The sequence below is a fragment of the Paroedura picta genome, chromosome 3, assembly GCF_049243985.1.
Source record: "Paroedura picta isolate Pp20150507F chromosome 3, Ppicta_v3.0, whole genome shotgun sequence".
NCBI lineage: Eukaryota > Metazoa > Chordata > Lepidosauria > Squamata > Gekkonidae > Paroedura > Paroedura picta.
This window is the reverse complement of record NC_135371.1, coordinates 38,704,789-38,776,877: the sequence shown is the minus strand read 5'-3', so window position 1 is coordinate 38,776,877 and position 72,089 is coordinate 38,704,789. Positions and strand designations below refer to the sequence as shown.

Below are 72,089 nucleotides of genomic sequence, written 5' to 3'. Positions count from 1 at the left end.
ATTAAAAATAGTATTTCCGCTATCAGGAACCAATTGGCAACATTGGTCCTTGTGCGGAATGGGCCCCAATCTCGCTGCCATCCTTGCATAAAAGAAAAAGATCTTGGCATTTCATGGTAAACTTTCCGGACAAACACTTAGAAGCATATATTCTGGTTTCATAGGAAATTTAACATTATACATCGCTTCTAAAAAAGCATGAATTTTTATCCAAAATTTTTATCACTTTTACACATCTCCACCACATATGAAAGAAGGAGAATATGTACCTTTATTTCTATTTAAAACATTTATTAGCTGCCTTTCTTTCTTGGGGAACATAGAAAAATATGTAAAATAAAATACCTCAAAAACTTCACAACCAAGTTTTAAAAACCCAGTTCAGGATTATCTTCTGTTGGGGTGGAGTGAAAGCAGGCTGACAGCTATTGTTGTCAGAAACCTGCATGTAGTGACCACGCTCTTTGCAAAACAGGACCCCTTCCTCCTTGCTGCCACCACCTTGGTAGGCAAAAATTGGACTTCAGAGAGAAATCACTGGGATACAATTAACTCAAGGTTGACTCAGCCTTCCATCCTTCCGAGGTCGGTAAAATGAGTACCCAGCTTGCTGGGGGGTAAAAGATAATGACTGGGGAAGGCACTGGCAAGGCCACCCTGTACTGAGTCTGCCATGAAAACGCTAGAGAGTGTCACCCCAAGGGTCAGACATGACTCGGTGCTTGTACAGGGGATACCTTTACCTTTACCTTTTTAACAACCTCTTGCTGACTGAAGCAGTAGCTTTGGATCCCTCATGTTTGGATTGTCCTTCGAGTGTGAGAAACACGGGTTCTAGTTTAATTACAAACTCCTTGTGAAGCCTTCAGTCTCTTTCTTTCACCTAAATTGCCAATATGTAAGCTAGAATAATTACTGACCTCATGGAATTGTGGAATAGAAAACATTTCTAAAATATTTTCTACATGCCATCTGCTATATAGTAAATGAGAACTAACAACAGGAGAAAGTTCCTGTGAAAGGATTGCAGGGAAAGGGAGCAAACCTACAAGAGAAAATCCAGAGCAGTGACCATCTGCGGAGCGGATTAAATAAAGGAGTAAGGGCTGTTGGGGAGGAGTTAGGGCAGGCCGTGTCCAGGATAAAAACTTGGAGGGCCCAATCAGGAGCCGTGAAGCGGCTCCTGATTGGGCCCTCTAAGTGTCCATCTACGGCCAAGTCACCATTGGCCCTCCAAGTGTCCATCCATGGCCAAGCCGCCATTGGCCCTCCGAGTGTCCATCCACGGCCAAGCCGCCATTGGCGGCTTGGCCGGCCCTCACATGGCTGGCCAGGGACTCTGTAAGTCCTCCTGCACTGCCACTCCTCCATCTTCGAAAAGGAGCAGGGACACCGCATCAAAGACGCGGCGTCCCTGCTCCTTTCCCATCCCGGGGACCCTGTCCATTGGGGGGGAGCCGACATCGCTGGCTGCCTTCTCCCACCGCCCTGACAATGGCGGAGCTGCAGGATGCCTCCCAATCTGCCCCCCTCACACTTCGGGCCCATGCTGCCATCCACCGCCGCCGTTAGCTCGCTGCTGCTGATCGCCGCCTGCCCCCGCACCCAGGAGGGCCTCACAAACGTGCCCGTCCCAGCGCCACCGCTTGCCGCCGCGCCCAGCAATCACCTGCCTCATTGCTGGCCCGCGCGGCTGGGAGTGGCCTGCGCGGCCGGGAGTGGCCCAAGCGGCCGGTAGTAGCCCACACCGCCACTTGCAGCCACCAGCAATGCTCCCTTTGTCGATCCGGCGACACCCGCGATGCCTCGCACGCAGGGACATGCTGCCGCCAGTGGCTCCCAGCGCAGCCTCACGGAGCCGCAGACCTGCCCCTGCAACAGGCTGCCACGACCAGCCACCCCACCCGGATGCACCCACAACCTTGCTGTGCCGCTGAGCAGCTGCTGACACCGGAGCCGCCCGCCCCATGGAGCTAGGTAGGTCGCAACCGCCCGGACCACTACACCAGGCCTCAGGTCCGGCCCCGCGACGCCTTCCTAGCGCCGGCTGTATTTGCACTACAGCGGGCTTAGTTTCTAGTTTATACATATTTACAAAATTAATTGTTGCTTATAAGACTAACATAGCAGAGCTCCTGGAGTGGGACTTCCACATCTTTCTCTCCTTTCACATCCTCTAAAATTCTGAAATTTTCTTCCTGGGAGCCACAGACCCTCATGAACAGGGTGGGAGCAAAGGGGTGATCTGTAATGGAAGGGAAGGAGGAGCAGCAGAACCCATTCCCTCCCACTTCACCAACAATAGAAACAGTCTTCCATCATGAGAAACAGCTGATAAGATACAGGCTGTTATCACTGTGTTTTATAAGTATCCCTGAAGAAATTATCATATGCAGTGTCTCCCCCTTACAAGAATCTCAGAGTAGTCCAAGTAGAGAGAATGAGTAATCCTAGGCTGCTCATAGAGCTTTCTGGCTTCTTGAAGGTTTGGATCTAGATCTCTACTGTCTTGATTCAACACTCCACCTAGTCCAACAATATCTATTACATGCCTTCCTAAATAGAAATTGTTCTTGTTGTCATCCTGATAAAATCTAGCTATGTTTTGCTGTTTTGAAAGAAGCCAGAATTATGAGAGGGGGTGTTCTTTTGCAAAGGGATCCACCCAGTTACTTCTGCCCTGCAATAGTCATACTCTGTTGGTTCACTACACTGTCTCTGTTGATATCTCAATACTTCTAGGCACCAATTAATATCGAAGTATCAGCGATGAGTGCAAATTCTATAGCAACAGGACAACTTCCAGCAGTATTTGCTCCAGCGTGGTACTGATTTGACAATGAACGCGCATGAAGCTATTTTATACTGAGTCAGAACATTAGTCTAGTGAGGTCGGTATTTCCAGGGGTAGTCAAACTGCAGCCCTCCAGATTCCCATGAGCCCCTGCCAGCAGGGGCTCCTGGGAATTGTAGTCCATGGACATCTGGAGGGCTGCAGTTTGACTACCCCTGATCTATCCTAATAACTCGCATTGGGTCTCCACATCACAAACAGAGGTGTCTCATGTCCCCTACTGCTTGTTCCCTTTAACTGGAGGTGCCACAGGCCCTCCCTGTCCCACATTGTACACTTCATGCCATTCAGGCTTCTATAAGTCTAAACTTTCCCACCCCTGAAAACATGACCATTTTCTGTCATGAGGTCAGAGAGCTGCAGGACATTTTTAATGGGAAAGGAATGAGGTCTGGGTCTGTTTTGGACTGTGAAGCCTATTCAAAATAAGATTTAATCCAGACAACTTGTGAACACTATTTAAAGTTAAGAAAACATGTTGTCCTTCACCTCAGTCTCAGGCTACGTTCTGAGGTTAAAGCTGTGCCAGTCTGGGCCAGGTGAACACCTGGATGGGAATCCTCCATACACTGTCTCAGAAGAAAGGCAGGATAAGGCTATTAGATGGGAACAGTGGCGCTGAAGAGTTCCAGACTTTTCATTCTGTTCTTGTTGGCAGAGTAATTAATACAGAAGGTGGGGAGCTCCCCCTCCCTGGCTAAGTAGCTGCTGAACAGTTACTTATCCTGGATGCTTTAGGCTGATCCTGCAGGGGGTTGGACATAGATGGCCTGTATGGCCCCTTCCAACTCTATGATTCTATGAGCCTAATTAAAGAGTACATAAATGTTTATTCAGGAATTTCCATGCCTGATAGTGCAGCATGGAGACAGAGATAGATCACTAACTATGGATCAAGCTGAGAGACAGAGACCCATTATGCATGGGGCAGAACACCCGCTCTGGTGGCAGCAGTGCTTCAGGGGAAATCGCCAATAATGCTTGTCGTCGCCGCCATCGCGGGTCTGTCCTGGCCCAGGGATACGGAAGGCCTGTGTTATGCAAACATGGGAACTTCCGCAGCTTTCTGGATACGCCGGGTGGCAACAGGGGCTGAGGTGGGCCGGCGCTATGCATAATGGACAGTGTTCGGGCTTTCAGCCTGCCCGGCCCGGACCTACAGCATCCCTACAGGGACACCGCATGCCCCTGCGGGCTCTGTGGAGCCATGGAGCTGGCAGGGGCAGCCCCCTGCCCCGCCATAGCATATTATTTATTTATTTTATTATTTATTCATATTTATATACCGCCCTCCCCGAAGGCTCAGAGCGGTTTACATATAACTGAAACTATACATCCCTGGCCCCTCCCCACCTCTCCCCTTGCCACTGCCACTTACCGTGGTCAGCAGCGTCCCGGGCCTCCTGGCTCCGGCACAATGCGAGTGTGCATGCGGTATGCTGGGGCAGCTCTGCACGCCCCGCCCCTGTGCATACACGGGGAACAGCAGAGAATCCTGTCCCGCCACAACGGCATGGCAGCAGCGCAGAATAGCTGCTGCCAAGCATAATGGGCCAGAGAGAAACAGACTGTGGCACTTCCAAAAAGGAAATTGCCCAAAGAGTAGCAATCTGGAGACAGGCAAGGAATGACACTTAATGGGAAAGAAGGTCCTGACCTCTCTATCCTATCTAATTGTCTTCTTGCTGCCTTCTTCAGGGTCTTCTCTTCTTCTTTGTACACCCGACATTGCCTATTCCAACCATTTACGTCATTGTAATGACATTTATTTAGAAGTAAGCTGCTCTAACCTCAGTAGGGCTTCCTCCCTTCCCCCTTTCACCCTGGCACTATTGCTTCCTGAAGAGATCATTGTCATAGCTCCAAGCCAGCAAACGGTCTTGTCTGCAGTGACAATGCAGAGAAGATCCATTGAAATGCAGCTTGTCATCCCGACTCGGTATTTCATCAGCAACTAAGGTTCAGAAAATGTGCTTTGCTTAGCAGCTGTATTGTGCAAGGGCAAGGAAAGTGAAGACAAAGAACAAATTGGGAAATTGCCTCCGAGATAATCCAGAAAGATAAACTACATGCAGAAGAAGAGCCACTCCTCTACCTATCTTATTGGTTGAGCATGACTGTGTATGTTTCAGGAGCAAAATCCCATCAGAAATCAGGCCATCTCGTGAGATAATTCTGTTAACAGAGATCACAGTGTTGTGTATATTGAGTCAAGTGGCTATCATGAGATCAGAATGACTTTTGTGATACTTTAGACATTTAAATTTCCAAACAGAACCAGAGGACAGTCCTGCTTACAGGGCACATAAATTAATGTAATGTTGTAAGATTCCTTTAATCGTCAAGCCTCTCCTGGGGGCCCAGCATAAAGTGGCATGCCTGGGAAACCAGAGCCCATGACAAAGGGAATGATAATCTTTCTTCATGATTGTTGCAATGACCTCAGCTAGAAAACTCTCTCCTAGCACCCATCCTGGCTTGGGGCAGGAGATTCCCACTCCTGCCTGAAGTCAGGGGACAGGTGTGTGCCTGTGGGTGAAGAAACAGCAGCAGATATTCTGGGAGAGGCAGAAAAAGAAGCAGACAGACAGTCTGTGCATTAGCTGAAACATCCTTGGGGTGCATGCTCTCTCACTCTCATTCTCTCTGGACACCTGATATGAGACGGCAGGTTGCTGTTTGTGCTCTACTTTTATATTTACAAAGTTAATTCTTCAAAAAGTGCAAAAACTCCAGTGCTCTCTTCTCCTTTCCAGTGGGGACCAACCCAGCTAAATGCTGCCCTGGGGACTTTTCACAGGGAAGTGGGGAGCACTGAATAATATTATAACAAGAGTTAGTCAGCCCTATGACATGTAAGAGCCAGCTTGCTGTAGTGGTTAAGAGCAGTGGCTTCTAATTTGGTGAGTTCTGTTTGATTTCCTCCTCTTCCACATGTAGCCAGCGGGGTGACCTTGGGCTCCTCACAGCACGGATAGAGCTGTTCGGATCGAACAGACCTGTCAAGGCTCTCTCTGCTTCATCTACCTCAGAGGGTGTCTGTTGTTAGGAGAGGAAAAGGAAGGCAATTATAAGCCACTTTGAGACTCCTTCAGGCAATGAAAAATGGCATATAAAAACCAGCTCTTCTTCCTCTTCTTCCAATGCCAAAGTGTTTACAAGTAAATCCTAACAATGTTATTTACTTTACTTTACTTTACTTTACTTTACTTTACTTTACTTTACTTTACTTTACTTTACTTTACTTTACTTTACTTTACTTTACTTTACTTTACTTTACTTTATTTATATACCGCCCTCCCTGAAGGCTCAGGGCGGTTTACATAGGAACAAAAAACAAAACATAAAACAGTCTATAAACAAGTGAATACCTTACAATAATAATACTAATTGTTGTAACCATATAACAATATAACTGTATAAACAATATGTTCATAAAAAACAGACTGGGTTTTATGCTGACATCTTCTTTGTGATAACCGGCTAGTAGATTTTACACAAAGTGAATGAGGCTACATGTTTCAGAAATTAGAATAAAGAAAAGTTGTTTTTTATTCCCTACTTTTCACTACCCAAAGGGGTCTCAAAGCATCTTATGACCTACCCTTCCTCTCCCCACTGCAGATAGAGATGTGAGGTAGGTAAAGCTGAAAGAGCTCTGAGAGAACTGTAACTGGCCCAAGGTCACCAGCTGACTGCATGTGGAGGAGGAATGGAGAATCAAACCTGGTTCTCTAGATTATAGGCCACTGTTCTTCAAGCACTACACCAAATTGCTGAGAAAGCAAATGGGATGTTTGTCCCAAGAGCTGATTTGATGAAAGACATTCAACCAACTTGTTGATGTTCCCCTTGAATACCAACAACATCTCCAGGAGCTTTGGGTGACTATTTGTACCGATTCTTTCCCCCAGGCTTCCAGACAAGCAGGAATACAGAAGGTATAGCTATAGGTTGTCAAGTAAAAAAACTTGAAGAAATGAATCACACACATACCTAAACACCCTGTGTCCACCAGTTATGCTCCTCATAACATCTTGCTGTTCCATCCCTCACTGGAGTCAGTACAATTCTGACCAGTTCACTTGCCTTCTCAGTCAGAGCCCCAACCATGAATGGTCAAGAGTTGATCATCTCTTAGCCTTCAGGGAAGGATTCAAAGCAGTTTCATTCAAGCCAGCTTCTTGTTGGGATTACGGCAGCTGAAGTTTGGTGGTGGAGGATGTTTTCTTTGGATGGCCATATCCAATCTGAGCGGGCTTTTTACTGAAAATTGTTCTTATTTTTATTGTCTTGTATGATATGTAATTTATGAGAGCCACCTTTATTGCCTATTTTAATTAAAAAAACATTTACATTCATTGAGGTTATAAGTAAATGGCTATTTTTTAATAGAACGGGCATAAAAACATGAATGTGTCATTATGCTATTTAGGGAATCTCGGCATGACAGTACTTATCATTTCAGTAACATTTCAGTGAAAGAACAGTGCTGCCCTCAGAAGCTTTCCTGTGGCCAGCAAGATTCCAGAACACCATTGGCAGTAACTATTTCCGTCATTTTATGAGTTCCATGGCAGCTATTTTAACCGATGATCTTGGAACAGACCTGTTTTGTTTCAAGCTTAGATAAGCATCAATTTCATTACCGTACCACTAATAATATTTGTAGCTATCAGGGCCTAAATTACAGGAAAGTGCCATCCACGTCTGCTTTAGGGATGTGTGCTGGCAGTTTGTGAAGAGCAGAAAACAGGGGTTTTCCCAGGGTCACAGTAGGACCCATGTGGATTAATAGCCTCAAGTGCTGGGAAGCAGCACTGGGAATAGGGAAGAAGACAAAAGTGACCTTTTTGCTTTTCTGTCCCTGCTGTATTTATAGAAGTGGGCGAGGAGAGCAATTTCACCTGCTATATTTATGGAGGTGGGAGAGAAGCACAATTTTTCCTGACACGCATGGCTATTAGTTCTGCAATGCTGCAACCTATTCTGCAACCCTGGGAATAAATTTTTCCCAGGACCAGAAAGGACCGCTGTGGGGAAGGAACTCAGGAACCTCTGTGATCTTCTGCATTGGTGGGTCACTGAATCCAGCCCTGGGCTCCCACCATTCACTGTTGTTCAAGTGTCGCTTTTCATGATTGCTCTGCGAAGTAATACCACAGGGTTTGAACTGTGTGGCTTTTTCATTTGTTCCTTTCTCCAAGTTAGGACTCAGTGAAATATTTGTGCTGCATTGTAGCTGGTACTGTATTTGGTAAAAGGAGACTCTGTTCCATTTCAACCATCATACCACCAGCTTTTCTTGCCTTCTAATGCAACACACATGAAGAATTGTGCATACTGACTACAAAGTGTGTTTTTGTTCTATGTCACCAGATAAATAATTCACCATCTGAAAGCTTGGATGCTGTTCTTAGAGCTGGGGGATCATTGTTTCACTTGATTCAGGAAGTTGGCAGCCTTTCTTTGCCTTCTTCCCAGGAGAACTGGGTCACTTGAAACATTGAGTAATAGTCAGCCTCCTCTCCCAACAAGATATTAGCATAATGCAACTAACTGGTTATAGCTGAGAGGCAAAGAGGGGGGAGAACATGGACATACGAGGGAATAACAAGGGGCACTGTAATATACTTTACAGAGCCAGGAAAGTGAGGCAGTGCCCTTGAAGCAGATGGGTCCAATGCTAACTAAAAATGTACTGGGAAGCCTCCTGGAGGTATTCTGCATGGAGCCAAATAAAACAGTTTAAAAAACAACCAGTTTAGACGGCTTTATTATATTACAATCGTTCTGCATTGAATATAGTCTGTTGAAAAACTACGTTGCAATGCTCTCTGCATGAAACAATTCATAGCCCTGCCCCTTGTAGTTTTGCCAACTCCACTTTGTTATCTAATGCAGTGACTAATCTCATAACTAAAGAGTTTCTCTGCATGGCTAATAATCTGTCTCAGGCAGGCAGGAGAGAAATGAATTGGTGAAAAGCCTCTTTCAGAAACAACGCTTAAAAGACGCTTAAAGCACTGAAGAGTCTATTCACCATGCAGAGCAAAATCAGTTTTGGGGAGTAAATTAACTCTTCTGTGCAGAGATCAGAAAAACAACGGTGTATTTAGTGAGTTTTCATCAGCTTATCCATCATGCAGAAGAGGCAGTTACTGTAAAGAAGAACAACTACAAGTAAACTACAAAAAAACAAAGGTCATGATTTTCGGCAAGAGGACCAAACCAAAAATTTGGAAACTAGACAACTATAAAATTGAAGAAGTCCACAGATTCAAGTACCTGGGAATTGTATTACAATCTTCATGTGCTAGGACTGCGCACTGTCAATATGCTGCTGAGCAAGCCCAAAGATCGGCTAACAACATTCTCAAATTCTATCGAACCAAGGGGAAATACTTTGTACCAGCTGCCCTAGAGCTCTACAAAGCCAAGACACTTTCTCAGCTGCTTTATGGCTCCTTTTCAGGAACCCCAACATCTAGTGTTATGTTACTGGAAAGGGTGCAGTCAGTATTTCTAAGGAAGATCATCCAGCTCCCTAAGTGCGTATCAAATGCTAGAGTGAGATTGGAAACAGGTATGCAAAGTGTGGAAGATAAGATCTATGTGTCATCGATCCTATATTGGCTGAAGCTAACCTATGACCCAAAGCGATTGTCTGCTTTGATCTTAAGAGACAACTTTCAGCCAATCTGGCTAAAAACTGTGAAATGCAAATTATCACAGCTTGGCTTTATGGAACAACAGCTAGCCTTCATACAGCAAGATCAAGCTAAATCCATAATTAAACAAAGGGTCAAGGACATCAGTCGGCAAAGGGATCTAGCCAAAACACCAGAATTTCTGTGTCCAGATAGGATCCGATACACGCTTGTTCCAGCTCCATACCTGTCAGACCTAGAACTTATCACCCATAGAAGGGCCTTCGCCCAAGCAAGATGCTCAGCTCTACCCACTGCCGTGCTGGAGGGGCGTTACCAAAAGAAACCCCTTGCTCAGAGACTCTGTCCTTGTGCCAGCGGATGGATAGAGTCAGATGAACATGTGCTTCTGTTCTGCCCCATTTATGACACTATCAGACGCACCTTTATCCAGCCAATTTTGAACACTTACCTGAGATCTTCCACAAAGGAGAAAATCAAGGTACTGCTTCAAGACGAAGATAAGCAAATAACTCTCTGCACAGCTAAATTTTGCACCGCCGCCATGAAATTGCGTACTCGGTATATGGATAAAAAAATTCTCTCTGATCCAACCTTATAAACTGGTAACTTAAAGTATGTTTTAAATACTGACTATGATGTCAGATTTTTAACATTTTTATAGTATTGGCAGTTTTCCTGCTTTTTGTATTGTCTTAGTTTTAACTGCATGTATTTGGGTTTTGGTCTGAATGACCGTGAATAAAATATTGATTGATGCAGAAGAGGCCCTGAAAGCTCCTGTAGGTGCTGAGCTGGGTCTGGAGTGTGGAGGACAGTGGAACTGGACCTGAGCTGGAGCTGCTCTGGACTCTGGCACATTCAGGACAGCCACAAAACATGGAAGAAGGACCCCGGAAGGAAACTCATAAACATGACAATAATGACCAAACAACCTTAAAGGGGCTAATCCCTTCATAATTCATAAATTGTATTGGTCAGAGGCCAAAAGCCAGTTCCATCCGCTCTGCCTCTTCAATAAAAATAACAAAATTTCAGCACATTTGATTCTTGTGAAACTTTTTTATGAGTTCATAACTGTTTCAGTGGGATTTACACTGCATATCATTTGGGTTTAAGAGAACTTTCAAATCCCCATAATGACCCATTATGCACAAGCCAGAAAATCCCCGATAACACTCGCCGCCAGCATAGGCGTGTCTCAGCCCAGGCCTATGGAAGTCCCGCGTTAAGCAAACGCGGGAATTTCCTCAGCTTCCTGGTTATGACAGGTGGTGGCAGGGGCTATGGCGGGCCGGTGCTGTGCATAATTGACAGCGCCGGGCCTTTCGACCCGCCCAGCCCTGACCTGCGGTGTCCCTGTAGGGACACCACAATTCCCTGCAGGCTCTGAGGAGCCACGGAGCTGGCAGGAGTGACCCCCTGCTCCTCCAAAGCGTGTGGAAGTGGCCTGCCTCCCCCCATCCCCCCTGGCTGCTGCCGCTTACCTTGGCTGGCAGCGTCCGGGCCTCCTGGCCCCGGCTTAAAACGTGCGCACACGTGCTATGCCAAGGCAGCCCTGCATGCCCTGCCTCTGTGCATACACAGGGAATGGTGGGGCATCCTGCCCCGCCACAATGGCATGGCAGCAGCACAGAGTAGCTGCCACCATGCATAAAGGGTCAATGAGAGGCACAAAAGACAGGAGCATACTCATCCAATTGTTTAAATTTCTGTCTTGACCTTTCTCTGAATGCTGAGTGGTGAAAATATATTATTATTTAATGTTCCATGAGGGTACTAAAACTGCATGAGGCAACATGGTGAGCTTTGGATCTGTTTAACATCCCACGAAATGGTTCCCATGGGTCCCAAATTTGCTATTCTTTATAATTTGCATGCTGTTGTTACATGATAATAGCAAAAGTGTTTTATCCTTAACCATTATTGCATAGGTTTATATATTTCTTTTGCTGCATTTCTTTGAAGATAAATATATCAAGTAGTTAATAAAAGCCACTTCTATGTCAGAAAAAGTCATTTTCAAACAAGAGAAGGGGCTGTAGCACAGTGGTAGAGCATCTGCTTTGCATGCAAAAGGTCCCAGGTTCAATCCCCAGAATCTCCAGCTAGAATAGCAATCCCCAACCTCTGGGCTGCAGACCACATGTGGTCCGTCGACTAATTGGAGGTGGGCCGCGAAGGACACCTTCTCCACCCCCCCCCCGGCCCTTTACAACACACTTCGGGTGTCATTGTCTCCCATCACTCCCAGATGGGACTATCTTGTTGCAGAGAAACCAGCTGAGGGTTCCCATTGATTTGTCATTGTCATGAGTTAAAATGTTCCTTATGTTTATTGTTTATTGTTATACTGTGTTGTGTTTGGTTGCAATTGTTGGTTATTGGTGTACATGTTCTACAGACTGTTTTATGTATGGTTCTCTGTTATAATGTAAACCGCCCTGAGCCTCCGGGGAGGGCGGTATAAAAGTATGATAAAATAAATAATAAAATGTTCATTGTTGTGGCGTGTCTGTATCTTATTTTGAAAGGATGTTTAAACATTACCATAGCGATCAGAGAGTGTTAGGGCAGTGGTTGAGAGCAAAGGAGTAAACTACCCCCCCCCCCCACCAGGCCTCAGTAAAATTGTCAAGCGTTGAGTGGTCCCCGGTGATAAAAAGGTTGGGGACCACTAAACTAGAAGACTCAAGTACTAAGTGATGCAAAAGACCTACCTGAGACCCTGGAGAGTGACAGTCAGCCTGAAACAGACAATATTGACTTTGAGGGATCAATGGTCTGATTCGGTATAAGGCAAATTCATATGTTGAACAATGTGGCACTAGGGTTGCCAGGCTTGGTCTGGTAGTTAGGAGAGGGGTCGGGATATAGATTAGGAACTGTTGGTTATGGTGCAATGTCATTTCTGGGGAAACCTTGCAAGTCACATCAGTTCACTCTAAGAATTGCTGGTTTTACCATTGAATTTTCAGTGATTCCTAGAGAGGACTGACATCACGTCCAGGTTTTCCTAGAAGGGAAAACAAGTGAGGCTGGGGGATTCTCCAGTTTCCATGCTCCTTTTTTGCTACAGAAGAGTCATATGGTACTCACTGAGGTCCCTGCTCTTAGTTTCACATAGCCAGGACAATGGCATTCCAAACAACATCCATTTACTACAAAGGAGAGACAGGGATGGGAGCAAATGGTTTCAGGACAAGGGAGCTTATGTGGTCTACTATTCAACCTAAGAGAACTGAGGAGCGGGGACACCACCCCATGATACTTAGCAATAGATACAGATTGCCACAGGATATAATGATGACAACAAGCATTGAGAGCTTTAAATGGAGTTTGAGTCATTTTTGGATGAGACATCAATTGATGGCCGCCTGTAAGCCATGAAAGGTAAATGAAACCTCCATGTCCGGAGACAGTGTACTTCCAAATTCCCATTCCTGGTATTCCTGAGTATTTGGTCTCTGCTCCTGATTGTAATCTTTCCAGTTCATATAGCTGGCTGTTCTGGGAAACAGGATATGGAACTAGAAGGGTCATGTTTAATGATCAAGCAAGGCTCTTCCTTTTCATGTTTGTATAATATAGATTCTTTATTCCATCATGGTTTGCCGGAAGTCATCCTTATCCAACAATTGCAACTTGGAGATAGACTCAACCAGTCAATGAGAAATCTTATCAGATTAAAAGCATATGTAAATGTTGCTTGCAAAGTTTCGGGAAACAATAAATCTAGATTTTAAACATGACCTAATTTAGAACTATTGAATGACCAGAATTTTAGATGAACAGGACTGTTTGTATATGTATCTAGAGTTTAACTGAATTCAGAGGGTGTGAATTTCACAAAAATGTTCTTACCTGATGGAAAGTAGCTTCTACTTTCAGAATTTCTTTTTCAGTGGAAGGCATAAAAATGTTTGGGGTAGGAAAATCCAGGTATTTATGCAGGTCAATGCATCATGATGGAGTTTAAAATATCTTTTATTCACTGACTAGATTCAAAGCCCATTCCTAAGAACAGGCTTTGAAGGGCCCCCCCCCCCCCGTCCCGCCGCTCCCGCCACCTCCTCAGCGAGGTGGTGGGTGTGCTCGGTGGGCCCCGGGGATGCTGTTCCTGGCCCCCTCCCCGCCGATGTCGTGGCTTCCCCTAAGCCCTCTGAGCAGGCCCAGGGGAAGCCATCCCCACCCACCCCCACCGATGCTGTTGTTTCCCCTGGGCCCTCCAGGCAGGCCTGCTGCCTCTGTAAGGCAGGGGGCCTACTCGGCGGGCCCTGGGGAAGCCATCCCTGGCCCCCTTCTGTGGCGGCAAGCCCAGCGGCCGGACTGACTGCCTACTCACGGCGGTCGGTGTGGCTTCTGGCCAGAGCTCTGGCTTGTGCTGTTGAGGGCCCAATCGGAAGGCACTTCGCCTGACTGGCTAGAACTGCTGTCTGTCCTGGTGAGGAGCCAATCGGAAGGCACTTTGCACCTTCTGATTGGCCCCTCACCGGGACCGGTCCTGCCCACTCTCCGCCCACTAAGGACTTAGACTTTTATATAAACAGCGAAAGCTGTTTACAGATGCTCCCATGGTGTGTATGTTAAAGGTGGAGTCTCCACTTATTCTTCTCATGTTTTGGTGCGTGATTCAAATGAAAGTGCCTTATCCCTTCTCTCAAACTCAGCAGTTTGGGATTTACAGATTCAGAAATTAGGTATAATAAACTACCATGGGCCAGACTAGATGCTACAACAGCCATGGGTCCAATCTGTGGCTATTGACACATTTTAGAGGGAAAAAATCATCCATTTAAAAATGCAGCAAGGGCCTACACCTGCTTGAGCCCTGAGGCAGCAGGACCAGGCAATTGTGTCCCCCCCCCTCCCCGTGGGGTGCTTTTTCAAGTGCTGAAACAGTAATTTCAAGATCAACCCCTCACAATATTTTTAAACAGCCAATTTCTTCTCTAAAATAGTGCCCGTGGTCACCATAACATCCAGTTTGTCCCTCAGTGTGCCACTTATGCACACACTTATGAGTTTCTAGAATTCCAGAGCGCTCAGTCTGAGGACATGTTTTGAAGAGGCAAAACTGTGCACCGTAGATAGACCATTGCACTTAATTTCGTAATGAGCCTGAAATGCTAAGTCACTTGGCAAGCGCTTCTACTTTTTCTATCAAACATGCAAGTTAGCAGATATTTTATTTGTTTGCCTGCTGCCTGAAGGGCCTAGGAGGTAATATTGTGCAACAATTGCACTAAAACATCCAGTACATTTCTGATAGCTCCGGCTCTTGTTTGCCTGAACAATTGACTCTGAGCACAGACACTTATCGACAGAGGCCTAAACAAATTAACTTTATTATTTTTTGCTGACTGAACGTCAAGGTCTTCCAGGGCTGGAGTTGCCATGGCAACACGATGGTGCACCCATTAAATGATCAACACCAATGCCAAAGCTATCAGAGTTGAAATGGCCAAAGGTTAAACGTTAACTTCAATATGTTGTTTGCTTCTTTTTTTTTAAACTTCATTTAGTTATCAATTGTTTGGTAGAACGGCTTTGAAAAATGTGGTGGAAAACTTGACCGTTGGAATTTTTATACTAATGACTAACCACTAACCTATTTTACTAAGGTAGCTTCTCTGTGACAGTCACCAGATACCTCATGGCAAGATACAAAAATAACCCTAGCAAGCTGTTATGCAACAGCATGATATATGAGAGTTATGAGATCAATGCTCCATACTGCTAGGGATTAGCGAACGAAACCTATATAGAGAAAGATAATCTCTTGCTTATCTTGTATAGAGGCCTTGCATCTCCTGAGAACCTGTGGATCCTGTTCGAGACAGAGCATTATGAAAAGCAGTGCCAGAGCTATATATAAAAATAAATAGCGATACCACAAGCAACATAATGTTATTTGCTATACAGTGGAATTTATCATAACTGGGCTTGTTTGCTTACTGAAGCATCAGAGCGTTTGCTCTTACTCATTGCTATCTTGGGGTAGTTACCAGCTGTAGGGACAGGGGATTCCGGTTGTTTTTACTGACTACTCCTCTTTGTTTACCCTCTCTTATCATTCAAAAGTCATTGTGGTGTCATTTGCATAGCATTCTGAAGACAATGGATACATGCAGCGTGGACAAGTTCTATCCCTAACTAGGCACATTCACTAGAAAATATAGAGAGGAATGGACAAATGCACACACATAGCCATTGTATGTGCAAGCTGGGACTGTGTCAAAAATAGGGCTCCCAAATGCAAAGAAAAATCTATAGAGTGCCGGTAGCTTAGCAATGGAGCTGTCCACCAGAGTCCCAAATCCCTTAAACGTGCACATGAACATTTGAAATGGTGCGCTGGATCACAGGAAAATTCTCCCTGCCTCTCTCTTTTCTTCCTCTTCCTCTTCCTCTTCCCTTCCTGCAGTTACCTTAGAAATGTCATGTCCATGAGACAGGTGTATTCTGGGAACTATAGTTTCCAGAGGGTCTACTATTTAATTCTGTTCAATTAGGAACAATTTTTGAACCCTTTGCAATACAGGTAAACCTCAGCTGTGCCGTGAGCACAACTTCCCTGTATAGTCCAGAAAGGAAAAGAATATAACTGCAGTCCAGTATCCACATGTACATTTTCCTTCCTCCTCCAGCTTTCTGTTTCTGTTCAAGATCCATAAAATAACAGTAGTTCATTTTTTTAAAAGTATCCAGAAGGGATTAGAATCAAGGAACAGGCCACTGTTTACCAGGATTTCCATTTCTGGGACAATTTTTGTTTAAGAAAAAGAACAGAACCTCCTAGAACTCTGTGCTTCTCCATTCCAAGCTGGCAATAAATATAGAAAGATTTTTTTAAAAGAAAGAAAGAAAGGAGTACATTCACAAATCAAAGTAGCTATTACTGGTAACATGCCATTATTTATCTCCCATGATGATTTGAATGACTGCATTTATAGTTCTGTGAATCCAAAATGTTTCACAGGTAAAACACAGATCTAGCACTGTTCATTGGAAAGTATTTGCGCTGTATGCCTCCGTCGCCTTTCTAAAAGGAATGCCTCAGACATGCAGTCCAGAAGCAAAAACAAGAACATGATCTCATGGTCTTCAGTTTTATAAAACAGTTAACTGCAGAACGATAGCCAAGGACTGCCATCATCCGCAACATCCAGAAAACAGAAAGGGAAAAAAAGGGTGTACCAACCCTAAGGTTCTTTCCAACCAATTCTGGTTAAACATAATGGATGCAGAAAGCAAACATTTGAAATAGGGGATCCAGATATTTCAAATCATTACAGCTAGTTATTTTCTCATCTCCTCGCGATAATTGTTCTTGCATTAGTGGGATATGGATAATAATACTTGAGACATCTCTAGCAAAAAGTTCTGTGGTGTCAGATATTATTTTCACTCACATTTCCTGCCCTTCTTTTAGGATAGCGTACATGGTCACACTCTCCAGATTTTATCCTCACAATAATTTGGTGAATTGGGCTGCGAGATGGTGACTGGCCCGAAGTCACCCAGTGACCTATCTAGTGTGGGTTTGAATAATGTGCACCCTCATTCTTGTCAAAAACTAACCAATAGGTTAAAGGATGCAATTGTAATCACAGAGAAAATTAAGTTGCCTAGTTATGCTCCTGGGAGATTGATGCAGTAGACCAAAACCCCAACACCATCCTAGGATGCATGAGAACATTCTCCTCACCATAGATGGATGCTTCACCTGTCATGCCTCCATTTAATTGTATGCCCACCTCTGTACATAATGGCACAGGGTCATCTGCATTTATTTACACACAAGTGTGAGGAGAAGAGTTGGTTTTTATACCCTGCTGTTCTTTACCTGAAGGAGACTCAAAGCAGCTTACAATTGCCTTCTCTTCCTCTCCCCACAGCAGACCCCCTGTGAAGTAGGTGAGGCTGAAAGAGCCCTGAGAGAACTGTTCTGTGAGGACAGCACTATCGGGGATGTTATCATCCCAAGTTCAGTCAGCTGGCTGCATGTGAAGGAGTGGGGAATCAAACCCAGCTCCCCAGATTAGAAGCCACAGCTCTTAAACACTACTCCAAGCTGACTCTCCCCTTTGGCAGCTGATTTTGTAGCTTTGTTTGTACACTATACACTTTTCATGCTCAATGTCCTAAATGTTAGACTATGCAAGATCTGTGGTTGGTGTCATCATGCTCACACAGTACCAAGACCAACTGGGGTGTGTGGGGGTGTATCGGTTCTCCAGTTTGACACTGGGTTGTGTACACATGTCTGTACACTGTACATTTTTCATCCTTTATAAATGAAATCTAAATTTAAGGCTGATGGTACTGATGCAGCCATGAAGTTAAAAGCAAATACATTTCATAGGAAATGATTCAGTCCATTTTCAGGAACCAGAAAAATAGGATGAAAAATAACCTCGGCTATGATTCTCATAGTGGAGTGTTAAAAATGGGATTTGCACATTGAAACTACTGGGACGAAAAATTCAAAAGTATCCCTACATCCCACCCACCCCCACCCCTTGCAAAAATGCTGTTTGTAAAGCAGGTTGGAATGTCCAGTGTTTATATAGCAGTCAGTTTGAAAGCTTCCATTGAACCATGCGGAAGTCATTTACCTGTTCCCTTTGAAAGCTGAAACCATGAAAGGAAGCAGAGGAAGCAGCAGCAGAGTCCACAGTCTTAGCACCTGCTGCCTCCTCCCCCTGCCTTTTGAAGGCAACCCTCAATTCTGTTTACTGCGGAAACTTTGCACTGCGGCCACTGTACCCAATGCCCTGCCAGGGTTTATTTCTTTGTTCTCTTTATACCACCACAAGGAACAGCTCCTTGGCCTAAGATAGTAGCATGGGGGTTATTTTATTTTAAGGCAGATTGAGAGATATCTGAACCTGCTGCCTCATTAGGTTGATTTATTTGCCTATTTTTAGATTGCTTAGAGAGAGGGCATGTGAACCGGTAGGATCAAGAGCCAGGCCACAGTGTAATTCAGAAGGCACAGCCAAAGAGAGGGTGAGATGCTTCCTTATGTGCCACAGACACAGTGTTTTATCAGCGCACCATATGCATATTTATTGGTAAAACACTGCACAAAACGAATCCTGATGATTTCATTAATAAAGCCAGATTGAGATAACTCTTTAGTGATTTTTTTTCCAATGAATATGTGTTTTTTCCAATGAATATGCAGATTCTGAAATGATAAACATGACAATGAGAAAAACATGTAAGTAATTTGGCACTTCAAAATCTCAGGACAAATTCAGATAAAAAAGAATTGTGGAAGCCCTAACCTCAAGAGGCTATTCCATTACTTATTGTTATTTCCTTTTAAATATCTATATGCTGCTTTTCCTGATGGATCGACATAGCAGACAGTCATGGTGGTCAAAAATGCTGAAATGGTTGTTCCGGCCCCCAACTTTTCATGAAAGTCTCAGGTCTTCTAAGAGAACAGACATATCCATGGTTTATGTGCTGGTTGCCAATGTCATGCATGCTTTGAAAAGGGCTGGTCTGTACCATGATTCATTTATCAAATAACAAATCATAACAAAACAAATTAGAGTGTTATTGATTCATTCATTAAAAAATGAAAAAGACAGTCTCATGAAAACAGAATTGTTGTTTCTTCAAATGTAAAAATATAAGCTTTGGCAGGCCTATAAAAAGCCTTAAAATCAAAATAGGAATCCTGGGGTAGCTTAAGCCTGAGAAACACTGTTCTATAAGAGTCCTCTTATGCACTGGAAATGCTAATCAATGCACGGCTGTGCAGCATTTCTGAGAGCTGCCTGTGTTTTCAATAGCCCTGTTCTTCTCCAGAGATGGCTGACCATTCTTTTTTTGGCCCTGGAGCTCCTATATTTTTGAAGGCGAAAGAGAGAATTTAAATGGGCAGTGTTGTTTGTTGCCATTACTATTACTCTATTGCAGTGAGCCAATTTGCCGAAGAATTCCCGCCAATGAAGCCCAACAGCCAACAAAACAAAGCATTACATACATCTCTCATCTGGAAGTTATTTTTATTTATGTTATTGTAAGTTGTCAGGGTGATGTCTGGGCTTGGGCCCCAAGGTGGAAAAAATCTGGAGGTTGCTACACAGTAGATATCTTTCCAGTTGGGAGGACCAGAGGCTGTTATGCTGCTCTTCAAGTCGAGTTGCCTCACTGCACCACATATGTTTGGAAAGACAGAGAGAGGGGTGTTGTTGGTGCCCGATGTTTTAAGGTGCCAAAGGCGCCAGCAATCATTTTTCATGAGGAGAAAATAGATGATGGCTTTTGTAACAAAAATAAAATAAAATAAAACTTTCCCATTTTCAAATGGACACATAATATTTTTGTTCTCTTGATACTGGAAAAGGATAGAATACCGGGATGGTACAAGGGAGATTTTCGAAGAGGTAGAGGAACTAGAGATCAAATTGCCAACATACGCTGGATCATGGAAAAAGCTAGGGAGTTCCAGAAGAACATCTACTTCTGCTTCATTGACTATGCTAAAGCCTTTGATTGTATGGAGCACAACAAATTGTGGAAAGTTCTTAAAGAGATGGGAATACCAGAGCATCTTATTTGTCTCTTGAGAAATTTATATGCAGGTCAAGAAGCAACAGTGAGAACTGAACATGGAATCACTGACTGGTTCAAAATTGAGAAAGGAGTTTGGCAAGGCTGTATACTGTCGCCTTGCCTATTTAACTTGTATGCGGAGCACATCATGAGAAAGGCGGGATTAGAGGAGTCACAAATTGGGATCAAGATTGCAGGGAGAAATATCAACAACCTCAGATATGCAGATGATACCACTCTAATGGCAGAAAGTGAAGAGGAACTAAAGAGCCTGTTGATGCGGGTGAAGGAGGAGAGTGCAAAAGTTGGCTTGAAACTCAACATCAAGAAAACAAAGATCATGGCATCCGGCCCTCTCAATTCCTGGCAAATAGATGGGGAAGAAATGGAGATAGTGACGGATTTTATTTTCCTCGGCTCCAAGATCACTGCAGATGGGGACTGCAGCAAAGAAATTAAAAGACGCTTGCTCCTAGGGAGGAAAGCTATGGCAAATCTAGACAGCATCCTAAAAAGCAGAGACATCACCCTACCAACAAAAGTGCGTTTAGTCAAGGCTATGGTATTCCCAGTTGCAATGTATGGCTGCGAAAGTTGGACCATAAGGAAGGCCGAGCGTCAAAGAATTGAGGCTTTTGAACTCTGGTGCTGGAGAAGACTCTTGCGAGTCCCTTGGACTGCAAGGCGAACAAACCGGTCAGTCCTAGAGGAGATCAGCCCTGACTGCTCTTTAGAAGGCCAGATCCTGAAGATGAAACTCAAATACTTTGGCCACCTCATGAGAAGGAAGGATTCCCTGGAGAAGAGCCTAATGCTGGGAGTGATCGAGGGCAAAAGAAGAAGGGGACGACAGAGAATGAGGTGGATGGATGGAGTCACTGAAGCAGTAGGTGCAAACTTAAAAGGACTCCAGGGAATGGTAGAGGACAGGAAGGCCTGGAGGATCATTGTCCATGGGGTCGCGATGGGTCGGACACGACTTCGCACATAACAACAACAACAACAACAACAAGGGAGATGTGAGTTGAAAACCCATCAAGGTCATGGCTTCATGTTGTTGAGGTTTAGGCCTATATTCTATATACTAGGCTGCAAGAAAGCAAAAAAAAGAAACTTTGTACTGTGGGAGCTAACACAGCATACATGAGTAACCAACTGGAGCAGAGTTATTCCCCTGCCTTTAGATGGCTTTCCACAGTGTGTGAGTGTGTGTGTGAGGGGAGAGAACAAAATGGACATATCAGCCCTTCCCTCAAATTCCCCCCCTCCGTGTTTCTAGATAGTCATGAGCAAATTGATATTTTTCCCCTAGACCCCCTCTTTTGTCCCCCACCCCCCGCTGAGTTTTGGCATCTTCCAGCATTATGTAGAAACCCCTGCCTTGTCTGCATTTTCCTAGCTTTCAAAATTTCAATTTCATAATGACAGCCAAGCACTTGACTATTAGAAAGAGTAATCAGGCAAGCTCATGGACATTAGAATTTATTACAGATATTTTATGGTGTGTGATACATATCATTGTAAACCACCTGAAGCAATTTTTCTGCACTTCTGCAAGTTTATGTGAACTGAACCTTTGCTCCTGTGGGAGGGTTGATTCATTTTGCAGACAAAAGGCGCAATCCTAAACAGGTTTACTCAGGAGTAAGTTCCATGTTATTCAAAAGGCTTTATTCCTAGAAAAGTGTCTTTAGGATTGCAGCGATAAATTATAAAGTGCCTATAAGGTATCACCTGTCTGACCCTTGGGGTGACGCCCTCTAGCGTTTTCTTGGCAGACTCAATACGGGGTGGTTTGCCAGTGCCTTCCCCAGTCATTACCGTTTACCCCCCAGCAAGCTGGGTACTCATTTTACCGACCTCGGAAGGATGGAAGGCTGAGTCAACCTTGATCCTTCTACTAATACAAGTAGTAGTAGTAGTAGTAGTAGTAGTAGTAGTAGTAGTAGTAGTGAAAGTTTTATTTTATTAGCTATGGACCATCGCAATCATACCTAGTACATAATCTGTACATAAATATAACATTTATAAGCTAGTAATTACAGATAGCTAAAATTGGCTGGGGATTACAAAATTAATATTAGGATAGAGTATCCTTTTTGGGAAAGAAAAATAAAATGTTAAAAATATTATTTTACATACATTTGACCTAGGGCCTTTTTGCACGGGGATCTTTGTTGCAAATTGGTCACTGATTGAAAAATCGCCATTTAAAATAGTGGAATTCGTCGTTATGCATACCTGCCTTTGTAGTGGAATCCAGTTGCGTTTTTTAGCGTTTCCCACAGGCTTCCGGTCTCGGCAGAAATCGCTAGAAAGGAAGCGCTATTGCCAAGCTCGTCCCGCCCCTGGCCGTCAAGCAGCCAATGGGCAGCCGTTAGCATGCTCCCAAACAGCCCCTTTCCCTTTAAGGAAGGTTTAAAAAAAAAAAAAACAGACCCATTGTAACGAATCTGGGTAGATTCGTTGCAACGGAGAGACCCATCCAGCTGCCTGGGGTGTTTGAGCTGTCGTTTGATCGTTTGATCGTTAACACGCTGCCTCCGAGTGAAACCCCCCCCCTCTCACGGGCCCGATTTTCGGCTGAATGGAATGTGTGAAATGTGTGTGCTTAGTGACTGAAGGGGAGGGACTGAAGCCGGGAAGCCTCTGTTTGAGCTGTCATTTGATCGTGGCCACGCTGCCTCCGAGTGGAAACCCCCCCTCCCCCCCCCCTCACGGGCGCGATTTTCAGCCGAAACAGTGTGAAAAATAAAGGGAAAATACATCAGCAAACGGGCTTCTGCGGGCTTCTTGTGCTTAGTGACTGTAAACAGCTCTGAGGAGGGACTGCAGCCTGGGAAGCCTCACTGGCTAAACGGAGGCTCGCCGGTGCGTTGATCTCCACTCGCTCGGGGAAAAAAAAATGGCGATCGCTTCGCCGGAAGTTTGGAGGACAGGCTCAGGAGGAGGGACTCTGAAGAAACCGCAACAATGTTAACGCACAGGTCTTTATCGCTATTGTTGCAGATTGGTTGCAGGAGTGTATCGCTTTCCGGAGGGTGAATCCACTTTTTGGGATTCCCCTGAAAGCGCTACAACGAAGCGCTTTTTGCGGGTCGGTTTCAGGAGTGTTGCAGATTGTCTACGACGTCGTGGGTTATTCCAAATTAGTAGCGTTTTCAATTAGCAACCATTGTGCTATTTTGAAGCCGTGCAAAATGGCCCCTAATTTTTCTGGCAGCAGGAGTAAAGGACACAATTCTATCAGAAACATTGTCTCACAACAGAAACATTACATTCTCAGATTTCATAATGTCCCAGGCAAGGGGCAATAATTTATTTCTCAGATCATCAAAGAGGAGGTAGTCCAAGATATAATGCGTAAGGTCCTTGCTTGCCTCACTACCCCAGATACAAAGACATTAAGCTACAGGGCGGTGAAGGAACCAGCTGTTGCAGTCTGTGGTTGGCATAGCTTGAAGCCTCAGATAGGTGAAGGCCATTCTTAGTGCAAAAGTGGTTGTATTAACTAAGTAAGGGGAATTACAATGGCCTCTTTTTAAAAGTTTAAAGAAAGGTGCTACTTTTGAGTGAGCGATTGCGCCACTATCAATCACTGCATATCCAGTCTCATTCCCATTCGTCTAGTTCATTTATTTCAGCGGGTTAGATTGCAGTAACTGCATCAGATTGCACTGTATATCAGTGGTCCCCAACCTTTTTATCACCGGGGACCACTCAACGTCTTTTACTGAGGCCCGGTAGGGGGGGTAGTTTACTCCTCTCCTCTCAACCACTGCCCTAACGCTCTCTGCTCGCTATGGTAATGTTTAAACATCCCTTCAAAATAAGATACAGACACGCCACAACAATGAACATAAGGAACATTTTATTTTCATGGAAATTTTAACTCATGACAATGACAAATCAATGGGAACCCTGAGCTTGTTTCTCTGCAACGAGATAGTCCCATCTGGGAGTGATGGGAGACAATGACACCCAAAGTGTGTTGTAAAGGGCTGGGGGGGATGAAGTAAAGGGCCAGGGGGGGAGGAGAAGGGGCCTTTGGGGCCCACCTCGAATTAGTCGAAGGACCACATGTGGTCCGCCGCCCACAGGTTGGGGATCGCTACTGTATATTATGTTAAAATATAATCAGGATGTTGGAAATGTTAGGGTTTTTTAAAATTTAGAAAAGTGTGTAACTACAAAACTACAATGGATTTCACCCTAAGGGTCAGACATGACCCAGTGCTTGCACAGGGGATACCTTTACCTTTTAAGGTCCATGGGGATCTCTAGCCTAGTTCTCACAGATATGGCAAACCTGCATCTGGACAGTATCACTTTCAGATTCAAAACAGAATAAGGTAAAGGTATCCCCTGTGCAAGCACCGGGTCATGTCTGACCCTTGGGGTGACGCCCTCTAGCGTTTTCATGGCAGACTCAATAGGGGTGGTTTGCCAGTGCCTTCCTCAGTCATTACCATTAACCCCCCAGCAAGCTTGGTACTCATTTTACCGACCTCGGAAGGATGGAAGGCTGAGTCAACCTTGAGCTGGCTGCTGGGATTGAACTCTTAGGGGCTTTTTGCACGCCTTCAAAATAGCACAATGGTTGCCAATTGAAAACGCTACTGATTTGCTGTTTTGCACAACGTCGTCGACAATCTGCCACACACCTGAAACCAATCTGCAAAAAGCGCTTCCTTGTAGCGCTTTCAGGGAAATCCCCAAAAGTGGATTCACCCTCCGGAAAGCGATACACTCCTGCAACCAATCTGCAACACTAGCGAAAAAGACCTGTGCGTTAACATTGTTGCGGTTTCTACAAAGTCCCTCCCCCTGGCTCTCTTCTCTGATCTTCCGGTGAAGCGATCGCCATTTTTTTTTCTCCGAGTGAGCGGGGATAAACGCACCAGCGAGCCTCTTTCTGTTTAGAGGCTTCCCTGGCTTCAGTCCTTCCCCTTTAGTCACTAAGCACAAACCACAGAAAAGCCCGTTTGCTGATGTATTTTCCCATTAATTTTTACACATTCATTCAGCCGAAAATCGGGCCCGTGAGAGGGGGGGGGATTTTTTTTTTCACTCGGAGGAAGCGTGTTAACGATCAAACGATCAAACGACAGCTCAAACACCCCAGGCAGCTGGATGGGTCTCTCCGTTGCAACGAATCTACACAGATTCGTTACAATGGGTCTGTTTTTTTTTAAAAAAAAACCTTTCTTAAAGGGAAAGGGGCTGTTTGGGAGCATGCTAACGGCTGCCCATTGGCTGCTTGACGACCAGGGGCGGGACGAGCTTGGCAATAGCGCTTCCTTTCTAGCGATTTCTGCCGAGACCGGAAGCCTGTGGGAAACGCTACAAAACGCAACTGGATTCCACTACAAAGGCAGGTATGCATAACGACGAATTCCACTATTTTAAATGGCAATTTTTCATTCAGTGACCAATTTGCTACAAAGATCCCGGTGCGTAAAGCCCCATAGCCTCATGGGCAGACAGCTTCAGACAGCACATTTCTGCTGCCTTACCACTCTGCGCCACAAGAGGCTCCTCAAAACAGAATACTCACATCCAAAAAGAAAGAGAGAGAGCCAGTGTGGTATCCTGGTTTGAGTGTAGGTCTACAATCTGGGAGACTCAAGGTTCAAATCCCCATTCTGGGTGATCTTGGGACAATCACATACTCTCAGCCTAACCTCCCTGACAAGGTTGTTGTCAGGATAAAATCGATGTTTAGAGAATGGTGTAAGCTGCTTTGGGTCCCCATTGAGGAGAAAAGCCAGAATAAATTTTAAACATTAAATTAAAAATAAACCCTGGAAAACTAGATGTCGGAGAGAAGAGTACCAGCTTAGTCTTTCCCATGACTTGCTGGTTTTCGATGCAAGATCTCAGCACAGGTGGTTGCTACGATTTTATGCCCCCAACCCAAAGTTCAATACAGCCCTGAGGGAAACTGAAAGAATTTGAGAAAAACTGACTTCAACCAGCGGCTTTGCAAAGTATGCATTTCCATCTTATTATGATCATCAACTCAATGATTTCTTTTCAGACGCTATCGAACAGCACTAGAAAGAAAACTGCTGATTAATTTTGTCATTTGAATTTCTACCAGCTGCACAACCATACAGGAACCCAGAAGTCTCTGCTTGTATTTGTATGTCTTAAGGGTGTGTGTGTGGGGGGGGGGGGTGCAGTGGAGTGTGGTATAGTAGCGCTTAGCATGTTGCATTAGAATTGGGTAAGTCTTGCTTGGGGCTGCCAACTGCCTAGAGAAAAACATCTTGTCCCTTTAACAGAGGCTTAAAATGATCTTATGTACCTCTGTGCCATTAAAAGCTTCAGGGACTCATTTCCATTCATTTCCTGTATTAAAGGAACAGGGCAATTTCCGTGTTTGTGTGTTTGTGTGTTTTGGAGGACAATATTTTATCAGATCTGTCCAGTATGTTTGTTGAAACCATCTGGCAACCTTAGGTATAGCATTATGCTCATGCATGGACTCCATCAGCACTCTTGTGGTCCCTGAGATCCAATAAAAGGGGTCATGCAGGCCAGCATTCTGCTGATCTAGAAGGCTTTCCCGTAAGACAAGAAAGAATGGGCTTGGAAGCGGCATCAATTTTCAACTTGTAGATAGCCTTTGGATTGTTGCTTTGCAGCTCATATCACTAAGAGCCATAAGCAGAGTTGTTTACTGGGCATTTTTCCAAAGCAAGAGAGAGAGAGAGAGAGAGAGTGTTGTTGCAGAACTGAAACAGCTGTTAAACTGGACTTCAGAACTGAAACAGCTGTTAAACTGGACTTCAAATGTGACAAATTCACCAATTTTGAATTCAAATCTAGTTTTTAATTCTGTGGGATGGTTCCAACCATTTGGGGCCAATTTCAAGAAGAAGAAAAAGTGTCCTTCTACAAAGCAGATTCAAGTAGGTAGCACAGAACAAATTTAGAGTCCAGGGGTACCTTTAAAGCCAATACAGTTTTATTCTGGTATGAGCCTTCAGGTGCACGCCCACTTCCTCAGATACAATGTACAAAACAGTCAAGGGGAACTGACATGAGACTGCAGGTCCTTTCCTGCAAAAATGAAAACAACAACAAAGAAGGCATTTCAGTTGAGCATGTGGTTCCTGGTTACATTGCTTACATGGTTAGCAGTTTTGTACCAACAGCATATTGCAAAAACCAGCTCCATGACTTTTGGGACTGAAGCTTGCAGTCACTTCAGTTTTCCATTGCTTTAAATTTGCTGTATTGACTATAGGGTCACAAGACTTCAGGTGGTATTCTAACTGAATTATCTCCAGGAATGATAACTGATCTCCAGGTTACCAAGATCATGGGCATTTCCGCACCTGTTAAATGTAGTGAAAAGCTTACTTTATGTAATCGTTATATTCTACCCACTCCATATGGCATCACCAACATCTAGCATCAGGGCAGTCCTACAGCCAAATCCTGTAATCTGTTGTGCAAGGCAAAAAGTAGAATCCCTGCAAAGGCCGCTGTACCAGTGCAGTGTTGTAAATTCTAGTTTGGTTTGTATCACAAAACGTCCCAGGTATTGCATTGCTGTAGCAATTCGGGATGGTGAAACAGTATTGGTACAGCTGCAGCACGCACCACTGCAGGCAGAAAAGGCATCTGGTTTAAACAATCCATACAGAGTGTGGGTAGATACTAGGGTTGCCAGCCCTCTGCTTCAAAATGCTGGGAGACTGGGGAAAAGTGCTTAGGAAGGATGGCATTTCATGGAGATGTGACCTCACTTCCAGCTGATGCTTTAGGAAACTCCACAATCTCAGTAATCTAGAGCTACATAGAGGAGGTGATGTCACTCTTTGGAGGCGGGTCAGTGATATCATTTACAAATGACACTCTAGGAATTCCCATTTTTTCTTCCACTTCCCAAATTATTGATGGCAGGGGACTAAGGCCAGGGGTAGGACGTTTCCCACGGCCTTCAAGCAAATGGTAAGTCTAGCTGACACACAGGGACATAAACCTAGAGAACACTCGATGACACCCAACTGATGTCCACACTGTACACTGAGTGCAGATTGTTTCCATGTGCATTGTGTAGCCAGGAGATCCTATGATTGTCCGGCAGCCTATGATTGTCTAGCTCTTTAGAGTTATTCTGGGTGCACCATGAGGGCAAAATACCTGGACCCGAATGTAATGGAGGTACAGCCTGCCAAACATCTGTCATGGGAATGTGAGTGTCATGCTTTCCAAGGAGATAAGATGGAGCTCTTTGAACTCTCCCCAGCTGCAATTGAGTAGATTGAAAATTTAGACGTTTGTATTTAGGGGAATTGCCCAATTTGTCTGCATACTTATATTTTATGATTCTATGCTTCCTGCCATATGGCAAATAACACTGTGCAGAGGGAAGGGAAGGGAGAAGGGCCAAGAAATGGAAAGTGCCCTCGAACAAAGAGCACAACACGGGGTGACTATTTATAACCCAAAAATCCAATTCTTATTTTTACTTACCTCAGTCCCAGAGGGGACCCCAAGAGCCTTGCATCGTGCTCCATTCTACCATTTTATCTTCAGAACGACCTTGTGAGGTAGGCTAGGCTGACATTGTCTGACTAGCTCACAAAAGGTTTCCTTGGCAGGATGAGGATTCAACTTGGGTCTCCCAGAGACTCATGTTTTAACCACTGCAGTGTGCTATGACATGCTTCTTTCAGCACGGGCAACTTGTTTGCTCTCGTGGGAATTTTCTGAAATAAAAACTGCAAGGGAACTTCCAGTCTGTACATGCGATCCTCTTGTATGCTCACAAATGGCTCCCTTCAGTCACAGCCAGGAATGAGTAGCAAAAATACTACATTAGTAAATTGATTTAAGTTGCGGGCTTTTAACAGTGCAGTCCTAAACAGAGTTATGCCCTTCTAAGCCCATTGACCTCAATTGATTTAGACAGCTGCAAGACTCCTTGGGAGGGCACTATAAGTAATCTGGTCTCATGTTATAAATATGCCCCAAATCTGTTTGGGAAAATGATGAATACACGCTTCACTGAGATAAGCCTATAATTACAGACAAAACAACTAACTTCAACAGACTGAATATTATTCCTGTTAACAAAGCAGAATCACATGTTATAATAATAGACATTAATATCCTTTCACAAGGAACATTGCAAAAACTATTACAGAAGAAGGAGTGAAAGAGCTGAATGTAACAGTGGAAATTCCAAGTACATGAAGGTGTAAAAGACCAGAAATAACCCTCCAACAGTTTTTTTCTTCTTACTCTGCTCATTTTAAACAGAAGATAGGAATAGCTCAGACCACTTGAACTACAACTGAAGAACTACTATTCCAAATATGCTCCCTTACTAAAATTATGGGGTTTTTTCTAGCTATATGTAATGACCTTGAGTAACATCTCTCTGCCCGTTGCTTCAAGCACCAGGACTGGTGGAACACCTTTTGTCCAGAAATCCAAAATATGAACATCGATTTTCTGCCCCTGGTGTCATGAAAGAAGCCTCTCTGGAAGAGGTTGTTAGGAGCACACACATCCCATCACAATTTTAACAAATAGTCTGGCTCCTAATCACTGAAAGAGAAATCCAATTATCTATCACACTCTTATCTAATTCTTACTTCAAGGCGTGGAGGGAGACTATTACATAGTTCTCTCTTCCTTCATTTCCTCAAGACAACCCTTAGAGAGACTAAGTAGCCCAAGGCCACCCAGTGAACTTTCTGTACTTGAGATAGAATTTGAACTCTGGTCAGTACTGTAACAACTACATGTCGCTGGGTCACAACTGCCAGACGAAATTTCTCTAAAGGAAATTACAATTTTGAGGGGTATGCTTCCATGGTATAACATCCCAGCTGGGCTCCCTTTCCAACCCAAACACATTCCTTCTCAGGCACCACCCTCAAATTTCCAGAAATTTCCCGAACCAGCGTTGACAATTTAAGGCCAGTATAATATTGGTCATAGTTCTTGCTAGGTTCTGAGGCAGCAGTTTTCAGACTGTGTTCTAGGAGAACCTGAAGTCTGTGGAAGCTTATTAGTGAAAAGAGTAGTACTGGTAGATGAAGTTTCTCTGATAAGCCACTGGTCAACTTTTCCTATTCCCCCTCCCCTGCAAAATGTATTTGCAAGAAAGGCCTAGGGTATATTTCCAGTCCCATGTCAAGTAAGACAGGCCTACCTTGTGCTACACAGGAACCAACTGTGCATCCTAAAACATGCCCCCAATATCCTCTTCAAAGCTGGCTCCTAATCACTACTCTGGCAGATCCACAGGTGTTCCCCTGTGGAGAGACCCTCTGAGAAGGCAAATGTTGAAGAACGATTGAGGAACAACTCAGACCAGTCTTTCCAGTGACTTCTGACAGCTATCCATGAATGAGTTTTAAGCTGAAGTGTAGTCCTCTGCCCACTTACTATCGAGTAGTCTCTTCTGGCTTACTTCAGAAACATAAAACCTCAAGGCTCTGGCACGATGCAAATCCCTGTGGACTCTGCTGTCGAGGACGATTTCAGTATGAGAAGCAACATGTGACTCTGATTATGAGAGGCTCAATATCAAATTCACTTTTGTGTAGAAGTTTGTTTCTTTCCCTTTGCTTATCAAGTAGGCAGTGATTATCTCCAGCAATAACATTCCGTTCCTTCTGCTGTTGCTGCTGGAAACCTCTTATCTTACTCTCTCTCTTTAAAAAAAAACTGCACCCAGCAAAAGCATCCATACCTGCAGAGCACCAGGACCCATATAGCAGCACAAATCAACTTGACTTACCCGTTAAATGCAATATAAATATGAAATCATTCCTGTTTTTCAAGTGAGAGCTCTACAGCCCGCCAGCAAGAAATAAAAGTTTTTGTGTCTAATACTGTAAAATTCACAGGACATAAGGAAAGCTGTGATCAAGAGATGGGAATAAAGGAAGGACAGAGACACCATTATTAAGCAACATTACTAACCAATAGGCTACACATGTTACATAGTGTGGGTGATTCAAAGGTCAATAATAGTGTACATGATGTGTCTGCTAGGAGGCAGAGGATCCAGGGTAAGTCCCCACTGCTGTGGTCAGAGGAGGGCAGGAAAGCCTGAACTTGAGATATTATGTTGCTATTTGTTTATAAAGAAAGTAGCTGGAAAGGGGGACAGAACAGAGATCTATAAAATCATGCATGAAGTACAGAGAAATAAACTCTTCTCAGGACTCAAATACATGTAACAGGTGATTGGTGTGCAACTGGATTCACAGTCAAACATACATCAAAGGAACTAGCCTAATGTTGCTCATTCAACAAAGCAAAATCAGAGTCCAGTGGCCCCTTTAAGACCAACAAAGATTTATTCAAGGTGTGAGCTTTCAAGCGCAAGGAGTGCAAGGTGTCACTGGATTTTGTTTTGCTTCAGACCAACACGGCTACCCACTCGAATCTATTGCTCATTCACTTAGTGTTGTGATGGTAGAAGGAGCTTTCAGTTGCCTTCCTACCTCATTTTCGCCAGCAGGAGCTCCAGTGGTGGTGGGAGGGGGGCTTTCACTCATTTGCTCTGGGTTCACTTGTCCATACTCTATGGTTTATGCAAAATGTGCATGCCTCTACTGAACTATTGCTCTTCGTTGCCTATGCATGTTCCCTATGATAAAGGCAAAAATTATGTCAATACAAGATTCTTCAATGGAGACTGGTTTTCAACTGCCACATGGTTCTCAGACATACATTGCCTCTGAACATGGAGGTTCTATTTAGGTGTAATGGTTAACTGGGCGTACCAAAATAATGATAAATGAGGAACTGCAGAGACTCACAATTTGATGTAGCACGTGGCTTCCGTTTTATTGTGAACTAGAAATTAAGCCCATTTTATGTCTGAATAAAATGGGCACTAGGAGCCTGTCTTCTCTCGGCGGCGGGAGCAGCCTCACGGTGGTGAGGCTCTTCCCAGGGCCCAGAGAAGTCAGAGAGAACAGCATTCTGACAAGAGGCCGGCTGCGGGCCCCTCCCCCACCCTCCCGAAAGGCCAAAACGGCCTCCTCTCGCCCCGGAGCGGCGAAGCGGCGAAGCGGCGAAGTGGCGAAGCGGCTAAGTGGCGAAGCGGCAAAGCGGCAAAGCGGCAAAGCCGCTCCCGGGGCGACAGGAGGCCGGCTGCCGCCACCCCACCCTCCCGAAAGGCCAAAACGGCCTCCTCTCGCCCGGGCCTCTCGCCCGCTCCTCTTGGGGTGGGCCAAGGAGGCCGGCTCCCCCCACCCTCCCGAAAGGCCAAAACGGCCTCCTCTCGCCCCCCCACCCTCCCGAAAGCCGGCTGCGGTGGGTGGGCAAGGCCTCTGCCGGCCCTGGGCGCTACTTCGTGGTTCGCACTTACCTGAGGTGCGTGCTGCCATCGGCGTGTGTGAGGAGTCCGTGGCGGGCCAAGTGGCCCTCTCCGAGTTTTTATCCCAGACAGGTCCCTCCCTAACTCCTCCCACAGAGCCCTTACTCTTTTATTTATTCTGCGGCGCGGCGCGGGGCGGGGTTTAAGATGGCCTAGAACAAGCACCAATTAAAATATAATATGAGCCTTGGAGAATTATAGTGCAAGAAGCCAAAATACAATGTATATCTAGCACATCTAGCAAGTTAGGATGTCATTCTCCACCAGCAATGATCTCCAGCATAAATAAAAATGTTATTGGTTCCCTACAGTTATATAACACAAGTTTACCCCCAGTCAGCAGTGATGCAGTGATCCAATAAACTTATGGGAAACAAAACAAGATTAAAAAAAATAGGAAACCTCCCTTATTTGATCAAACTGCCTACATTAATGAATGACAGTTCAGACACTTGATGCAGTGAATGAATTACTGTTCTATTTTTAAAAAGTGTGTTTTTGGGGGGAATTTCCCATTATTGCAAAGAAAGAAGCCTGGAAATGATTAGCAGAAAGGAAAGCAGGGATGACTGAAATCATAAGGGTGTCATCAGGTGATCAATGTTTGATCAATCCTATTACCCATCATCAACAGTGAACATCTTACTCTTTATGCAATGGTTCTGAAAACCTCCACAGAAACTACAGTGCACCAGTCATAGACTGGACAGGCTAGGAGAAGATAGATATGTTTTTATTCCTTGAGGGGGGAGGGGAGGGGGGAGAATCAGATGCACCGTCAACAGTTGGGAGGAACTAAAGAACTAAATACAGTAATCTTACATCAAAGCCAAAGAAAGAAAGCTCCTTTTATTTCCCCAGCTTCCCAGAAAAAATAGATAAGTGAGGGAACCTGCAAAGATCTGAGGGGGCATTTTCCCTTCATCACTATTTCTGCTTTTCTTTCCCTGCAAGCCCTCAAAGCCTCTCCCCCTTTCCTGCAACTTGCTTTCTTTCCTACCCACCAGCCAACCTTCTTTTATTTCACTTTTGTCTTTAGTTTTACCTCCTTCCCTTCTGTAATATTCAGGAAGTTGTTTCATGTTTTCTACTAGAATCTGGAGTAGTTATGTGTGTGTGTGCACTTGTCCACTTGTGCATGTGTTCATGCATGCAGGTATGCAGGTGTGTGCGCGCCCATTATTCCTATACAACTCTAGGACTTCTCTGGACTAAATGGATCCAGTAAGACATTCTGTTCCAGGCCATGGAAATAGACTCTGATACCAGGAGGCACTCTCTCCTTCTAAACTATGCTGGAAAGCAAGTGTATGACATTTTCACTTACTCTCCCATACACTGGTGGGGATGATAATGACATCAGAGCAAAAGAGGCAGTAACAACATGTTTTGCTCTCCAAAGAAAAGCATTGCTTTTTTAAGTGTATATATTTTAACAGGCCAAACAGAAGCAGAGAGTATACACGGATGAGTTTCATGGAGACCTGAGACAACTAGCTGCATCCTGTGAATTCATCAATGTAAACAGAGAGGTGAAAGCTCAGAAACTTCAGGGAGGCCTCCATTCTCACCTCAGAAGGCAGCTATTGAGAGACTCACTCTGACACTCCCTAAGATTTTGGATGTCGTTCATACCTGTGGGATAGCAGAGACACAAGCTTAGTGTCGAGAACGACTAGTTTGGGCAGCGCGGGGGGTCCGGAGAAGGAGCGTGCAGACAGGAGCGGAAACCTAAGAAAGGAAGATCCAGAGGAAGAGATCCCGACAGACCCTCTTTGGATACGAAACTTACATAAAGGGATGTGGGGAATCAGTTCGCCAGGGGTGGGGGAAACGGTAGCACGGGGGCAGTCAGTACCAGCGGGGAGAGCAAGGGAGAAACCCAGGGCGGGGCGGTGGCGGAGAGACGCGGAGTCCCGGAAGGGCGAGGTCCGCCTGAGAAGCCTGGAGGGTGGAGACAGGGGCTAGAGAGGCTACTTAAGGAAGCGTCAATGAGGAGACGGGGTTGGAGGAGTAGTGAAGGAACTACCCTGAACCCAGGAGCGGGAGAGAGAATACCGACTCCATTCTGAGACGCTGTTTCCTACAGATAAAGCCTTCTAGTCCCGGGTCTCCCTCACCGAACAACGTGGCGAACCCGAAGCATGGCAAAGACCCGGCGGACCCTGACACTTAGATTATGGCAGCTCAGACTGCTTTTAGCACAGAAGGAGCAGCAATGGCTGTTCATCCCATGATGAAGGCAGCCAAACAGAAATCAGTCATCTCATGCTATTGTCATGGAAAACATTACCCAAATGAACACCCCTGTCCAGCCAAGGGAAGTGTTTTCCACAAAGTGGCAAATTGTATAATTTTGTAAAAGTCTGTAGGTCACAACAGCTGCTTAGAAAAACTACTACACTGGCCCAATACAGAAATCCAAAGCACAGAAGACCAGTAACGCAGTTTGTTCTGTCCCAAGCGATAAACCTGGAGCAGGCGTACTTCCATGGAATGAACACAAGGCAAAAACTGAAACCAGTGTTCAATCATGATGCAAAATATTCCTGCATAAGCAAGAATTAGTGATCTTCATAGAAGAAGCAGACCTTCAATCAACGTTATGGCTAAACAAGCATATGTCATGCTGATTAATAAACCCAGCTTAAAACATGACCAATAAGTCATGCTTATGGGTCATGCCTGATAAGAGCCTCTTGTGGCGCAGAGTGGTAAAGCAGCTGTCTGAAAGCTTTGCCCATGAGGCTGGGAGTTCAATCCCAGCAGCCGGCTCAAGGTTGACTCAGCCTTCCATCCTTCCGAGGTCGGTAAAATGAGTACCCAGCTTGCTGGGGAGTAAACGGTAATGACTCGGGACGGCACTGGCAAACCACCCTGTACTGAGTCTGCCATGAAAACGCTAGAGGGCGTCACCCCAAGGGTCAGACATGACTTGGTGCTTGCACAGGGGATACCTTTACCTTTATGGGTCACGTCATCTGTTATCAACCTGTGAACGATTCCCAATGCAACTACTATTTTTTGAGATTGCAGCACCACAGCTACTTTATGTGTTGCAGCAGATGGCACTGATAACCTGCTCAGCTGTATGACAACTATTGTGCTGAAACTTATTCATATGGTCTACAACATTTGTCCAACCTGTGATGAATGATATCACTGTGAAGCCTATGGTATTACCACACAGATACATTCAATTCCGTGTACTAACTGGTAGAAGAGAAACTGGAACACTTAGAAAAGTGTGATATTATTGAGAAGGTAGAAGGTTGTACCCCATGGGTCGAACCAACTGTGCTTGCTCCCAAACCCAAACAACAAAGAGAGCCAACATGTAATGGTTGACGTAATATAATGGTTAAGAGTGGCGGTCTCTAATCTGGCGAACCAGGTTTGATTCCCCACACCTCCACGTGAATGACCTTGGGCCAATCATGGTTCTCTCAGAACTCTCGCAGCCCCAACTATCTCACAAAATGTCTGTTGTGGGGATAGGAAGGGAAGGCAATTGTAAGCTGCTTTAAGACTTCTTTGTGCAGTGAAAAGCGAGGTATAAAAACCAACTCTTCTTATTCTTCTAGGAAAATTTAGACTCTGTGAGGATATGCGCCAACCCAACCAAGCTATAAAGGAAGAATGCCATATCATAGTGGATGACATCATCACAGCAGAAATATTCTACAAACATGATCTGAATGTTGGATATCACCAAGTACAATATCATCCAGAATCCAGACTGGGACCACTCATGTTGGCCTTCAGGGCAATGAACAGCTGAGTTTTGGCATCTCTTGCTGCTGAAATATTTCAGAACATGAGCTGGGTCTGGACTAGTGGGCATACACAACTTCCATAATAACTTTTTTGTGTTTGGGACAACTCAAAACAGAACATGGCAACAGACTGGAAGCTATTCTAGAATCATAGAGTTGGAAGGGATCTCCAGGGTCATCTAGTCCAACCTCCTGCAGAATGCAGGGAATTCACAACTAACTTCCTACCCACTGTGATCCCAATTCCATGCCCAAATGATGCTCCCTCCCCCTAAAAAAACAGAATCCCTTGCCAGTCTGGCCTGGAGGAAATTCGCTTCCTGACCCCAAAGTGACTATCAGCATTTCTCTAGACATGCAAGAAAGGGTCACAAGAGCCAAATGTGGACACAATCCCTTCTGCCAACCCACTCACAATCTGCCAAAATTCACAGAATCAGCATTTGGCTAGAACAGTGCTGTTTCACATTACATTCTGAGAAATGTGAATATAGTAAGGACCAATTGGGCAGCCATACAGGAAGCTACAGGTACAAATACTTCACCTGAACATAAAAGTTTGCTGAGCCTTGCTACATCCTGTAGACATTTCATTCCAGTCTAGCAACCATTTTTCATCTTTTACTCACCAACAAGAATAAAGCATGGGAGTGGATGGCTGACCATCAAGCTGCATTATCTCTCCTCAAGACACCAAAAATTAGTTTGGTGTAATGGTTAAGAGCAGCAGCCTCTAAGCTGGAGTACTGGGTTTGATTCCCCACTCCTCCTCCACTTATAACCAGCTGGGTGACCTTGGGCCTGTCACAGTTCTCTCAGAATTCTCTTAGCTCCACTTGCCTCACAGGGCTTTCTGTGATTAGTAGAAAGATCTGACTTTTCTGTCCATGGCCCCAGTCTCTGGAATTTAAGTATCCACATATGCAACCATTTATAGAACTAGCTATCAAGGCCGGTATAGGGATTTATTTATTTATTTGTTTGTTTGTTTGTTTGTTTGTTTATCTATTTATCTATTTATCTATTTATCTATTTATCTATTTATCTATTTATCTATTTATCTATTTATCTATTTATCTATTTATCTATTTATCTATTTATTTATTTATTTATTTGCCGCCCTCCCTGAAGGCTCAGGGTGGTTTACAGGGAACAGCTAAACCATGGACCAACTTAAAGAAGCAGTCAGAGACAGGGGCGCATGGCGGAGACTTTCCTATAGAATCACCAAGGGTCGGACACAACTAAACAGATAACATCATCATCATCATCATATCATTGATGATAAAACCATATGATCATCTGTAATGTCTGGTTATATTATGAACATAATTTGACTGCACATGTGTACATGAAGCTACCTCATATTGAGTCAGACCATCGAACAGTCTTGGGCAGCATTGCCTACTTTCCCAGCAGAAAGCCTGATCCTTTTTTTCTGGAGATGCTGGGGACTGAACACAGAATCTTCTGCTTGCAAAGCAGATGCTCAGTCAGAGCATGAGCCACAACTCCTTCTCAATCTGGACAAGCAGGAATGTGGTCAAATTCTCCTGAGGTTGCCATGGGCTTTGTATCCACTCCAGTACATTTTACCTACCTGAGAATAAAAGCAATATTCATAGCATTTCTCAGAGTTTTGTAAGTAAAAGACAGAGAGGTCCCTCTCCTAAAGAACATATAATTTAAAGTGAGGAGAAGAACAGAGGGAAAGAACAAGATAAATGAGCCTGGGATATGAGCACATATTTTGTTACAGCAGAACTGAGGGATACAAGACTGGAAAATTTAGGGAATGCTTCCCATAGACCGTTTATGCACTGGGCACTTCATTGCCCCAGGTCTCGTGCAGGAGCACAAATCGGGGGCAGATGAGATGCACTGGGCCAAATGCTCCCCCCGTGTGGGTGCAGGAAGTGGTGGCGCAACCTGCCACAACTAAAACTCCAGCCTGCAGCACAGCATGAAATCTCCAGTGCGTAAACGGTCATAGTCAAGGAATGAGAATTAGTTATCTTTGCCTGTTTACTGTGGTTATGGCTGGGTCTTTCTTTGTTCTTGTCAATTCAGCCTCACCTACCTAACAGAGTGTCTGTCGTAGGGAGAGGAAATGGAAGGCAATTGTAAGTCGCTTTGAGACTCCTTCTGGTAGGGAAAAGTGGCATATAAGAACCAACTCTTCTTCTTCCTTTCCCTTCTTTTGGTCCTTATCTCTTGCCACAATTTTACTCCAAATTATTCCAGTTTCTTCCAGTAGATCATGTTGACTAAAGCAAATTGTGTAGCATGGACAAGGCTATGCAAATACCCTTAATTTGCAGGATTTATATTCAGCCCAGAATTTTGGGTGGAGGGGTTATTTTGGTCCAGAGCACATACAGATCCAACTGTGTGTGCTTTCAGCTTGTAAACGACAGCGAATGAGGCTTGAATTTGGCCCCTATCCCAGCTGCTGGATCCTTTCTCTTTCCAGCCAGCACAACCCAGTCTTCAGACTGAACTGGTGGACTTGTGTTTGTCATTCCTTGGCATAACAATATTTGCAAAGCACTTTGCCCCCTTTGCTGAATTAGCTGCCACTAGGGACCATCACTCTGTTTTCCGCTCAGTAAGGCCCGGGACATGCTGTCCATGGAAAAATAACACTCGTCAAACACTCGCAGGAGAGAAAATTAGGCGACTACCTGGCTGCCATTTATAGAATTCTGAAAAAAGGCCAACTTGAAAGCAGCCAAGCCTGGGTGTTTATGTCCCTCTAACATTTATGAAGGGATGGGTTATTACATGTCTGGCGGCGCTTTGGTACAAGAACTTGCTATTGTAATTACTGTTCAGGACCTCATCCAAGTGGCCACTCAAGACAATGGAAGCAGCAGATGCTGACTAAGAAGGTGTCTTGCCCTATGAAAATCAGTCGAACCTCTGCAAGGAAACGTCTTCCAAAGAAGGTGGACATTGTGGATTTCTATGGGTCTGTACTATGGTAGTAAATTAAAGTTGGAACTTCCTTGAAGACATCCGTTCAGTTCAGCTTTGTATGAATGGTTAACTCGACCTCATCGTCTAATTCGCTCACTTTAGTTGTCTGTAATTAGTTCAGGTAGTATACCATTCTCACAAGATTGTGAAATATCAAGCTTCAGAAAGTGGAACATTTGGTATAATGGTTGATTGGCCACAGATAACGGGTCACCAAGAATAAAGGGTGAGGGAGAAACTGTATTCTTCATTAGAAAATTATGAGGCTTGAATGCTACCAATAAGGGTCATTTCCCCCATTTTTATTAACTTTTATTTGTCTCTTTTGTCCATCCATGTTTTGTTTTGCTTCTTTAATAAATTTTTTATCCTGCCTTTCCTCCAAGCAGCTCATAGTGACATATGAGTCTTCCTTCCTGTAACTTCCAACTTTGTACAGTAGGTTGAACATACATGAACACATGAAGTAACCTTCTCCTGAGTCAGACCCGTGGCCTATTATGGTCAATGTTATCTTCTTTGATTGGCACAGGGTCCCCAGAGTCTCAGGTAGAGATCTTTCACAGGGTTAGAGAGAGTAGGAGGCCTCAAGCTTCCTATCCAGTGAGGATTAAAACATGGGCTGTTGGGATCACAGTCAAGCACTTACATCATTATAACCACCATTCTCACTATTTCCTAACCACCTTTACAACAATGGCACCAATAATGACTAGAGTTGCTAGCCTCCACATGGTGGCTGAGATCTCCTGGGATTTCATGTAATCTACTGGGATTTCAGCTGATCAGTTCACCTGGCGAAATGGTAGTTTTGGAAAGTGGACTCTGTGATATTCTACCCCATTGAACTCCCCCCGCACATCCTCAGGCTCCACCCCCAAAATCTCCAGGTATTTTCCAACCCAGAGCTGGCAACCTTGAATGATGAGAAAAATTCACAAACTGCACAAAAATGTGTTTTAAGGGCAAAGGTTTAACAGACATCTCGAAATGTGGTGGAAGTGATTTCAAACAGGCACCCTTTCACTATGTTCAAGAGATAATTTTTCATGGCCGTACCTGTATTTCCAAACCAATTTAACCATATTTGCAATGCTTGGCTATCTCCACACAACTGCCTCCAATTTTAGAAGGGGGCAGTATTCTGGAATCCTCTACATTTGTAGGACTGCCATTTTATGCTTCTTTCTGTCTTCTTGTGGACCTTATTAGTCTAGGGCCTGGGGAAATAGAAGACAAAGGGACACTGTTAGGGAGCAAGACAAAGTTGCTAGGTCCTTCCTAGCAGCCAGCGGGTGATACACTTCCCAGGAGCAGAGAGAAATGCCTGGCACTTGAGCAATATGCCTATGTGACCCAAAAGTGTGATAGGTACATCAGGGGGTTACACTTTGTTTGTTTTTTTGTGGCAAAACTCTATGGTAGAATTAGCTTCTACCATCTTGTTTTCCCACAAAACTAGAGTGTCACACATACCCCAACATGCTTGCATCACTTCTGGGTCATGTTGACATGTTGCTTTAATTTCTTCCTGGGAGGGAATAATTTCCCTCCCCTGGCGGCCAGCTGACCAGTGGCAGAGACATGCGGCCAATCAGCAGGAGTTCCCTGTCCCCAATAAGGGGAGGGGTCTGGTATTCCTAGGGCAAAGCTTAACCTGTGGAAGAAGATGCTTCCTCCCGTGAACAAAACTGGGAAAAAAACATGTTCCCAGGCTTCTACCGTAATGTAAAAAGCTTCCAAAAGCCACAAGACACATTATTGATGTTGATCCTGAAAAATGAAATATCATTTCTCCCCCAACATATGTGCTTGGGGACTGCAGTCTTAGTCTAAGGCCACATCAGGAACTACTAGTTTGCTTATGTAAAACAAGTGTATCTCTGTCAAATGTTGGAATGTACTGCATTATACAACGTCAAGGATTCAGCTTACATAACTCAGCAAAGGATCAGAGTAATCATTAACCTTGCTCCCTTTCTAGTTCACTTTGTTCTCCAGTCACCTGTTTGCTTGGATTAAACATATAGCATAATGTGTTAAAGAAGGAGAAATAGTTCCCCAGCTAGACACATTCAACTGAAGGGATAAGAGGAGCAAGGGCAGGCATTCCTGAGGAAGCTGAGTTTTGGAATATTGGATTTCCTTCAAATGGTTGCAAGGCACTTTAAATCATTTTCAAGACAATAATAATAATGCACAGTTGTTCTCACATTACATAGTACATAGGCTGGATCAGGGATCAGACCCCACCTTAGGTTAGCTGTAACACAATCACATGTGTGTTGTGAGATTTCCTCAGCTCCTGACAGTGTGTTGCCAAATTAAGATCAGGTTGAAAGAGCATATGAAGAAGGGATTTCAGTCTCTCCCATGCCATTTGAAGCAGTCTGGGAAGGAATGCTGTTGTGGATCCATGCTCCCTAGGATCCATGTTGGCTTCCCCCAAGAGACCCAATAGTGCCTCCAGGACTATTTCAGATTGGGAAATTGTGCCAAAGGATGGCAGAAGCCCCTTCTCCACGTGCACCGTAGTTTTGAAGTTACTGGGGTCCCAAGTGCACGGGAATTGAGAACAATCTGAAACTCATGATATAATAATTGTGTCTTATGCAGCGTAATGACTCAGACACTAACTTTGTAATCTACAATATGTGAGAAAAGTTGTTTTCGACATAAGGACAGACTTTGGGACTGCTAATTCAGCTCAGCAGCAGCAATGGGGGTTCTACAAGGAAGATTTCCCCCATTTCCTCTGCCACGGTAGTCATTCCTTTCTCCTCCCAACTCACCAGATTTAAAGGAAAAGGTATACATCTACAGAAAATGGAGCAAGACTTTTTAAAAAGTGAAATCTGGGAATCCAGCTTTGAGGGACAGTTTGCTATAGAAGTATAATGTCTTAACATTAGGCCCTGTTTTGGCCCTATGTGATGGCTGTTTGTTTGTTTGTTTGTTTGTTTGTTTGTTTGTTTGTTTGTTTGTTTGTTTGTTTGTTTTGGCATTTGGCATGCTGCTGCTACCGTAGTCTCACAGTGGTTTACAGTGACTTGATAAAATATAATACTCATTCCCCCAGGCTGGGTCCAGGGCCAAAAAAGCCCTGGCCCTGGTTGAGGCCAGATGAATGTCTCGGGAGCCCAGGACAGCTAGTAAGTTCATACCTGCATAGGGGGGGCATAGTTGGATATGCGGTCTCGCAGATAGGTAGGGCCCAAGCCGCATATAGCCTTAAAGGTTAAAACCAATACCTTAAACGTGATCCAGAAACAGACTGGTAACCAATGAAGATGACGCAATATCAGCTGGATGAGGGTCCTCCAAGATGTTCCAGTGAGGACCCTAACGGCCACATTTTGTACTAGCTGTAATTTCCAGATCAAAGTCAAGGGTAGGCCCACGTAGAGCAAGTTACAGTAGTCTAATCTGGAAGTGACCATTGCATGGATCACTGTAGCCAGGTGTTTGAGCAGGTTACCCCCCCCCCCCCCGAGATGGCGGTATGAAGCTGTGTGTGCTGCAGTTTTTAGATGAGTTTTGCTTTCAGTTATAGGGTTATATATTTTATTTTATATAGTTTTATAATTTTTTGTAAACCGCCACGAACCAGCAGGTCCTGGGGTTGCGGACCGCTGTTATAAGGGACTGTTCATATAGTATTGAGAATGGGAAGAGCAGAAAAACAAGTGATCTATACTGCTTGCTGAGAGTGGATGGATACACCCAAAGGAGCCCCAAAGCATCTTTCCTTTCTCAACAGCCTATGAGATAGACAGGGTTGAAAGAGTTCTAAGAGAACTACTCTGCGTGAACACCACTAAAAGAACTGTGACAAGCCCACGGTCACCCAGCTGGGTTGCATGTGGAACTCTAGCCTCCAATAAATGAGATCTGGTTATCCCACTTAAAAGGTGACAGAGACATAAGAACAAATCTCTGATTTTGCAAGGCTGGAGAGGACTCCATGATTATCCAGTTCAACACCCTGCAGTGGAACTCCCTGCAGGTGCTATTCCAGTCTCCAACCAAAGTGCTTGCCTATATTTTGCGTTACAATGCTTGTGGGCACGGATATTTATAAATCCAAATAATCTGTCTGGATTGCAGATTTTCCAAGCTCAGTGATTTCCACACGGTGAGTTGTGACATACCAGAGGACTGCAGGCACCCTACAGGAAGGTTGCCAAATGGCTCACAGTAGCTTGCAACATGAAAAGCCAATGGAAAATGTAGACAGATTTCTAGTGAAAGGTTCATAAATCTCTGCTGCAACCAAAGTTTGGGCAAACAATGGCTTTTTTTGCTTAGTTTACTGCAAGGGAAATCAGAAAGACCCCATTGGGCTACTGACTTCAATGTACATGCATTGCCAATTTAATAGTTTGTCTAAGGTGCCTATGAGAATGATCCTATGGAAGTCTCTTTGAACCCAAGTCCCATTTTCTTTAATGAGACTTCATCCCTGCAAAGTGTATTTAGATCCACTCCACCCCAAAGCCACTGAAATCAGTGGAATTAGACTGGAGGAACTCTGCACAGCATTCAGATGCAAAACATCAAACATGAACCATGACAGTTTCTTGCCATCCACCATCTACCCTCCACCCACCCCTGGGCACAAATCCCTCCAGAACCCGTCCACAAAAGGGCAAAAGCCAAGAAAGCACGTGTTGTTTGTAAAATGTCAATTTTATTTTTATTGTCAAAGTAAATATATTTTATGAAGAACAAAAAGGAAAAAAATATACAGAATTGTAACTTATGTACATTGGCTTTATATTCTTTTTGTTTCCAATTTACACCATTTCTGTCATGTTATTAAAAGATATTTTATATAGATATGCAATATGTACAATTTTATTTACATACATTCATAGGATGTGAGATAAAAACCAGTCGGTAGAAGAAAGACTCATTTCTGTTTGTTCCTATAGGACACAAAGAGATGCATTCCTAGAGGAAGAGAGTGGAGCTATTGCTATGATGTGGTGGCACCATCTCCACGTTGACCTGCTAAAATGCTAGAATTGCAGTGTTTTATTTCCCATTTGGCTGACAATGACTACAACAATGACGACAACAACAACAAAAAGAAACACCAGACAGGGCACAATCCGGCAGAGTTGAGCAGCAACCCATGAATGTTAGCCATGGCTAATCGTGCTTCGTTGTGTCCAATGAGCCTGAGTCATGACTACCATCTGCTCAGCTGTGCCCATAGACAGCCTCTGTGATTGGAGAGGAGATGCAACATCCTCATGTGTTTTTTTAAAGAAAAAAATCTTCTCTAATTACTGAATTCTATTATGCTAGAAAGCTTCCTACATCCAGCAGCATACAAAAAGGAAAAGGAAAAATTAAAAAGTATTTCCTAACACAATACTTTTTTCTGACAGCATCGGATTACATGTATATATGTATACGTATGCATATGTATGTATATATTCCCTTTTTTTTTAGCCCTTAAGACAGATACCACATAAGCTGGCAAGATGACCCAGTTGCATTGCTCTCAGAATAGTGGCCCATGAAGATACTCCACGTACGGGTATCACGTGCTGCCTATGGCTCTGAAAGTGCTTTCTCCCAAAAACAAACAAACCCAGAAACATTCACTAAGTCTTAAGTCACCCCACCCCTCCCCACTGGGGATAAGGATTTTATTTCATATTGTAAACACGGGGGAAACAGGCTGAGTGTTTCGATAATTCTTCAGTCCAGGAAGGTACAAAGCAATCCCGGTTGCTGCTGTGGTCTTTAGAAGCCTTTTTGTGATGATGCTCAGGTTTTCAGCAGGAAGCAGGATCTGTGCTTTCCCCAGGCTGTCCTCACAGGGGAAATGTGGCATCAAACTGAGCAAGAGTTCAAATACTACTCTATTCAGTCCTTTCATGACATGATCACTAGATTGTATATCTTTGCCCTAGGTAAGGACCCATTGCAAACATGTGTGGTCATCACCACTTTCCACTTGACAATACCCCTCTCTACACTGATGCCCATGCTTCTTCCCCCAAAACTCTGTTAAATCACTCTTAATCTTCTTAAATTCTATAAAAGCAGCCCTTGCAGTGGCTGGATCGTGGCTCTCTGACACAAGCTCCCATGTTCTTCTGCCTCCTGGGAAACTTCTTAGCAGAGAACAATGGAAAAAACTCTGGAAGGCTGATTGAGTAACCTGGAGATGCAGCCCTTGGGATCCCTCCCGACATATTCTGCCCTCTTCAAGGAAACAACTGACCATTGGCTGAACTATGATGAACCAAACTGTGAATTCTTGTACATTCAATATGACCACTGTTTGAGGATTTCTTTTATTTAAAATGTACTTGTCAACAATCATATTGTGCTCTCGGAATTTGGTTGACTGAGCAAGGGGCATGCATCCTTAGCCCTGGCATTCTTGCCCTTTCCCCTTGGATTGCTGACATTGCACAAGTGCTGGCCATTGATTGGAAACAGGGGGTAGAAGAAATGCACAGGTTGTGCTGGCCTGGGGGACAGAATTTGCCAAGTGGTAGAGAAGGGGGCAGCATCTGAGGAGCCTGGGAGAAGGTGGTAGGCTATGCTGGTAGGCTATGGTCAACATTTGACAAAAACCTGGCACTTACTGGCTTTCCAAACCACAGTACTCGTTCTGGACAGAACATCATTTTATTGCACAAACGAGCAAATGACCAGATGCTTGGTAATCTTGCAATCCCTCCCTCAGACCTGCACCATCTACTCAGCCTCTATTCCTTGTCCGCATTAATTCCTGGCAAAGAACCCCCCCCCCCAGCAGCATAAAAAAGATATCCCACAAAAACAAATGAGTTGTTTTCATTTCAAAAGGAATTTGCTGTTTCCAAACTGGACAAGTAGGCCAGCTTAATAAAAACTCACAATGAATAGCCCTGTACATCAGCAAAGCCCTCAGGAATGCCAGTACTATAATTAACTAGCAGCAAGTAGCCCATAAATTATCATGGTGCAGGAGAAAACAGCTAAAAATAAAACACTGTAATTTTCAAAAGCAGCAGCAGCAGCAGCAGCAGCAAAGAAAAGGGAAGCAATAAGGCAAAAACGGTGTCGATGCAAAACGGGAGGCGAGGAGGCGGGGCTCTGTGAAGTCATGATGTGGCCTGTGACGCGGAGACCAATAAATTACCACGAGAAAGGTACAGAACAAAGTGCTGTCAGCGCCTCTTCCTGGACGGACAAGTGAGAAGGTGCAGGACGGGGGCCTCAGTTGACGGATCGCATGGAGCGACTGCTCCTCGGGAACCGGTGGACTTTGACATGCTTGGACAAGTGGTCACTTCGGGCAAATTTCTTCTCACACACAGGGCACTGATAAGGCTTCACTCCAGAGTGGGACCGCCTGTGTCGAGAAAGTTCATCTGATCGGGAGAACCTGAAGGCGAAGGCAAGGGCGGGGGGGGGGGGGGGGAGAGAAATACCAGCCATCAGTTTGCCGCTTTTGGTTCTGGGTAAGTCATCAGTCCACACAAACAACAACGCTTAGCATCTGCACAGTGATCTTAGAAATCATGGCAGCCTTTTAAGGGAAGTGCATATTATTCCCAGTATTTTTATTCCCTTTTGTGTATTATGGAAAGGAATCTAAGGCTAAAAACAACCACTGTTAACTTCAGCAGTCAAGTTCTTCCCTCTGGTGCTGTCCAAAACAGCCAATGTGCTACGCCTGTGCATAAGAGAATAGGCGTTCCTGCCAAGACGAAATCCTATTCTGCTAAGTTAGTCACTCCTGTTTGTTGGTGTGAAAGAATCTTGGTTTATAGAATAAGGGTTCTCCTGAATTAAGGGAACACACCCTATTTTAATGGCTGTCCATTATTCCTGGCTACTGCAGCTTCATGTCACGCCAGGTTTTGTCATTTTCATTTGGCAGATATAAGACACACATCACATATTCACTTTCTCCGAAGGAGTACTCATCAAAATTAGCACTGACTCAGTCCAGCTTTAAACGCCTACATATCCGTAATGGTATTATCTTTTCTGAGCAGTAAGTTCCAGATCCAGGTTGGGAAATACCTGAAGATTGGGGTGGGTGGGTTGGGGTATAAAGTCATAATTCCACCTTCCGAAGTGGCAATGTTCTCCAGGTGAATTGATCTCGGTCACCTGGAAATCAGTTGTAATCCCAGGATATCTCCAGCCAACACCTGGAGGTTGGCAACCCTTATAACAATCACACTTGGGCTCTTTCTCTTTGTGTGTAATCTCATTGTTGCAAATCATGCAAACAGAGATCACGCACACGTCGCTTATGCATGCACTGACCCTGATGAACACAAGATGAGAGTCCAAGGTTTGGGCCAGTAAGCATGATCTAGTCTGCCCTTTCCCACATTCATTTACTATGCTTGCAGTTGTCTGTCAACATCTAAACCTTGCAATGCTATTAGCACTTTTGCAGCCTACACCGGCTTGTCTCTTTGTGGACAAGATATACAAACAACACAGCAAATATTTTTAATCAAATCACTGCATAGAATCATTTAGGCTAACCCAAAATTGCCAGTGGCCTGGCTCAGCTGAGAGTGGATGGATCTGAACAGCTAGCATTTGGTTGCCACTTTGATCTCCTACTTCTTTTCCAACAATCACCAAACATCCACCTTTAATGCTCTCTGTAGGGGCTACTGTCACATGGGATGCTTTCAAATCCAGTGGTTTGCCATGGAAATGTTCTCCATGCCACTCAAGACCTTCAGCAACACTTCAGGAACATGGAGAAAATTCTCCAGTGCTTTTGGTAAGCTACTGAACATTGGAAGGAGTTACACTAGAAGAAAGTTTTCTATCCACCAATGCCAATTTAAAAGTAGGAGAATGGCCAAGTTCTGCTTTTTATAGCAGTGTACTGAAGAATATCTCATGACCAGATTGATCAAATTGGTGTTAATATAACAACACAGAGAGATGCCTCTCCAGAAGGAATCTGTATGAGTTTTATCATTCACTGCATAATCAGGGTAATTTACACTGCAATCCTAAACCGACCCGTACCTTTTTAAGTCAATGGGCTTAAAACGCTATAATGTTCCTTAGGGCTGCAATGTTAGGTAACTCTTGCCCAAAGCCAGGAAAGGAAAAATTTTAAAAATCTAAATGTTAAGGCAGAGAAACAGTCAGTGCTAGTATCTAGCATGGCTGAGAAGGAGTTACTGATACACAACTAAAAATAGTGTCCTTTGAATAGTGGTGTCACAAAGTGGGTGACAGCCAGAACAGTAGCGATATTGGCAGAGAAAAGTGTTCCTAAGAAATGCTATCAGTTGTTTGTTTACAGTAAATAAGTGAAGTCATGGATATTTGCTGACTGAAAATTAAAAGAAGGGGGAAAATTGCATGAGACAGAGAGAGAGAGAGAACAGACTTTAATTTAAGTGAATACATTTTTTCACGGAGGAGAAAGAGACGTATTTATTCTTATTTAAGACTTTGTGTTCAAGATTACCTTGTGCCATAAACTGGCAGTGAGCACTGAATCACTTCCAGTCTTGGACTGATACTTGGATGCATTTCTCTGTTTTAATCACGCTCTTCATTACAGAATGAAGCGCCCACTAAAGGCACTAAGGCAAATTTAGACATTCACCCCAACTAAACACAGATCTTTTCTTAGCAGTGTAGATTCACCAATATTTATTTAAGTGCAAAGTTAGGAGCGTTAAATCCATGGGAATTTGACTTTATCACAATTGCAAAGCAAAAACTAGGACAAAAAGATATGCATGCACATCTCAAAGGTGTGATGTTTGCCTCATGGAAAGCGATATGAGTCCATATGACTAAAATATACTTTGCATCATAATGAAGCCTTCAGTTGATCGGGTAACAATGTCACTATGTTCTTGCCCAGAAAGATCGACTTACTATGCCCACAGAAATAAACTCAGCGTTCTCTCTATGTGTTTTCCAATAAATAAAAAGACCCAAATCCTAAAAGTTAGTATATACAAATGTACTAGAAGTTTTCTGATGTTCTGTTCGCCCATTTTAGTTAGCATTTATGTCATACAGTTTTGCAGTGCATGGAATGATGCAATGCTTTATCTGTACAGAGTTAAGCTAATAGATTGTGATTGGGCAAGCAAGCAGCAGCCATGTTGACCCACAGTAAATCACTTATGTAGCAAATTGCCTGATTTCTGCCGAATGCCAACCATAAACCAAGTCTCAAAAAGGAGAAAAAGGGGGGGGGGATAGTTTTTTTATTTAGTTGCCGTTCAGCTGCTCTAAGCGAAAGGCCTCTTCAGTGAGATTTAAGCACCGTAACTGTGCGCAGTTTTCAAATGGATTAAAGCTCATTTCTACTTCTCAAGGCACTGGGGAAACTCTAGATCCGGGATTCCCAACCAGGGGTCTATGGACCCCTAGGGCTCCTTGGAAGCTCAGAAGGGGGTCTGTGGGAACTCTGGAGTGGCATGGTATGGGGGGGGGGTCGGGGGTCTGGGTTGTCTTCTCAGCTCCTACTCTTCTTTCCAGCCAACATCAGGCAGAGTAGAAATAAAGGCAGGGGGAGGAGAAAAAGCAGGGCTAAGGTTACAGGTACTTATGTCACTTCTGGGGGTGTGGCAGAGGGCGTGGCCAGCTGACATCACATCCGGGGCTCCTCGAAGTCTGAAAAATTATTTCAGGAGCTCCTCCATGGTCAAAAGGTTTTAAATGGCTGCTCTAGATCCAGCAATGTGACCATCATGTTTTCTTGATATCATTGCCAGTTAGGGTAGCACGTTAAAGTGCCCTTCGCACCACTTTGGTCTCACTGCAGTCATATATTCAGTTACAGAAATCGTTTATTATACTATATAAAAAAAACATGTACAAAACTTGTGTCTTGCCTGAGTTATTGTAGGTGACCACCTCTTTTGCCGTGATGTATAGGAAGGCACTGGAAAGTCTTTCACATTAATGCACTCCTGTTTTCAATGGAAAAGGGCCTATCAGCAGATGTTAGTCATAAGTAGGTCCCACATCCTTTGTGACCCTGAGATGTTGTTGATCAAATTGCTCCCTGAACTATAGTGTCTTGACTCCTACATTTCTACTGAGCCACCTTTTTCCCATTCACTTTGTTCTATATGTTTAGTGCTGACTCCAGTAGCTTGCTTCTGTATTATCTTTTGCCATAGGCCCCTAGTTGTTCAAGAGCTGTCATTTAAGGGTCACTCAATACTGTCAGGCTCCTGACAAAGGACATGAGTGGCTGCTGAATGATATCGGTACAGTCATGCCCATAATAAAGGCCAAGTTCATACTCCAGTATGTGCATATAGACAAAATCAGCAAGCATGTCAGTCAGGTATTAGTATATCTGGTGCCCGATTTTTCAATGAAACGGGACAGAAAATGAAAACATCCTTCTGAAGAATTCGTTGCTATATGTTGACTTCTTAGGACTGTGATATACAATTGCAGGTGTTGCCTCCTAAAATATCAAGCATGTGGGGGGGGACACTAGATATCGATTACATAGGTCAAATAACCATCTTGGAACAAGATATTTTCATTTCAGTCTGAAATCCGAGTTCACACATGTGCACCACAGATGAGTCCCGAGTGGATTTTTATATGCAGAATTAATTTTAGGTAATTGTAGCAGTGCAGCAGCTTCCTCTACTGACCTTTTCCCTAATTATAAATCCATGACCCGCTTAAATTTGATATTTGCCTATGGCTTCTTCACGAGTTATGGTCGGTTTAGGTTGTGTTGGTAACCTTTTGACTAGCTGGAGTAGTCATATGGGAGATTTGATGCTAATGAGTTATATTGGGCCAAAATAATTCCCTCATGTCTGGGGCACTATTACAGAAGCCGTCATTGCCAAAATCACTGTCCCAATCTGCAGCACCACTTGTGCTGTCTCATCAACCAGTTTGAGAAACCACAGGAAGTCGTTCTCTCCATATTCTCATCTGCCTGCAGGCACTGCCTGTCTGCATAAAACAGTTAGATCATGGCTCTTGCAAAAAAATATGGGGGGGGGGAGGAATGAAAAGCAAAACAGCACAAGAAGAACTATTAATTTAATTGAAATGACTCAGGGTTGGCCTAGATGTTGCCTTATCCATGCTCCAATTGTTTTTTTTTTCATGGTGAGTTTCCATGCTTGCTTTGTAACGTTTACCAACACTAGCCACATGATGTGATATCATCAGGCTGTGAATTTCCATGCTCCTCCCCCTTCAGCAGAGGTACAACTCATAATATTATGACGCTGCTTTGTCAACATGGTTATTAAAACTATGCTGTGATGAGGGGCAGAGTGGAAACTGGCATAGGAATGCAAATTAAGGAGGGATGCACAGATGTCCCCTAATGATACTGTGGATCTATTATGCCCTGAGCACCTCTCATCCTGAATTCTAGTTTTATTAGGAAGAGGTATAAAACAAATTCAGCAACTTCAAGTATGCAGAGTTTGCCTCAATGTTAATTTCCTTCAGTTCATGCACTACTGTCCTTTCCCTCAACATTACTGATTGATGTTTTGATGAAACAGTGCCAAAAAAAAAACAGTTTTACAAGGAGGATGGATGGATAGATGGATAGACGGATAGACGGATAGACGGACAGACAGACAGATAGATTACAGCCAGATTCTTTTTTGTACATTATTTTATTAATGTACTTATGCCTCCTGCATTTAGGAGAAGTACCATGCACAACTTCTGGAATTATCAATCATATACGATTATCAAGATTGTTTAAACTCCTTCATTGGAATAAAATTGTGCAGAAAGGATGCTAACATAATCAAGTGTACAATTGCATCAATGTTGCTTGCTATGCACATTGTAACATAGTGGGGAAGATATGAAGGAACTAAAAGCCAATTACATACATACAGTGCCCCCATTCAGATTATTTTTATGGAACTATAAAAGATTTTGAATATTTCAGAGTTCTGCTGTGGAACCAAGTCTAGCTAATTCAGAATTCCAACATCTGAGGAGAAATTTGGATGAGAGACTTTGGAACTGGATGCTGAGGAGAATTCTTTTTGGATTCAGTCCTGACTGAGAGCAGTTTAACACAGAAAGGAGAACTGGAGGAAAGTTGGCAAGGAAGTTTGGGATGTAGGTAAAGACTCCCATTTGGGCCAAAGAAAGAGGATGGATCTTGTAGTGGGAAGAAAATTTCCCTACAAAATCAAACAGAGAATTAGCTTGGACGAGTGTACAGATCCCTATTGTGAGGTGATTAGAAACTGCCTTTAGATAACTTAAGAATCAGTTAAAAATTCAAGAGTAATACTGGTGCTTCAAGAGAAGGAGTTTGGGTACTGGAAAGAGTGTACCAGCCTTCTGAAAACCAAAAGTCAAAGAATACTCAAAGAAAGTATGCTGGAGTGTTTGGGAAACACTGGAATAAAAGCCTCTCAACATAATGATTTAAGTCACAGTGAAAAGCTTAAGAAACTCTCATTGGCCTGAAACATAAAGCTAACATGTGTGCACGTACCGATTTTACCTCAGAATTTTCCAGTCCCTGATTTCATCTGACCATTCTCCTCTATGCTAAATAAAATATTTTGTTATTTTTGAATTTCAAAATGCCTCAAGTCCCTGCCACTTAAGTTATTTGAGTTTAAGGGGGCTCCTGATCTTTCCTTCAGGTTCCTGAGTTGAGCCAACAGCCAAAATACCATACTGTGACAGGGTGGAACAACCAGAGTTCTTCAACAAGGAAAAAAACAATTACTAAGGTGGCTCAGTCAGTAAAAGGAAAGAAACATGGAGGGAAGTGGATGGGGCCATGATAGTGGTTTTTAACTCTTTCCACAAAAGCCACTCTTCTTATAGTGCTGTTTTTGGTGTTGCTGAGTGCAGAGTTTCTTAAGACAAATGGGATGCAGGATATAAATTGAAAATATGATAATGTATTTATTATATTCTTGAACTCTTCTTCATTCATCCATTGCCCTCCAATTCCATGGAACCCTGTTCCAAGATGGAGGGAAAAAAACAATGGTTTCTTGGCTCACGAATAAAGGAAAACAGAGGTAGTTAAGTAGGTAAAACGTCAGTAGTATGAAAGTGAGAAAGAAGGTAAACTACGGATGCCTGCCTCCAGGTGGGATCTAGAGATCTCCAGGAATTACAGCTCATCTCTAGAATAAAGAAATCAGTTCCCCTGGAGAAAATGCATTCTTTGCAGGTTGGTCTCTATGACATTGTCCCCCCACTGTCCTCTCTAGGCTTCATCCCTAAGTTTTCAGGTGCTTCCCAACCTGGATCTGGAAACTCTATCCCCATCCCTCATCAACAGCCTTAACGAGACCTGGCAACCCTAAGGTATACCCTAATGGCAGGTCATTTGAAAACAGGGATCTCTCTGCCTGCCTAGTCCTCTAATTCTTTATATTTCCTCTTGTCTCTACAGACAGGGGTATAGAACCAAGGAAGACTCCAAGCCAATACCTAAGAGAACATTTGCTCAATAATGTTTAAAGATGATGCTGTAGGGTGCTGATATCCATCACCCACTTTTATTGGAATAGTTCTGCTAAAGATGGACATCCTTGAAGCAGTCTTGAGGAATTACAACAACTGTACTCCACAATGTAGAGAGGATTTGGACAGGGGGATGTTGGAATAGGGTTGCCAACTAACTAGAAAGAACAAAAATCCTAACCTGGTCAGATTTAGCAGCATCATCATTATAAATCATAATCTTTTAAGCCAGTTGTCAGAAGAATCAAAAACAAAGGTCAGTATTTTTTTATTTTATTTTTTTGCAAAACCTATATGAACACACAGCCCTTGTCCTGAGTTCTTCCCACAAAACCACTTTGTGGCACTCTGCCCTGGCCCTACCTATTCTGAACCATCTTTAGGTTTTGCGACAAGGCCCTGCCCAGGTTTTGTTTATTTAATTTCAAGATTGGCAACCACTTACTGGAACCAGTGGCATTACAAAGAAATGAGTGGTTTGAAGACTGTCATTTCCATCTCTCTGTTCCCAAGCTCTATCCGGAGAAAATAGTTTAATATTTCCATTGACAGCAGGGGAATTTTCTTTCATTTGCCTTTATGCAGGTTTTGGAAGGCGGAGGAACACCCACCCATTAATGTGAAAGAAAAGAAATCCTACCCACCTTGGCACAAAGAAAAAAGAAAAAGACTAGAGGAAAAATACCAGAAGTATCTTGGGCTTGTATGTTCACTGGAGATGATAAAGAAACCCTTAAAAGAACAGAGGCTCCAGATGTACTCAGCCCCATCATATGAGGTTCCGGCTCTCTCTGAACTTCTGAAAAGTAAATATGCTCCACTGATAAAAGGAGGCTGTGTAATTCCAGCCTCAGCTGGCCTCTAGAGCTACTTACTGATCTGTCTTTGATGTTCAAGAAGAACACACAGCATGTGCTGGAATCCCAGACTTATCTTAAAGAGAGGTGTAATTGAAGGAAACAAGTCTGAAAAATTTGCATCCACTTTCTCTTTAAAAACAAGTCCCAGTTGCAAAGGTCTGGACCAAGATCAGTACTATACCAGAGTTAAAGTGGGATTACATCTGAAACTAAGGTTTCCTGACTGAAGTTCACTGTAAGGAAAGTCCTAAAGAAACTTCTTATCCAGGCTTGTAGACAATGACAAATCTTCTTTTAGCCATGGAAATAATCTACGGGCCATTAACCTGCCTAATATGCATAGTTTGCTGATTACACAGACAATCTCTCTTCATGATCAGAGGAGATGGGCAGATGGTAAAGATAACCAACTTCCAGGAGCAGGGATTTCTGATTTCACAGAAGGTAATCTGGGATGCTGCTTATACAAGTAAGCCTGTTAGATTGCTCAAGAAATGTATGGTAGTGGCACAAAGTTAACTATGACCAATTATGCATAGCGGGGGCTGCACCGGACCACCAGCGGTTTCTTGCAGCAGGGCAACATGCCTCGCTGCTTCCCATGCACTAACGGGAGAAGAAATCATCCAGTGCACACGGTCAGCCCCGAAGTTGTGTGTGCACACGCACAACTCTGGGGCAGAAAGGGTCTGCCGTGCCTCAGCATGGTGTTGGCAGTGGGAGAGGGTGGGGGGACAGGTTTTTTTTCACAGCACAAAGGTGGGAAAGTGTCACAATGCTATCCTACCATTGTGGGGGTGAAAAAATGCCCCATTTGGCTCCATGGCATCGCGAAGCACTGTGTCCCTGCTGGGGCACTTTAGGAGCCAATCAGGGCATTTTGTGTCCCTACTGGGACACCATATACATGGGCCTAGGCCAGCATAGCCACTGAGGGCACCCACATTAAAAATGGAAACACTAAAAAATCAGTGTTCCTTTAATGCGGGGCATTGGAAGCCCTCAAGCGGGCCAGGGCTGGAAGGGGGCCAGGCTGACAGTGACATCATACATAAGTGGGGATTTGCTCTGCTGTGATGCAGGTACCAACCCAGCCTTTTTCCCCCATGTGTAATCAGCCTATGAAAGACAACATATGTCCAAAGGATGAAAACTGCAGATACAGTTTCTAGAGTTTCTAGAGATGGTGAACTATGCACGGGATATGTAGTAAATCCTTGTTCAAAGGCTTCAGAGGACTTGTGGTGACTTCTGGAGTCCCACACCACCCATAATTGACTTATACAATGGGGCCCTCCAGGCTACATGCGTGCAGTCCATTAAGCCAAGCATTGTGATCTGTAAGGTACTTGGCACCTCACCACTTGTTACTGAAAATCCAAACAGGGACCAAAAAATATGGGTTTAGGTAGTCTGTTCTGAGATAGGCCATGTACCAGAAACGTGAAGCAAAGTTGGATCTGTAACCCACTAATCCAACACAGCAGTATAGCATACTTCCTTATTCTCTTCACATGCTGGACAGGCTATCAATATCTTAAATTTCCATATCACTGGGATCCTGGACACTCTGTTATGGGAAACTTTCAGTCAGCATGTCCTGAACTTGAAATAATTTTACAGGAGTCTCTTGTTCACACAAAAGTACCCTTACAGTAATCTGAAGGTCAGAACTCTACACTATGTGCTAAAGAATGCTAGTGTTACAAATCAGTTTTTTGCCAGCATTTTAGAAGAAGAAGAAGAAGAGTTGGTTCTTATATGCCGCTTTTCCCTACCTGAAGGAGGCTCAAACCTGGACATGGTTTCCTTATGCTTCCCTTCACACCAACATTCTCCATTATTTATTTATGTATGTATTTATTACATTTATATCATATTAGGATTTTATGCTAGGTCGAGACGGCAAATATTTGTAATGTATATCCAGGTAACTATCAGGACTGGGTTGTTAATAGCTAGCTGTCAAATCTTCCTGCGGAAAACACATGGAAGAAGGAATGAAGACGCCAGGCCTCATTGGCAGGAAATGCCTACTATTCATCAAATTGGACAAGTACTGTAACTTTCACAATGCAAGAATATGAAAGCTGTCAGACAGGGTCAGGCGAAATGTCCAACCAGGAATCGTGCAGGCAAGGTCAGTAACCCTTGAAAGCCAATGAACAGCTAAGCACCCTTTATTCTTGTTCACTTAGTCCCAAATTAGATGAGACACGATAGGATCCATTAATTGGACTACTGATTCTTTATATTGCTAAAAAGCTACTGCTAGATGCCCTGTTTGGATCAGGACCATGGCATCGAAGGGGAAGGGGTTAAACTTTTCTCCCTCATTCTGAACTATTTTCTTAAACAATCAGTAGCTAGCCTGGAATTGATATACCCTTGCAGGGAACTATAGAAGCAACATACAGGTCATTGGAATGTTTCCATCAGCTGGGCAACTAGCAGACCCCTGAACAGTGTCTGAGGTCAGTCAGACAGCACAAAGATGTGGAGGAAGAGTGGCCTTGATCTGACTAGGGAGATCCTTATGGCTGCTATTTACCAATAAAAATGCTCAGGAGATCCATTCTGCAGTCTCCCAGTATCTCCTATAATTTTCCTCTTAAAGCCTATAGCACTCAGAGGGTTGGGGGCATTCTCAATAACTTTCCTGTCTTGATAAGAAGCACATGTTCTAAAAGTATACATAAGCACAAACTAAATGTAATAAGAAACAGGTTTCATGCTTTCATTCCCCCCCCCCCCCCCGCTATAAGGTGAGATTTCTAGTCATCAGTGCACAGTAGAGACGCACACGGATGTGAATCACATCAAATGTGATTCAAATCAGCACATGGTTCCTTTTAGGTACAGGCCAATACAAATTCAGCAGACCAAACTGCAAGATAATACTGAGCTTCTGTAGGATTCACAAGACTGAAGTTTCCATGAATCCCCTTTTGAGATAATTAGAAAATAAGCAGCATCTGGAGCCACAAATTTTAGAACACGATGAATACAATTATTTCTCTGATTGTTGTTGGGACCTATCCTTAACTTTGGTTCAACTTGAAGAAAGAAGATTGGAATTGGATTGAGAGCCTACGAAAGATATGGGCTGCTCCAGCCGGCAAGACTAATCCCTAGATATTAAAATTAAATACAAGTTGTTGTTGTTAGCTTTCCTTTTTAAAACTTGTTTACAATTGATTGGGTCATGTTATGCAATATCCCAGTGTTCCTAAAATTATCTCGTTTTAAGATAAGGTGCTTGGATAATGACAAGGGATTCAAGAACAGCGAATGAGAGGAAATGAATGATAGGAAATAATTGCTGACTGACGAATGGTGAGTAAGGAATGGTAATATTTATGGAACCCCATCTGCCACCACACCCCAGTACTAACCTCCATCCACAACCAGGCCAAGTACATGCAAAAGGCTTTTCTCCTGTGTGCCTTCTCAGGTGGGCTTTCAAATGGCTGCTTTTGGTGTACATCTTGGTACATCCAGGGAAAGTACATTTGTGCATTTTAATAAGTTCTGCTGCAGGGTTCTTTTGAAATTTTTGACCCATGATTACCCCAGCTTGACCCTGGATTGTACCTCCTGGCCCGAGAGGTTTTGCAGCAATTGGAACTGGGGCTATGCGGACAAATTTGGATGAGTTCAAGTTGGACGACTGAACAATCTGTGGCACAAGTGCAAATGTCTGTCCTTGGATATTGACTAAGAGCTGTGCAATTTTAATGTTCTCTTGCGCTGGTCCTTGTGAACTAGGGCTCGTGTTTGTTGCTTGTTTCACTTGTACTGGCTGGATTTGGAGCATGACGGGTATCCCTCCATTAAGAGACACTGCTCCATTTGACGCATGGCTACTTTCCAGTGCGCTGCTTGACTGTTCACTTTTACTATCTTTAAAACTATTACTTGGCACCATGTGGTCTTTTTGCTGTAGGGAAGCCATGGCAATCTGGCTACAAGCTCTTATGTCTTTGGTCTCACTTTTAGGCCCTTCCTTGAGGTCTGTCTCCATGTTCTCTTCTAAAAACTCCTCGATCTCCTCAAGGGTGGGCTGAAATGGTCCAGAATCTTCCATCTCCACCATGAACTCTGGCATCCTAAAATGCTCCTCCTTCACGATGGGCTGAAGTCTCCTTTTGTCCCACCAAGAAGAAGGGCCATGCCCAAAAGATGCTTGGGACAACAGGTAGTCCAAGATACTGTCCTGACTCTCCATACTCGATGAGCTTCCATAGCTTGAACCAAGAATCTGAGAATCAGGGCTGGAACAAGAACAAAAACTTGAAGAATCACTATCATCTTCTGACAAGGGGGAAGGCAGCATTTGGTACGACAGCCCAACAGCCGTCATGTCCCCAAAGTATCCAATAGAGGGCCTCGTGGATGAGAAAGATTCATCCGCAGGAAGCAAGTGATCCACCATTCCTGGATAATCTCTTTATGGACGTCCCACCAGCATGTACCAACCGATCGAGACCCTGAATATGGGAAACACAAACATTGACAGTCAGAAGTCAGGTTGAACCATTCATCTCAATCTGCTCAAACCACAAAGTGCTCTGCGGCTCGGCTGGGAGCCCTCATGGAGTGCGCATGTTGCTACATGCTTTGATATTGCCTGTATCACTCAAGAGGATTTCTTGAGTACTTGGAAGCCTTTTCCAAGATTGCACCACATGTTTGCAAAAGAATTCTCTCTCTCTTTCTCTCTCTCAAAAAAAACCCCAAACAAACAAAAACAATTTCACAACTATGTGTTCTTTAGATTTACAACAGGCGTCCTTTCCAAGAGATTGCTGGCAGGAGGGGAGATGTTGCCGTCCATCCTTTTGCTCAGCAATGATTCCTAGAGCCAGAGCCAAGAGGATAGAGAAAGGGGGATGCTGCTGAAAATTTTACCATCCCCAAACCTCCATATCAAGTAGAGTGTTTATTACTGGGCCGCATTAAAAACAACTCAATTCCTTCCCTAGTAGCTTTCCACCGGCTTTATTTTTAACTTTCTCACTTATACAAATATAGGCCAATCAGCGTAATGCAAGGCTCAGTGTGGCAGGAGCTAAAAATATGGGTTTCACTTCACGGGCAACTTCCCTGGCAGTATTTCCCTCTCCAGGTTAATGCATCAAGTCCCCCCCCCCCCGCATCGTTGTTCCTTTTATAGCCTTGAACCAAGCTCGGTTAAATAATTGACCATACCTGGTCCAATTCGGAGAGGCATCTCCTCTCAGTAGACTCATTACCACCATCACAAAAGCAGATTGTCAGAATCTGAATCTGGCTTGCAAGATACCTCTTTCACATCTGTGAAACAACGGTGACTTCCCTTCAGCATAATAAAATCAGAGTCCAGTAGCACCTTTAAGACCAACAAAGATTTATTCAAGGCATGAGCTTTCGAGTGCAAGCACTCTTCCTCAGACCTTGCTTGCACTCGAAAGCTCACGCCTTGAATAAATCTTTGTCGGTCTTAAAGATGCTACTGGACTCTGATTTTATTGCACTACTTCAGACCAACAAGGCTACTCATTTGAATCTTCCCTTCAGCATATATTACTGCCCCCCACTTGAGAACACTGTCACCATCCCAACCCAGCATCTAAATTTGGGATACTTGTGTTAGAATTAGCATCTCATCTCTGGCTTCAGATTTCAAAGCATTGTGACCCACACTTTATTACGCTGTGATCCAAGAGGCATCAATTCACACAGCCTCGATATGACCCCTCGAAATATCAGTCTCTCCTGAGTGTATGTCTAAGTCCCTGGGGCAAATCATGCCTGTGTCTTCCCCCTCATAGTCACTTGAGCAAAAGCCTCCCAGGCTGCAATGCCACTGTTGCAACTTGCGCATTCAGTTGTGAAAGTGTCTGTAGGGATACATCAAACCACAATTATTTGTTCTGGTCAAAGTGGCTGATGGAAAGCAGAGCTTGCAGCTCTTTCTTCAGAAGGTATGTGGACCGTGGAGAGCAGGCATTCAATCTGGGTTTGTGTGTGTGTTGTAATAAAAGGCATGTGATCCATCGTGAAGGAAATACCAAGCACGCCTTGTTTCGGAGTCTCATTTTCCACATGTCCCTCTGCTGTTGCAGCTCCTCCAACCACTTTGCCATGAGTTGTTGATATTGGAAACAAAGGGTGCTTATTATCCTCAGTGCTTGTTCAGCGGACCTACTTCCACATTTTAATTTTATTCTGCTTAAGGAAATGCTATCTTGTGGCTGGTGCAGCAAGGAATATTGGTGCACAGGTTCTCTCGCATGCTCTATCAGCACCCATCTGCTGGCATTCCACAGGAAGCAGCAAGAGTGAGGAAAAAGCACATTTCTATGAGATAACGCAAACCAGGGGACATGGCTACTGAATGTTGAAATGAGACATGCGGACCTTCTGAAATTGCACACTTTCCTCGTTTATACAACAATGTCAGTCATCTCTTCCTGTCAACTGACAAGGCTTAGGAAACGTTCACATATATTGAACAGCAGGAAGTTCAAACAAAGGTCAGTGCTCATCCTGTGTGATTTTAGCTTACAATCACCTCAAGTAGTAAAAGTGATTCCTGGCATGCCTGAGTGGCACACCTAGAAACACTTCTGACTAGATTTTGCTGCCAATGAAAAACCAGGAGTTCCTTCCACGGAAATCAGCTGAATTGATAAAATAGCTGATTATCGGGCAAGTTTAATAGTTGGTGGAGGACAACAATCAAGGCAAACAACATCTGCCACACTGTTATGACCCTTTAAAGAAAAAAAGACAGGTAAATATTTGGTACCTGTATTTAGTGAATTAATGGCAGCATGGGGGCCAGGTTTTGATTAGAAGAAATATGTGATGGTGAAAGAGTTAAGCCCCCATTTTCCTCTCTCTACATGCCAAGATCGAAATTCGGGCTTCTAGGGATGCCAGTCCTCGGGTGGGACCTGAGAATCCCCTGGGTTTACAGCTAATCTCCAGGTAATAGAGATCAACCCATCTGGAGAAAATGGCTGATTTAGAGGGTGAACCCCAAAGTATGATACTCCACTCAGGTCCCACCAGTCCCAAATCCTGCTCACTCCTGGCTCCACCCTAGGAGTGGTTTAAAGGTGGCACCCCATAGCACCCAAGCAAGTTTAAGGATGTGTGGAGCCCTAGCAAAATGAAATTGCAGTGGGAGCAGACTGTGGGTGGGGAGAGTGACATCCCTTTCTACTGTGGGTGGGTGAGTGACATCCCTTTCCACCCACTGTGGAAAGGGATGTCACTCTGAATGTCCTTCAAGAGGGAAAAGGGGGAGGTGAGATACTACAGCTCAGATCCATGGAGGGGGAAGGCACTGTGCGGGGCCCTGGCAACTTGGGGCCTGCAGCATGTGCTGCATGGATAAACCAGACCTGCTCCACCCCCAAATTCTCTCAGAATTTCTCAACTCAGAGGTGCCAACCATAGGCCTTACACTGCTGCAGTGTAGTTTTAAAAGCTGCTGGGAAGCCAGTGGTCTTCATCATGCATATGTTGGCTCGGAGTGTCTGGCTGCATTGCCTGCCCCCTTTTACACTATCTCACACTTACTTCAAGATCTCAGAAAGGCTCATTTGCAGAACTTTTTGGTCATATGGAAATTCATGTCTATTTAGTCGCTGCAGGCATTGGTTACTTGAACAAGCACGCAATGAAAATTCTTTACTTGGTTGACTTATTCCTGATTTTTGCTAGTGAAAAAGTGGGCAAATCTGTCTATGGCAGTTTGTATAAGCAAAAAACAAACCAACCATGTATCTGGCACCATCTTTCATTTTTGCTAGTGTGCGTGTCTGGGGGTCGGATGTTGATTGCAACAGATTGTACCCCTGTCAGAACCTCCACGTATTTCTGTGTGGTTTTCAAAGGAGGTTCAGTGGTACACAAAATTGGATGGGAGATTGCTTCTCCGCAGCATGGGGCTTTCCTGCAGGGTTCAGCCATCCCCCCTACTTTCTAACACAGTGTATCTGGACATTTGGGGTGAGAAATCATTGCTACGTGAATGGCACTCCGTTCTATGTCCCTCTTTAGCAGACCTACATGTTGTGGTGGAAACTTTGGGGCTGGGTTCAGTGTCAGGATGGGTGTGATGACTATAGAGATGTCAGAGGCTTGCTTGATCTGTTTGTTGGCACTTCTCCTGCACTAGATAAGGCCAGACCTCCCTTGAAATGCCAGTTGTGTCTACTGGGATCTTTCTGAATCAGACATCAATCTCAGTAACCTAGGCACCAGGTATGGCAAGGAATGCCTTTTACCAACTCAGGAGCAACAGATTTAAGAACCTGAAAATCATTCCACATACTTTCTAACAGTTGAAGGAGGTTATAAAATATGGTGAGCTATACACAGTATCAGATATTTTAATAGCGTCTTGTATGGAATGCAGCAACGCATAAAGATACATTTGAAAACGGTTCGGAAATGCCAAACAGCTCAAAATGCAACAGCCTGTATGTTCTTAAGAGTAGATTGTTACAAGCAGTGAATATATAGTGCTGATATTGAAAGAATGACATTGCCTTCTAATTCAGTTCCAAGCACAGATCAGAGTGTTGGTCAGTCTTCAGTTTTAAAGCACTATATGGACTTAGCTCAGGGAACATTTAGGAGAATCTTTTCCAGTATGAACACACACACAAACCCATCCCAGCATTATGGTGGCACCTACGAAATTCCCTCCCAAGATATGTCCCACAAACTAACTCACACCCTATTTTAAAGAAGAAAAAAAGCTTCCAGTATGTAAATTGGGAGGAGGTGTGAGGAAAATTAATTAATGCTATTGGTTGCTGTACGGAGCCCATTTCTAGATTTTCAGAAAGTGATGTTTAACTTAATTATGTTCCATTGTGAAATTTGTATGTGGTTGCTTTTGTCTCAACTGCTTAGAGGGCTCCAGCTATGCCGTGTATTAGAATCTCAATTTCAAACTCAATCCATTGATCACACAATCTCTACTCAATTATAAGACCTGTCTGACGTGTTCATCCTGGCACATCAGGCTGGCCCATGAGAGAGCACTACAGGTAGTAAACATCTAATATTTGAAGGAGATCCACATAACTAATTATGTAAAGAAGACGTGCTGAAGAGTGAAGGTTATCTGCAGTTCCCTGATACAAGTATAACATTTATGGAAAACACATCCCTTCTTTACATATTATTACAGAATTAGGTAAGGTACAAGGTGTATACAACCCCTCCAATAAATCCATGGATTTCCGCTCATCTAATGCTTGATCGGATTGTGATCTTGATTGTGATTGTGATCAGGGCAAGTACTGATATAAACTGCAAAGAGAAAGAGGATTTTAGGAGGAAAGGGCTGTGCATACAAAAATATACACACACACAGCAGGATGGACAGAAGGCTAGATAGAAACTTTCAGTGTAGGTTTTGTCAGTTTGCAAGTCACCCCATAGGAAGGAAGCTCCCTTACATCTGGTCACACCAGCAGCCCATCTATGGTACCATCCCAAGCAGAATTATGGCCATTGAAGGCATTAACTTGAGTCCAGTTAACTGTTTTCCACAGGCTCAAAGACATTTGTACATCCCCACCCCTCCGCTGCAGCATGACATGCTCCCCCCAAAAATCCTGTCCCTGAGAAAGAGGGTATTAGGATCACAATCAGGTGGGAATGGAAACTGCTGCTGGAGAAGAGAAATTGTACTTTGTCCCTGCACAATTGAAAGATATTAGTCTAGCTTTTACTTAATGGGCTTAGAAGGGGGCAACTCTGCTCAGGACTGCACTGCTAGTAAAGTAATCTGCTTGACAGTAAAGCACTTCTCCAGGGTCCAGAAAAGGGCCTTTCCCCCACACTGGCCTTCTCAGACACTTTCATTTTTAGATGCCAGAGAAGGCACATGGGATATTCTCCATGCAATGCGCTCTACTGATAAGCCATGACCCCTTCCTACTATTCCAAGCAGTGATAAAAAGGACTCTGATTTCAGAAAATATGGTCCTTACACCAGGATCAAGGAGGGAGAACATAGGAGTCTGCAAATCGCAAGTATGCTTTCCAAACGGGGCCAGCTGTTCTTTTTATATCTCCGTATCCATATGGCATAAATCAGTGCTGTCTCGATTAGGAAACATGAACATGAGGAAAGGGGCGATATCCGAAAAAGCACACAAGTCAGCAGAGAGAGGCGAGATCTGGTGCCGCTTTTGTCACCCTATCAAAGCTCTGACTGAAGTTTAAGGGGATTCTCCGTGTTGGGGGAATGCGCATGATTAATCATTCCCCCAGTAGTGGCCAAATGCTTCCTTTCACCTGAGATTCTCAAAGGATATAGGACAATAAACTTACATTAAAAAAAAAACAGAATTTTCATTGATTGATGGCTGTTCCCAACATTTAATCAATGAATAAGTTCTTTTCATCTGCAGTTGAAATGGAGCCAACCCCAGTGTGAAGCACATTTCATTACTTCCCAGAGTCCAACAGTCCCAAAAGCCTCAGCTGGACTGCCACACTGTGTGGCTGCTGGTGTTCAGAGCTGCCTTGTTCTTCTCAACAAGTTGCCTACTTAGGTCACCAGCAAGAAGGCAGTAAACATACCATGTATTTTCCAGCAAGCACTCAGAACGACGTGAAGACAGTGAATGAAAAAAATGGAGCTGCGTATCGCTCTAGGGAACCTTTCGAGTGCTAAAAGGGAATGCCGTGTCGGTGCTAACAGGACGCGCCTGTTCCGCTCCTGGGCGCTTAGCAAACAGCTGCGGATAACAAACCTCGAGGCTTGTCAACAGCCCTCGATACCAACCAGGCCCATCAGATCTATGTTCTCCTTACTACCAAGATTGCACAAACGTTGTACGTTGCCAGTTGTTTACATTATGCTCAGGAGATTGGGACACAATCGATGTATCCTCTAAAAGCCCTTGCATCATTCCGATGGAATGCTGTGTCCCAGAAATTCCAAGAAACGCCGACTTTCTCCCCCTACAACTGTAATTGTTTTCATGCAGGGAAGGCATGTCATTAAGCGCCAGTGGGATCCAGCACGCAGAAGGATGAGTTTGGCTTGCGGGATCCAAGGCTCCAAGCCGTGCACACCAAAAAATCCCATCATGCTCCGTTGTGACCAAGAAACAGGATGCGGCTATGCAGCCAGTGTGGTGTGGTGGTTAAAGAGTGGTGGACTCTAATCTGGAGAGCCGGGTTTGATTCTCCACTCCTTCAAATGCCTCCAGCCTGGTGGCCTTTGGCTACTCATGATCCTGTTAGAGCTGTTCTCGCAGAGCAGTTCTCTTAGAATTCTCTCAGTCCCACCTGCCTCACAGGGTGTCCGTTGTGGGGAGAGGAAGGGAAAGGCATCCGTAAGCCACTTTGGGACTCTTTCGGGTAGGAAAAGCAAGGTATAAAAAACAGCTCTTCTTCTCATGAAGCTATGCGATCGAGCTTAGAGCCAATTTTCAAAAGATGGGGTTGCCACAAGCAGAGAGCATGGACACGTCCACTCCTGGATTGGCCCTGAGTACACCAGTGCTTACTTCCCCCTCCCGCCATGCATTTTCTTCTACGGAAGCACTGTACTTGGGGTCACCGTTGCAATGAGAGCAAGACCTGGTCTCACAGGTGCTTCTGTGAATAACATGGTGTCTCTCCCCCCGCCATTGTATTCCCCAGAGATCCTTGTGACACACAAGTCATGTCTCCATATCCATTCTGTCTGTCGTCATACTAAGCATTGTGCTGGTGGGATTAACATGGCTTGGGCCCACTGGAATGTTTCCACCAACAGAAGAACAGGAGAAGCTCTCCTTGCTGAGTGTGACTTTCTCACTTTCCTCCTCCAGCTGCAGCCTCAAATGCTTACTAAAGTGCTACTCCCTGGGAACACTGTGTGTGGGGAGGGGACACATGAGCCTGCAGCGGGAGAAAGGTGACAAAGTTGCTTTCCATGGATGGAAATCCTTCCATATGGAATAGCTCTTGCAGCTCCAACTCTTTTAATAGGGAGACTGGACGATTTAAAAGGTATGCCTTCAAGGAAGACCTTCAAGAGGGCAGTACAAAGTGCAAAAGAACTGGCAGTGGCCCAGTGACAGAGCGCATGCTTTTGCATGCAGCAGGTCACAAGTTCAATCCGCTGAATCTCCAGTAAAAGGATCAGGCACCAGCGGATGTAAAAGAACTCTACTTGAAACCCTGGAGTCAGAGCAGACAATACTCATCTTGACTCACGAAGGGTCTGACTCAGTATACGGCAACTTCAAGTGTTTCCCTATGCTCTGTTGCGCATGCTGTCCTGGCACAGAGGGAACTAAATTAATAATATCATAAAGTGCATCATCGTAACATAATCATCCCTTATTGTCATCCGATTTAAAATCATGCTTAAATGCTGCAAAGAGGAAGGGTGCCGGGGAGTTCACTGTTGTGTCAAGTTGAGCATTTAACATTGCTGGTGCGCAGGGCTACCTTTATGTATACTACTAATAATGGGTGTGTTGCTGGCTGCATACATAGTCCAAGGGCCAGCTCCTGCAAATCCTCACAAATGCGCACTTTCATGCTGAGAAACCGAACAAGTTTCTAGATCTTAGGGTTGGCGAGAACTTTAAATGGCCACATTTAAAAGAACATCTGGAAGAGATTTGCGGAAGGGCACAAGAGACACTTTCTAGCACATGAGCTTAAAGTCTTTGCCCCTCTCCCTGCCACCGTCTCCCGTGTCCCATAAAACTCCTCCTTGTCATTTACAAATCTAGAAGACACAGCCTCCCCTTGGTTTTGATTCTTTGAAAGCTTGCAGTAACAGGAAGATCCCTGGCAATAAATAAAAGGCGGGAAAATTCCACAATGTGGTCCACTAAGAAACGTTTCCCTTGTTCTGAGATTTGTCCGAAAAGCCTGCACAACTGGACAAGGGTGGGGAAGAGAAGCCCTCTTCTTGCACAAAGCCAACAACTGCTCTTTAAAGATGGCCATTCTCCTTTGGTTTCTGACGGAGGACAGACTTTGTTGACAGCCAGGCTGGCCAAGAGACTTTTAATCTCAATTGTATGTACGCTCGACATTCATGCCGGTCACACACATGCAGCCCCAAGCCTGGAGATGCTAATGCATCGCGGTGCGAATGGGTAAAAGCTGTGGGATGGGTGGGGGAGCGGAGGCAGGGGGGATACATTTCATATGCCCGCAAGAAGCAGGCAGTGGTTTCGCACAGGGCTTGTTTTGCTTCCTCTCAATAGCCGAGTGTGTATAGCGCCAGCTCAGCTTCCCCAGGCTGGGCAGTGGAGAGAAGCAGGGAATTATTTCTCTGACTAGGCCCTCTCCCTGCCTCCTTCTCTACACCCTCCCGGGCCTCTGAAGCCTGAGATGACCGATAGTAACCCTACAAGCACCTCTCGCTTTTCTCACTTTCTGCCTTTCTTTAATTTATTTATTGGGAGCGGGGTGGGGGGTGTTATCCCTGCCTTCCTCCACGGAGCTTGAGATAGTGTACATCTTTCTCCCATCCTCTGTTGTACCTTCACAACAACCTTGTGAGGTAGGTTAGACAGAGAGTAACTCCAGATGTCTATGGACTATAATTACCATGATCCCCTGTCTGTACTAACAGGAGTCCATGGTAATGGTAGTCCAAGGACATCTGGAGAGCCACTGTTTGGCCACCTGTGAACCAGCCCAAGGTCACCCAACCTGGCAGAGGTGGAGGGGGGTTCTCTCTCTCACACACACACACATACATCTGCATGCACAGACAAACACAGAGAGAGTGTCAAAGAAACAGCTGCCTCCTCCTGTTGAGCCTGTCAGTTGCTTTCCCACCACCACCTTCTAGAGCAGCCCAAGCCAAAGCCCTTCAGGGGAAACTGAAAACAGAGCCTGGCTCTGTTGCTGCGGCACCCCCTTCCCTTCCGAAAGTGCATTTCTCTAATCCCTTCAGTGAGGCATGCAGCTGTTCACCATCCGGGCAAGGAGCTGTAGACTGAAGGCACCCATGTCTTGTTTTTGCTTTTTTTTGGGGGGGGGGCTCCTAATTCTAACGGCTGCAATTTCAGAAACAGAACAGGGAGGGCTTCACCTGTGCCATTTTCCCTGCTCCTTGTAGGAGGAGGAGTAAACACCTCTCCCCCCCCCCCATATCATATGTGAAAATGCACACAGAGGATCTGGCCACGTGCTTGGAAGTCAGTGCACACCTGGCGGCGCAAGCAAGCAAGTTTCTCACCCCTGACACACGTGAGACCCCTTCCTAGAAACGCTGTGGAATCTTTTTCTGCAGATATTTTCCTGGGGGAGGAGGGGGGCTCAATCCTTGTGGAGTTTGGGGAGTGTCATCAGGCGCCGGGGCAGGCTCTGGATGGAACCTGTGCTACGGGGCTATTTCCAGCCCTCCCGTCCCGTCCTTCACTCCCCAGCGTGCGAAGGCGACATTTGTCATCGGGCCAACCCGTGCCGGTCCGTTTGTGCTCATGACATGAAGGGGTTCTCCTATGCAGAACTCCGGTGCTGTTGGAAAACAGCACAGAAACTGCGTCATTCTTCAAACGAACCGGCCGTCATTGAAAAAACACCCGTATGCGTATCCGCCCCCCCCCCCCCAATTTCCTGGACTTTTAAGGCAGCCCCAAGCCGCCCGCCCAAGCCCTCCGGCGGCAGGCACGTTCCGGCCCCGCTCCGGCCGCTAGGGGGGGGGGCGAAAGCCAGGCCGGCCCATCTGCTGCAGTGGCCGCTCCGAGGCCATGTGGTTGGGGGGGGGGGGCGGACCCGCTCTCGCTTTCTAGCCTGCTGGAGGGACTCGCGCGAGGCTGCCCGTCGAGAGGCGCAGAGGGAAGGGGGGCTCTGCCTTCGCCGCCTCTCCCAGACCCGGAGAGCCTAGGAACTGGGAAGCGGCCAACGACCCCCGGCTTTGTGGCTCCCTCGGAATGATGCGATCGTCGCCAGCCCGGCGGCCGAGCCATCAACCCCCCGCCCGCCTGAACCAGTCCGCCTTCCCATATGGTGGCGGGTAAACAAGGTCCCCGGCCTCCCTCCAGCCGTAAACAGGCGATCGGAAGCAGAAAGCCAGGGCTCCCGTCCATCAAGAAGGACCGCTGGAAGGATTCCCTTACCCCACGCATATACACACATACACACGTGCATTGGAACCCCTTCCCGAGCACCCTACACCGTCCCGCCTCCATCTCGCTTGATCACAGCCAGATCTGTCCTGCTAGAATCCCACAGGCAGGAATCGCGGTCCCCAAAAAGCCGCTCGTCTCCCTCCAGCGTTCCCCTCCTGCGGATCTGGGTCCTGCTTGCCATTTCTGGGCAAACGCACACACTCCGTCCGCAAGACACGTGTCGTCGGATTCCTTAGCAAGATCCGCACTCTCTGCCTGTCGTCGCTTCCCTCCCGCCATTGCCCCTGGGTCAGACTTTCGAGTCCTTGGCTTCTTACCTGGACTATTCCGTCAGTACCCGCGGTGGGGCGGCCGGGGGAGCGCCCCACGATTGTCAGTGTGCAAAGAGATCCCGGGAAGCAGCGGCTCCTCTTGACATTGAAATTTAAAAAGAAGAATTCAAGGCGCTGTTAAAAGCCCGTCAGTCTTCCTGGGCAAAGCGCGGCAACCGAGTGGCAACTGTTGTCCTTGAGAGTCGCCTCGAGGCAAACGGGGTCCCGCTTGGCAACCAGCGCCTCGGCTGGTGATGTGTCCTTTCGCTCTCCTCGCATAGTACTATATCCCCGTCACATGACTGCCGGGGAGGTTATCACAGTAAACGCAGGGAAAGGCTTGAAGGAGGCTCGACCCAATCTGGCCCCCGCATTGGCTGAGGGAAAGGCGCGGGGCGGGCCCAAGGTTTGTCGTCAATGGAAGCCTCAGGCATCCTCCCGACTCCCCCCCCCCCTCTCCACCCGGTCTCCCCCTCCACTTTCATTTCTGTATGGAAGCCAGCAAAGGCCAGAAGGAATGTCGGGCTCCTTCGCTTCGCTGACGCTGCCTCTCCGGCAGGGACGCAGAGGAACGTGCAAAAGACAATGGCAAGCCACTGCTCAAGTCTTTTGCCTCGGGAACCTCCAGGGATTGCCATGGATCGGCTGCAACTCAGTATACGTTGCACACACACGTGACACTCTGAAGGCCAGGGGGAAACATCTGGAACACGGGGGTATTTAGCCTGTGGGCAAGTACCGGGAAGGGGCTGCCAACAATACAGAATACCCCCGCTTTCCAGACAGCATGTCAGAATCACCCCCTCCCTAGATTTGTAGGGGGGAGAATATGTCCTTATTAAGAATTGCTGTGGTAGACCCCACGTGGAAACTTTTGTTGCTGCCGCAAGGCACTCACAGCAACAATGAAGTGTCCACATGATCGTTTCCCCTATAGTTTTTTATTATTATCCTTATCCATTGTTGTTCCTCTATATGTTTATGAAACAGCCTAGGGGGTGGGACGTGTCCGGCTGTCCAAGTTGGAATAGGGCCAATCAGGGTGCACCCAGCTTTGCCTTGATTGTCCCTGCCCCTGCAGCTCCCACCCTCTGTCCCTGGACTCTGTAACACAGTACTTGCTATGATCCACTAGCTCAGTGGTTCTCAACCTTCGTAATGCCACAACCCTTTAATACAGTTCCTCATGTTGTAGTTACCCCCAATCATAAGATTAGGCAAGTGTCCTTTATTATTATTATTATTATTATTATTATTATTATTATTATTATTATTATTATTATTATTATTATTATTATTATTTAATTTTTAGACCGCCCTTCTCCCAATAGGTCTCAGGGCGGTTTACAACATAAATAGTTAAAACACAATAAAATCCCCATAAAAACCCCAATTAAAAGTTACATATAACATAGCACATAACATATAGCGGTGGTGGTCACAATTCTGATCTTAGTTCAGCCTGGTGGAGAGAATAATGTTCAGAAGAGGGTGGCACCAATACAATACATCTAACCATGATCTCGGTGTTAGAGATCTCAATATTGGAGGGGATCCTCTGATGGATTAGTGGGAGAGCTGCCCTGGCCTCAACCATATGCCTGGCGGAAGAGCTCCGTCTTACAGGCCCTGCGGAAAGCTGGTAGATCCTGCAGGGCCCTTAGCTCTTCTGGGAGCTCGTTCCACCAGGTTGGGGCCAGGACTGAAAAGGCCCTGGCCCGGGTCGAGGCCAGGCGAGCATCCCGTGGGCCCGGGACAACCAGTAAATTCATACCCGCAGAGCGGAGTGCCCTGCGGGGGGCATAAGCAACCAAGTGGTCCTGCAGGTAGACGGGACCCAGGCCGCATATAGCCTTAAAGGTCAATACCAATACCTTGAATCTGAATCTTTCACAGAAATTACACTGAAACTGACCAATGGCGTGAAGTTCCATTGTTCATGATTGTATATAAATTGGTATTTTTCTGGGGTTTCTCAGTTCAGCTCTGCCTCTTGCCCCACCATGCCGATCTCACTCTTTCCGCTGCTCCAGACAGATGAATGCTCTCTCTCGATCTACTCCTCAAGGCTGTTGTATGGATGGCACCCCCCCTGCCAAGCTGCTTGC

The 72,089-nt window shown here is 44.7% G+C and overlaps 1 protein-coding gene and 1 long non-coding RNA gene across 2 annotated transcripts; both read right to left on the bottom strand.

The window, feature by feature from the left end:
* Positions 1 to 27,080: 27,080 nt before the first annotated feature.
* Positions 27,081 to 30,609, bottom strand: LOC143831089 (uncharacterized). The gene is made up of 3 exons (XR_013228703.1): positions 30,520 to 30,609; positions 28,594 to 28,899; positions 27,081 to 27,171 (listed from the first exon to the last, which is right to left on the bottom strand). It is a non-coding gene; the product is annotated as an uncharacterized LOC143831089 (long non-coding RNA).
* A 13,283-nt stretch (positions 30,610 to 43,892) lies between these two features.
* Positions 43,893 to 70,272, bottom strand: KLF15 (KLF transcription factor 15). The gene is made up of 3 exons (XM_077325363.1): positions 69,988 to 70,272; positions 57,950 to 59,044; positions 43,893 to 46,618 (listed from the first exon to the last, which is right to left on the bottom strand). The coding sequence occupies exons 2-3, from the start codon at positions 58,987 to 58,989 to the stop codon at positions 46,450 to 46,452; spliced, it is 1,209 nt and encodes a 402-aa protein (XP_077181478.1). The 5' UTR covers positions 58,990 to 59,044; positions 69,988 to 70,272; the 3' UTR covers positions 43,893 to 46,449.
* Between the last annotated feature and the right edge of the window lie 1,817 nt (positions 70,273 to 72,089).

What these genes read in the sequence shown, in the direction of transcription:
- KLF15 (XM_077325363.1), bottom strand. Translation starts at nt 58,989, where the DNA reads ATGGTGGATCACTTGCTTCCTGCGGATGAATCTTTCTCATCCACGAGG. An exon ending in TGGCCTGGTTGTGGATGGAG is followed by an intron (nt 46,619 to 57,949) that starts GTTAGTACTGGG and finishes CTTCGCCTTCAG; the next exon opens with GTTCTCCCGATCAGATGAAC.